Source organism: Citrus sinensis, chromosome 6, assembly GCF_022201045.2.
Source record: "Citrus sinensis cultivar Valencia sweet orange chromosome 6, DVS_A1.0, whole genome shotgun sequence".
NCBI classification, from domain to species: Eukaryota; Viridiplantae; Streptophyta; class Magnoliopsida; order Sapindales; family Rutaceae; genus Citrus; species Citrus sinensis.
Genome location: NC_068561.1, coordinates 8119587 through 8191675, shown reverse-complemented (window position 1 = coordinate 8191675; position 72089 = coordinate 8119587). Strand labels below are relative to the sequence as shown.

Genomic DNA, 72089 nt, shown 5'->3' with positions numbered 1-72089 from the left:
AAAGATCCCGTGAAACGGGTGACAAACTCTTTGAGAACTGATTCTATGATTACACCTGATCTTATCATCTAGAGATCTACCCAGGCTGACATTTCAGACAACTTCTCTTTCTATTTGACTGTGGGAATGTCATCAAATGTAAACCATGGATCGTTTGATAGTTTATGGGTATTTTGAGCTTGAGGCTGAGATGGTTGATGAATGGAGGATTCAGCTGGCTCATCAATGTCTGAGGGTATTTCAAAGTACGATTTTGGTTGGAATGGTTGTGTTGGGTCTGTTTCTTCAGGTTGTGCCATCAAAAGTTTAGTAATATCTGCATAAGCACCGTCCGAATCAGTGGTTGAAAGTGAAGATTTTGTATCAGATTCTGTCACAGAAGTATCAGTTTCTATGGAATCAGTGGAAACTTCAATGTGATGGGAAGCATATTGATGCATGGGTTCTTTATCCTTTGATTGAGATGGTTGTGGGGTAAAAACAGGAGTATGTTCTGGAGAATCTTGTTGTTGTGTGGTAGTGGAGGTTGGTTGATGAATTTTGATAGGTCTTGATTGGGGCTTAGGTTTTGGTTTTGGCTGAGGTGGTTGTGGCATATTTTTTAGAAGAGTGTGTGTCATTCCAAATAGTTTGGAAGGATCATACGATTTCATTGGTGCAAGCATGGGACTGAAGGGATGGTAAGTTGGACTGACTGTAGGTATGGGAGGTGATTTTGTGAAGAGTGTAGGCATGTGTTTTTCGGATTCAATATGATCAAGCTCTGCCTTTAGCTGTCTGATTTCTCTCTCCTTTTGGTCAAACTTTGGGCCATAGCCATAGTATCTTTGACTCTTAAGTCTGCATCCAATTGGGAGATTCTGGATTGTAAATCTTGATAGATCTGCTACATTTGCAAGGTTATTGAGTCAACCTTGGTTTCGATCTGGTTAGTTCGTAAACTGATTTTGTCAACCCTTTTGTGGATGTCTACCAATGTATCATTTTGTGCTCTAGCATTTTGTGTTTGCCAGTTGAGGACTGATTCAAATGGTTTAGGTTCTTCTAGGTGACCAGCAAAGGTTATGGCTGAAGGAATGGAAGGCTTTGTCACGACCTTTTTTTGTGAATCAGATTGGGCTTAGGTTTAGGTTCTTCTAGGTGACCTACTAAGGTTACTGATCCTTAGAAGCTCAATCTTATTCACACAAAAAGGTCGTGACAAAGCCTTTCATTCCTTCAGCCATAACCTTTGTTGGTCACTTAGAAGAACCTAAACCATTTGAATAAGTCCTCAACTGGCAAACACAAAATGCCAGAGCACAAAATGATACTTTGGTAGACATCCACAAAAGGGTTGACAAAATCAGTTTACGAACTGACCAGATCAAAGCCAAGGTTGACTCAATAACCTTGCAAATGCAGCAGATCTATCAAGATTTACAATCCAGAATCTCCCAACTAGATGCAGACTTAAGAGTCATGCTTAGTCAAAGATACTATGGCCCAGAGTTTGACCAAAAGGAGAGAGAAATCAGATGGCTAAAGGCAGAGCTTGATAAGATTGAATTCGAAAAACACAAGCCTACACTCTTCACAAAATCACCTCCCATACCTACAATCAGTCCAACGTAACATCCCTTCAGTCCCATGCTTGCACCAATGAAACCGTATGATCCTTCCAAACTATTTGGAATGACACACACTCTTTTCAAAAATATGCCACAACCACCTCAGCCAAAACCAAAACCTAAGCCCCAACCAAGACCTATCAAAATTCATCAACCAACCTCCACTACCACACAACAACAAGATTCTCCAGAACATACTCATGTTTTTACCCCACAACCATCTCAATCCAAGGATAAAAAACCCATGCATCAATATGCTTCCCATCACATTGAAGTTTCCACTAATTCCACAGAAACTGATACTTTTGTGACAGAATTTGATATAAAATCTTCACTTTCAACCACTGATTCGGAAGGTGCTTATGCAGATATTACTAAACTTTTGATGGCACAACCTGAAGAAACAGACCCAACACAACCAAACCAAAATTGTACTTTGAAATACCCTCAGACATTGACGAGCCAGCTGAATCCTCCACTCATCAACCACCTCAGCCTCAAGCTCAAAATACCCATAAACCATCAAACGATCCATGGTTTACGTTTGATGACATTCCCACAGTCAAATAGAGAGAGAAGTTGTTTGAAATGTCAGCCTGGGTAGATCTCCAGATGATAAGAGCAGGTGCAATCATAGAATCAGTTCTCAAAGAGTTTGTCACCAGTTTCACGGGATCTCTAAGAGACTGGTTTGACAGTCTTGGCCCCTACAGACAATTACAGTTTGTGCAATTGCCAAACGTCTCTAGTGCTCTTGGTATTCTGCATGAACAATTTATTGGAGAGCCATCTGCAGTTTTTGATGCAGCAAGATGAGACTATCTCAACATGAAGTGTTGCTCTTTGAATACTAAAGATCTTGATTTCCATTACAAAAGAATGTCAATCCTATTATACAAGCTTAATGGATTCAACGATCACACCTTAAAGCATGTGTTTCTGGTTTCCTTACCTATGACAAATCCAACGACAACTTACAGTGCACAACCATAACCTTGACAACATCTCCTTGGGAAAAATCTTTCAGATAGCTAAGGGATGTTTGGAAAAACTTTGTGAGCAAAAACAGTTCTTCAAAGAACTGGTAAAAGACAAAGAGCCTTTCAGAAGCACCTGTAAAAAACCATACTTGCAGATCAAATGCAAAGATAAAAAAGATTGTAATTGAAGCCATCCACGGAAAAGGCATTTCAAGAAGATCAGACATCCAACTTCCTTTTCTAAACCAAAGTCTAGGAATGAAAGAAACCATACAAATTCTTCAGAAAAAGATCTTTCTCTTCCAAAGAACAAGGCAGGAAAAAATCTAGCAGATGCTTTATTTGCGGGAAAAAAGGCCACTATGCAAAGGATTGTCCAAATAAGAATGAAAAAGCAATCATATTGGTAAAGCATTTACAAGTTGTTACTGAGTATTCTGTTGAAAAGGAAGAAGTAGAATCTTACTTCTCAGAACAAGAAGACCCTACTGATGAAACAGTGTTCGTACTGGAAAACTTATCTGATGATTCAGAAAACGATGAGTTTCAATCCATTTTTCATCAACAATCGTTGTCCCTAAACACTACCATTCCAATTCCCTCCATCAAACTCCAAATCCTACCTTCAAAGTTTCAACGACCCATACCAGTAATAGGATTTCTAGATACTGGTGCCCAAAAAAGCATGATGAATTCATACATTCTTCCAGCTCAAAACTGGAAACCTCATACAGAACATTTCAGAGCAGCAGATGGAAAAATGTTCACCACAGAATTGATTACCAAAAATCCCATTGGTATTCAAATCTTCCCAAATTGTGTCATCTGGACAAAAATCATTGGTTCAAAATTCCCTAATAAGGATATCTTATTAGGATTTGACATCATCCACCAGATAAAACATCTTCAAATTCTTTCCAATGGAATCAGGGTCAGATCCATGTTCAAATCTTTCACAAAGATCCTTAAACTCTACAGTCTGTCAGAATCTCCACCATCTTACCAAGATATCTCAACCAAGCTCCTAAAATACTGTCCAGAATTCCATTCTGACTTCATCCACCCAAATCCTTTGTGGAAAAACAAGTCTTTCTTTATTCAGTTACCTTTCAAACTGAATGAAGACATCAATCCTACTAAGGCTACTCATCTAGGAATGAGCCCATCTAACTTAGCCTTAGCCCAAAAGGAATATTCACAACTCTTGGCTCAAGGACTTATCGAACCAACAAATTCTCAATGGGCTTGTCAAGCGTTTTATGTCGAAAAACGTTCGGAACTTGTTAGGGGAAAAAAGCGATTAGTCATTGACTATCAACCCTTAAACATGTTCTTACAAGATGACAAGTTTCCTTTACCAAAGAGACAAAGCATCTTCACTTATCTAAAAAATGCACAGATTTTTTCAAAATTTGACCTCAAGTTAGGTTTTTGGTAAATTGGCATTGAACCCTCAGAAAGATACAAAACCACTTTTTGCATCCCTAATGCTCATTATCAATGGATAGTTTTACCCTTCGGCTTAAAAATTGCCCCCTCCATTTTTCAAAAAGTCATGGTCAAAATCTTCCAACCCATCCTGCATCATGCATTAATTTATATTTTTATTGTTTTCAGGCAAACATGAAGAACATCGCCAATTATTAAATTAATTTTTTGATATCATCCAGACTTACAGAATATTGAATTCCTTGGAATGATTATCAAAGACAGACACTACCAACCAGGAAAACGCATTGCCCAAGAATTGCTCCACTTTTCAGATCAACAACTCACCAGGAAACAGATACAACAATTCCTTGGCATCATCAATTACATCAGAGACTTTATTCCTCATGTCGATCACCATACCAATCAGCTTTCGGCTTTATTAAAGAAAAAGCCACCAGAATGGAATGATAACCACACACTTGTTGTCACCACTTTAAAAACGATTGCTCAAAATCCACCACCATTAAAGCTCATCACAGATGGCAAACGGATACTCCAGACAGATGCAAGTTACGAATCATGGGGTGCTATTCTTCTCGAAGAAATAAATGGCAAAGAAAGCTTTATTGCTTATGCCAGCGGACATTTCTCTGACACACAACAGCACTACCACAATGTGTACAAAGAAATCTTAGCTGTAAAGAATGGTATCAAGAAATTTGAATACCATCTTCTCGGCTATCATTTTCTTATCCAAATGGACAGTTCAGCATTTCCCAACATCATGAACTTCAAAGGGAAAATAGTTCCAGAAAAGATGTTGCTCAGACTCAAAGACTGGTTCTCAAAATATGACTTCTCTGTGAAACATATAAAAGGAACCCAGAACCTCATTCCAGACCTACTCTCAAGACTTGCAAAACCAATATCACCCTTGCATTACATATCCACAGGATATCACTTTCCCATCATTTTCATGGCCACCTTTCTACCAAACCAAGCCTTAACCCACAAGACTTTCCCTCTCAGAAAAACCTTTTCCACAGTTTTTGACATCCAAGAATTTTACAAAAAGATATGTTTATAGGTTTTTCATGAAAGCCTACATGTTAGCAGATTCATTTCCTTTCTCAACTTTCCACCCTGAAAACTTGTTTGTCACAGGTCTAAACATTGACCCTTCCAGAGATGTGACTGAAGATGAGTTATGGTATATCTGGTGCCTAACTATTTTTTAAGCTATAAAGTTAATTTTCCCTGTAAGACCTACCCTGAATCATCTCATGAATCCTGACAAATCAACCTCATTGACATGGACCCTTCTTGAGTGGTTCTCTCCACTTCCCTGGTGGAGAAGAAAGTTACGGCAACTATCCACGGTCTACAACCTTAATCCAATGCCTGAAGCAGAAGCAAATATGTTCACTTCAGTGTTCATTATCCACAGGCCATATTTCCAGCATCCAAACACCAACTCTTTTTGGACTCAAGACCAAGTGTTCGAATGGATCACAACGCCACATCCAGCAATCCTGGAACCACATAAAGACATATTCCATACATCTTTAGGTTCACAACATGACATCATTATGATTCCAACTCCTTTGTCCATTTTAAAACCAAAACCCACAGGTATCATCATCAAAGAAGAAAAATTGGATTTCACAGATTTCTTATTCCAAGATGCTCAAGACCCTTGGACTGACTTTCTACCCTTAAGCCAGCATCTCCAGCAGCTCCAAGATCCATCGCTACTGGAAGAACCTTCATTATCTAGAGCTAGTACTAGCACTTGTCCACCTAAAGTTCAACCACCCAATCAAATGGTGACATTCCCCTCACATTGTCCAAAAGCACAACATTGCCCATGGCCACCATGCAGTCCCGCCTGCAAGCATCCAAAGAAAAAGTTAGCAAAAGACGACACAAATAGCTCCTCTGACGAAGATTACATGAATCTTTCGTCCCTATAGCTATAAGTTTGTCGTGTGTAATTATTAAAGTTTGCTTTTATTACTTTTAGAAAAAGTAAAGCTTGTCGTGTGTAATCATTAAAGTATGCTGAGTCATGCTTTAATTATTAAAGTTTGCTTTTATTTTTTTTTTTAAGTAAAGCATCTTGATAAGGGTCCTGTCTTATCAAGCTTGTCTCCTCTTCATCCTATATATATAGGATGATTTCTTCTTTTGTGTTCCTATATAAAAGCGTGTGTTCCTTAAATATGAAGTTCTAAACTTTCTTTCTTCTTTTTGTTAATGAAGTTCTAACATTCTAAGAGAAAACGGGAAGATTTAAATCTGTTCATTTTGAAAATAAGGAAGTATGCTCTGCACTTGCCTTTCTTAAGGATCTTGTGCATCAAAAAACTTTTAATGATTTTTATCTGGTTTGGTACCCTATTTTAAGACAAAGGAGTCTGTTTTGGGTTTAATAAACTAACATAAAAATGTTTTAAGTTTTCTGTTTTTCATCTGAGTATATTGGCTGGAAACCCAAGCATGCAGACTACTGGTCCAAAGGACGATCTTTTCGTCATTGCTTTGGTCTAACAACGCCACGTACTTCCTCGCCTACTATGGTATCAGAGCCTGAAACTTACCAAAGTGGTATGATAAGGGTCTTCCTTATTTCTTTGAAAAATAGTTAGGCTTCAAAAACAGAGAGAAATTTTCACTCATGGCATCTACTTCATCTAATGGCGTTTTTACTTCTACGATCACTCCAATCTCCCTATCTTCTACTCTGTCCTTACCCAAATCTTGCACCAAACAAACTGCCAATAAAATAGAAAACCTTGTTGAATACTCATATATCCCTAAGTCAGCCCAAATCAATGAATCTTCATTCCCTCTTCTTAGTCCTTATCAGCTCTCTATAAGAGAGGAAACTCTTTTACTAGAAGTATAAGAACCCTTATCTCTACTAAAAGACCTCATCCAAAAGAATACATCCAGTCCTCTAGACTAGACCAGTACACTCTTCAAGCTACCACAGCTGAGCAATATGCTACTTTGGAAATACCTCAGAATTGATTTCCAACTGGAAAAGGGAGGGTTATACTCATCTCCATCTTAGGGGAGTAAGATTAATCCTTACCTTACATGGAAGAAAATGATTACCTATTACAGCCAGAATTGCTATGCTCGATACCAGATTCAAACAGTATCAGGATGCAGTAGTTGGTACTGTCCTGACCACTTTACATGCAGGAAGTGTTCTTTTCACTTTCTACCCCAATTTCAATCTATCTCTCCAAGATACCAACTTGTCAACTGCCTTGAAAGTTCAAGTTCAAATTCAAGGAGCAGAATAAATCTCCTTAGCAAAAATGGCTACCTTGCACCATCAGTTGGTTTATAGGCTTCAAAATCATGCCTTAGATCTTCCCACACCTGACAACCACTTTGATGCTCTTATGGTGTTAGCAGAATCAGACCAAATTCCAACCATCATCCAAATCCCCAGACAGATCCCTCACCATGAACTCATAAAACTGATGCCGCTGGAATGGATTTTAAATTATGAGAAATTCCATAACAATTCAGCCCTCATCCAGACATTAGAAAGTATGTTTGAAATAAGGCCAGATGGTATTGTCAGAATGACTTTTCGACCTCCACTGAGTACCTCTCAGTCGTTACCTAGTGCTCCTCAAGAGCCTCCAAGGTTATCATTCACTTATTCTTCAACGATCACGATTGTTCAAACAACCCAAGAAAATCTGCCAATCACAGGATTTAACTCATAAGAGTACCCAGTATACCTTGCAAAGTTAAACATACATTTTTTATGGGATGCTCCAGGATCTGGAATGTGCAACCTAAATTGTCCCTATTGGGATGATTGGGAAGAGGATGATCAAGATTCCAAAAGGAAAAGAAAACCAAAAAAGAAAATTCATTCTCCTTGTAACCACACAGAAGCAAAACCGCCATATGATCCTCCACCTCCACCAACTCCGTTACCCATATACAAAAAAGAACTCAAATGGATTGCAAAACATTGCAAACCTAAAACTTTTTCACCAAATCTAAGCTAGACTTCTACTTCTCAACCCGTTGCCTGTATGATGTTTTCTTCATTTCAATTTCCCATCCTTAGAAGCCCAATCTGATTCACAAAAAAAGTTCGTGATTGAATCCGAAAAACACAGGCCTACACTCTTCACAAAATCACCTCCCATACCTATAATCAGTCCAACTTACCATCCCTTCAGTCCCATGCTTGCACCAATGAAACTGTATGATCCTTCCAAACTATTTGGAATGACACACACTCTTTTCAAAAATATGCCACAACCACCTCAGCCAAAACCAAAACCTAAGCCCCAACCAAGACCTATCAAAATTCATTAACCAACCTCCACTACCACACAACAACAAGATTCTCTAGAACATACTCCTGTTTTTACCCCACAACCATCTCAATCCAAGGATAAAGAACCCATGCATCAATATGCTTCCCATCACATTGAAGTTTCCACTAATTCCATAGAAACTGATACTTCTGTGACAGAATCTGATACAGAATCTTCACTTTCAACCACTGATTCGGAAGGTGCTTATGACTTGTTATCCGACAGTGCAGACCAGACTAGTGCCTATTCAGGATCACCTCTGGAATTTACGTCGTCGGTTTCCCGTCCATATACTCAAATGGGGAATCAAAACTTTTGTTAAAACACCTTCTTTCTTGGGTTATTTAACCCAAAACAGACTTTCCTTTAGTCTAAAACAGGGTACCAAACCAGATAAGAATTTGTTCCAAAAGTTTTCTGATGCATAGGATCCTTACTGGAAGGCAAGTGCAGAGCATACTTCCTTAGGTTTCAAAATGAACAAATTTAATTCTTTATTCTTTTTCTTTCTTTAGAGAGCTTCATTTGCAGAGAGAGGAGAGAGGTTTAGAGATTCATAGTGATAAAAACACACGAGAGTTTATTGCTTCAAACTTCTATATTCTATATCTTACAAGCAAGGGGAGAATTCTCAGAGAAGATAGGACAGGACCCCTATCTTTTTTCAAAAGCAAAAGATAAAGATACAACAACATAGATCATGACTTTTCAAGTGATCATGACCTATAGCGCACCTTTTTAGAAAGCCAAGCCCCCCGATCAAGACTTGGACAAATGGACAAAAGATAAAGCATGCTTACTAAGACTTTTACAACTGGCAAAAGCCAAAGCGTAAGGTAAGCCAAGACAAAACCATAAAGTAAAACATAATTATTACAACAAGACAAACAACTTTATGGAGTGCGGAGATTCATGTAATCGTCTTCGGATGAGCTTTCAGTTTCATCAAGGTCAGTGTCACGGTTGGATTTTGGGAAAAAGGTTTTGGAGAGCTTTGGATGCTTACAGTAGGGACCACGACAAGGGGGATAAGGACAATCTCGTCGGTATCCTGGCCTAGGTGATGTTTGAGTGGCTTTGTCAACTTTGGAGGGTTTAGTGGCCGTGTCAGCTTTGGGAGGTTGGGATGAGGATCCTGGTTCGTTCATGGATGGTTGTGGAAACTGTTGGAGATGTTGGCTGAGGGGAAGGAAATCTTCCCATGGGTCTTGGGAGTCTTGGAAAAGGAAGTCAGTGTAGTCTGGCTTTTCTTCTTTGATAATGATTCCCGTGGATTTCGGTTTGGATATGGCGGATGGAGTGGGGATCATGAGGAGGTCATATTGTGGGCCTAAGGAGGTGTGGAAGATGTCTTTAAGTGGCGGAGGTTGGTGGTTTAATTGGCAAAGGTAGTTGTGAAGGATATCTTGGATTTCATTTTCAATGACAGCTAGATGTGGGGCAGTGAACCATTCATATGCTTGGTCTTGAATCCAAAAGAGTTTTGTATCGGGATGTTGGAAGTATGGCCTGTGGATAATAAATACTGAGGTGAACAGTTGTGCTTCAGGGGCAGGCATACGTTCAAGATTGTAGATCTCTGACAGTTGTTGCAGCTTTTTTCTCCACCATGGTATTGGGGAGAACCATTCAAGTAATGTCCAGGTAAGAGAGGTGGCTTTGTCTAGGTCAAGGAGATGTTCCAAAGTGGGAGTAATTGGTAGGACTAACTTAGTGGCATAAAGGACTGTTAGGCACCAGATGTACCATAACACATCTTCAGTGGTTTCTCTAGATGGATCAAGGGTTAAACCTGTAAGGAACAAATTTTTGGGGTGGAAGGAGGAAAAAGGAAAAGGTTCTGTGACAAGGTAGGCTTTCATGAAGAAGCGAAAGAGAGCTTTCTTTGCAAATTCTTGGATGGCAAAGACAGAAGAGAAGTTTTTGTTAAAGGGAAAAGTTGTCTTAGTGAGAGCTTCTGGGGGTAGTGATGTAGCCATGGAGATGATCGGAAAGTGGTATGTAGTGGAAAACAAGGTAAGAGGTTTTTCTGGTTTTGAGAGTCAAGTTAGCATATCAGGGATGAGGTTTTGGGATCCCTTTATATGCTTGACCGAAAAGTCATATTTGGAAAACCAATCTTTTAATCTGAGTAACATTTTTTCGGGAATAGTTTTACCTTTGAAATTGAGAATATTGGGGAAGGCTGAACTATCCATACGGATGAGAAAATGGTGTCCAATCAGATGGTACTCAAACTTTTTGATGCCATTCTTTACCGCTAAGATTTCTTTGAACACGCTATGGTAATGCTTCTGTGTATCAGAAAATTGTCCACTAGCGTAAGCGATAAAGTGTTCTTTTCCATTGATTTCTTCAAGGAGGATGGCACCCCATGAGTCATCACTTGCGTCTGTTTGTAATATGCGCTTTCCATCAGTAATTAACTTTAAAGGAGGCAAATTTTGCGCAATCTGCTTGAGAGTAGTGACAGCATTTGTGTGGTCAGCATTCTATTTTGGGGGCTTCTTTTTCAATAAAGCTGAGAGGTGGCGAGTGTAGTGATCCACATGTGGGATGAAGTCTCTGATGTAATTAATGATGCCGAGAAACTGTTGAACTTGCCTTTTGGAAAGTTGCTGATCTGGAAAATGAAGCAATTCTTAGGCAATATGCTTTCCTGGCTGATAATGGCCATCTTTTATGATCATACCAAGGAATTCAATATTGTCGGTAGTAATGGTGCTTTTCTTGGCCGATAACATAATTCCATGACTTTGGACAATATCATAGAATTGAGTTAATAGCTGACGATATTCATCATGTGATCCTGAAAAATGTAAAATATCATCAATGTAAATTAATGCATGATGCAGAAGAGGCTGAAAGATGTTGACCATGGATTTTTGGAAAATGGATGGGGCAGTTTTGAGGCCGAAAGGAATGACTGTCCATTGGAAATAGGCATTTGGGATACAGAAAGCAGTTTTGTAACGTTCAGAGGGTTCAATACCTAATTGCTAGAAACCTGATTTTAAATCGAATTTTGAAAAGATCTGGGCATTTTTTAGAAAAGTAAACATGCTTTGTCGACGGGGCAAGGGAAACTTGTGATCTTGTAAAAACATGTTTAATGGCTGGTAGTCAATAACTAGGCGTTTCATGCCTCTGACAATTTCAGAATGCTTTTCAATATAAAAGGCTTGGCAAGCCCATTAAGAATTTGTGGGCTCAATAAGACCTTGGGCTAACAGTTGGGAACATTCCTGTTGGGCTAGGAGTAAATCAGAAGGACTCATTCCTGGGTGAGTAGCTTTGGTTGGGTTAATGTCTTCATTGAGTTTGAAAGGTAACTTAATGAAGAAAGACTTATTTTTCCACAATGGGTTTGGATGGGTGAACTCAGAATGGGACTCTGGACAGAAACTCAAAAGCTTGTTTGAAATATCCTGGTAAGGTTGAGGGGTTTCAGACAAATTGTAGAGTTTTAGAATGTCTATGAAAGGTTTGAACATGAACTTGACTCGAATTCCATTGGGAAGGATTTGGAGGTGTTTGATCTGGTGAAGGATGTCGAAACCTAACAAGAGATCCTTATTAGGAAGGGTTGAACCAATGACCTTGGTCCAAATGACACAATTGGGGAAAATTTTAATACCAATGGGTTTTTCGGTAATCAGAGAAGTGGTGAATAATTTGCCATTGACAGCTTTGAAATGTTCTTCATATTCTGTCCAGTATTCTGGTGGAAGAATATGTGGGTTTAACATGCTGCATTGGGCACCAGTGTCGATGAGACCAATTGCTGGAATGGGTCTTTGGAACTTTAAGGGCAAGATTTGAAGTTTGATGGATGGTATAGGAATAGTAGTGTCAAGGGACAGTAACTGTTGCTGAAAAATGACTTGGGACTGATCACTGTCTGAATCATCGAGGAGTTCTGCAGTGCGAACACTGTTTCATCATTGGGTTCATCTTGTTCAGAGAAATAGAATTCCAGTTCATCCTTTTCTGGAGAGTAATTTGTAGTGGCTTGGAGATGCTCAACTAACCGAATAGATTTTTCTCGCTTGTTGGGACAGTCTTTGGCATAATGGCCTTTCTTCTTGCAGATGAAACATCTGCTTGATTTTCTCTGTTTAAAATCTCTAGAAGAAGATGACTTCTTTCGAAAGAATCTGTAAGGCTTTCTGGATCGGCGAGGTTTGGATGAAAATTCTGGATTTCTGAATTTCTTAAAATGCCTTTTCTTTTTAGGACTGCAATCACAATCCTTCTTCTTTTTGCATTTGATCTGCAAGTAAGGCTTTTTGTAGGCACTCCGGAATGGTTCTTTGTCTTTCAACAGTTCTTTGAAAAACTGCTTCTGTTCGCAAAGTTTATCGAGACAAGTTTTGGCAAGCTGGAAGATTTTGCCAAGGGAGATGTTGTCAAGGGAAAGATTGGATGCTGTGAGTTGTCACTGGATGTCGGGTTGGAGTTCATCTGGAAGAGAGGCTAGAAAGACATGCTTTAATGTCGGTTCATTGAATCCATTAAGCTTATAAAATAGCAAAGACATCCGCTTGTAATGGAAGTCAAGATCCTTAGCATTAAGGGAACAACATTTCATGTTGAGATAGTCTCGTCGTGCAGCTTCAAAGACTGCAGAAGGCTCTCCAAGGAATTGGTCATGGAGAACAGCAAGAGCACTTGAGAGTTTTGGTAGATCAACAAACTGTAATTGGCGGTAGCAACCTAAGGAATCAAACCAATCTCTTAGAGCACCTGTAAAACGAGTAGCAAACTCTCTAAGGACTGATTGAGTTGTGGCTCCTGGACGTAGCATTTGAAGGTCAATCCAGGCAGACATTTCATTAAGGCGATCACGCCATTTATGAGATGGAAGATCATCAAATGTGAACCATGGGCCATTTGAAGATTTTTGACTAGGTGAACTGGTATAGGCTTGAGCTGGAGGGGGTTGGTTTGTGGCAGAGGATTCAGGCATTTCTTCTTCAACTTCTGAGGGAATATCAACATATGGTTCTGTATAGGAAGTTTGGCCTTAAGGGGGTTGATCAGGTTGGGCCATCAAGATTCTGGTGATATTAGCATAGGACTTTTCAGAATCACTAGTGGATACTGAAGATTCTATGTCAGTCTCAGTATGGCTATCAGAAACAGCTAGATTTGAATCAGAAGTTTGGTCATCTGTAGTAGAAGAGTGGTCGACTGTATGGGCACTGAACTGGTGCATTGGTTGTTTATCTTTGGATTGAGAAGGTGGTTGGGATTCAGTTGGTGGAGGAGGTACTGGTGGCGATGCCGGAGTATGACCAGGAGAGTGTTGGCCAGGGATGGTAATGGATGATGGATGAAATGTGATGAGTCGCGGTTGAGGTTTAGGCTTTGGTTTAGGTTTAAGTGGTTGTGGTAAGGGATTGTCTCTGAAAAGAGTATGGGTCATGCAAAATAACTTGGAAGGATCATACTGTCGGATGGGGGAAAGCATAGAGGCAAAGGGATGATAAGTTGGACCTATGGAAGGGATAGGAGGTGATGTGGTAAAAAGGGTAGGTCTTTGTTTTTCAGATTCAATCTGAGCAAGTTCAGCTTTTAAGCGTTTGATTTCCCTTTCCTTTTGGTCAAATTCTGGGCCATAATAGCGCTGGGCAAGCATAGCTCGTAGCTCAGAATCGAGTTGAGTAATTCTGGACTAGAGATTTTGGTGGATCTGCTGCATCTGTGCAGAGATGGAGTCAACTTTTGTCTCAAGTTGTTCAGTTCGTAAACTGATGGTCTCAACTTTGGAGTTGATATTCAACAAAGTATCATTCTATGCTCTGGCATTTTGGGTTTGCCGATTGAGGACTGATTCAAAAGGTTTGGGAGGTTCTAGGTGGCCAGATGAGGTAATTGGTGAAGGGACAAAGGGTTTGGACATGACATTTCGGTGGGAATCTGTGTGAGTGTCTAAAGGAGGAAAAGAGGAAGAATAGTCTGAAGAAGTGGATGAAAACATCATACAAGTGAGTAGTGGTGTTGGAAGTGGGATTGGTGATGGAGTCTCAGATTTGCAATGCTTTGCAATCCATTTGAGTTCTTTTTGGTAAAAGGGTAATGGAGCTGGTAGAGTTAGAGGATCTTGTGGCGGTTTAGGATCATAGTGGTGGCAGGAAACTGGAGGTTTTTTCTTTTTGGGTTTCTTTTTCCTTGTGGTGGCATAATCATCGTCTTCGTCCCAATCATCCCAGTAGGGGCAATTTGGGTCACACATGCCTGAGCCAGGGGCATCCCATAGGAAATGGCCATTTTGCTTGGCTGGATAAACTGGGTAACCTGCAGAATTGAACCCTGTAATGGGTAGATCTTCATGGGCTGTCTGGACAGCTGTAATCATTGAATAATAGGTAAAGGAGAGCCGAGGAGGCTCTTGTGGAGCACTTGAAGGTGGTTTAAAAGATATTCGGACTGTTCCATCTTGGCGTCTTTCAAACATACTTTCAAATGCCTGAATTGGAGCTGTATTGTGATGGAATTGTTCATAGTTGGAGATCCATTCAAGAGGCATAAGCTTGATGAGCTCATGACGGAGAATTTGTCTTGGGATTTGGATTATGGTTGGAATCTGGTCAGATTCGGCTAATGCCATGAGGGTATCAGAATGGTGTTCTAGAGTGGGGAGATCTAAGGCATGATTTTGAAGCCTATAGACCAGTTGGTGGTGTAAGGTGGCAATTTTGGCAGAAGAAATTTGTTCAACACCTTGAATTTGGACTTGAACCTTCAAGGTTGTGGACAAGTTGGGGTCTTGAAGAGAAAGGTTAAAGTTTGGATAGAAGGTGAGTAAAACACTGCCTGCATGGAGGGTGGTGAGAACAGTGCCAATAACATGATCTTGGTACTGTTTAAACCGGGTATCAAGCATAGCAAGGCGAGCTGTAACCGGTAATCCTTTTCTTCCATGGAGAGTAAGGATTAATCTGATGCCTCCAAGATGAAGATGAGTATAACCTTCTCGTTTCCAGTTGGAGAGCAACTCGGAGGGAATCTCCAGAGTGACATATTGCTCAGCAGAAGTGGTTTGAAGAGCACACTGATCCAGGCGGGAAGACTGGATATATTCTTTAGGGTGAGAGCGTCTGGTAGAGATGAGGGTGCGGATACTGCGGGTAAAGGAGCTAGGTCATTTGTACAACTGATAAGGGCTAATAAGAGGGTAGGAGGACTCACTGATTTGGGCTGATTCAGGGATATAGGAATATTCTACAAGGTTTTCAATCTTATTGGTGGTATGAGAAGTGCAAGATCTGGGCAAAGAAAGGGTAGAAGAAAGAGTAACAGGAGGGGAAGATGAAGTGGAAGCCATGAAGGAGAAGTTCTCTCTGCGCCTGAAGTTCTAGAGAGCAAAATAGAAAAAGCCTTAAATTATACCATTTTGGTCAAGAAAACGGTGATTTAGAAAACATGAAAGTTTCAAGGATGGGTACGGCTCTGATACAGAAACTTTTGATGGCACAACCTGAAGAAACAAACCCAGCACAACCATCCCAGCCAGAATCGTACTTTGAAATACCCTCAGACATTGATGAGCTAGCTGAATCCTCCACTCATTAACCACCTCAGCCTCAAGCTCAAAATACCCATAAACCATCAAACGGTCCATGGTTTACGTTTGATGACATTCCGACAGTCAAATGGAGAGAGAAGTTGTCTGAAATGTCAGCCTGGGTAGATCTCCAGATGATAAGATCAGGTGCAACCATAGAATCAATTGTCAAAGAGTTTGTCACCCGTTTCACGGGATCTCTAAGAGACTGGTTTGACAGTCTTGACCCCTACAGACAATTACAGTTTGTGCAATTGCCAAACGTCTCTAGTGCTCTTGTTATTCTGCATGACCAATTTATTAGAGAGCCATCTATAGTTTTTGAAGCAGCAAGACGAGACTATCTCAATATGAAGTGTTGCTCTTTGAACACTAAAGATCTTGATTTCCATTACAAAAGACTCAATTTTTGTGGTTGTAGATAGATTTTCAAAGATGGCACATTTTATTCCATGTCACGAAATGGATGATACTTCTAATGTTGCTGACCTATTCTTTAGTGAGATTGTGAGGTTGCATGGTATGCCCAGGACAATTGTTTCTGATAGGGATGCTAAGTTTTTAAATTACTTTTGGAAAACCTTATGGGCTAAGTTAGGAACTAAGTTGTTGTTTTCAACTACTTGTCACCCTTAAACTGATGGTTAAATAGAAGTTGTGAATAGAATTTTATCTACTCTGTTGCGAGCTATCATTAAAAAGAACATCAAAACTTGGGAAGATTGTTTACCATTTGTTGAGTTTGTTTATAATCGTTCTGTTCATTCTACTACTAAGTATTCCCCATTTGAAATTGTTTATGGTTTTAATCCTTTAACCCCATTGGATTTAACTCCATTACCTGTTTCTGAGCGTGTTAACTTAGATGGCAAGAAAAAGACTGAAATTTTTAAACAGATACATGAGAGGGCGAACTGAGCAATATGCTAAACAAGCCAACAAAGGGTGACATAAGCTAGTCTTTGAACTTGGTGATTGGTGTGGTTACACATGCACAAGGAATGATTTCCGGAACGAAGGAAATCTAAGTTATTACCTCGAGGGGATGGCCCATTCCAAGTTTTGGAACGAATCAATGACAATGCATACAAACTGGATTTGCCTGGTGAGTACAATGTAAGTGCTACTTTTAATGTTTCTGATTTGAGTCCTTTTGATGTAAGTGTTGATTTGAGGACAAATCCTCTTCAAGAGGAGGGGAATGATGAGATTAAGGATAAAACTATCACAAGCACATGAGATAAGGCATATTCAGATCCTATTCAAGTTCCCGTCAGACCCGTTACAAGAGCTTGAGCAAAGAAATTCAAAGAAGTTTTTTTATGCAATTGGTGAGAGAGTTAATTCTCTTTGGTTCTTTACGAACTCTTTGAACTTATTGGATTTTCGTGGCGTTCAACTCTTGACTTGCTATGGATTGTGGCGTCTTCACATACCAAGGTTCGAGCTTTCAATAAGCATTGGGTCGAGGTTCCATTCAATTCCTGGTTTAGATTCGATCTTAGGAACTAAATTGATTAGGGTCGCACCAGTTCTTGACGGGGTTCGTATCACCGATAGTCAATGCACATTCTCATTGATCCATCCTTTTTTTTTTATGAACAGCACTGGTGCTCCCCATGGTGAATGGCTTAAGTGTCTGTGACCTTTGACTAGTAACTCTTTCAATTGACTCTTTGGCTCCTTTAATTCTGATGGGGCCATCCTATAAGGTGCCTTTGAAATTGGGACGATTCCTAGTAACAAATCAATTGTGAACTCAATTTGTCAATATGGTAGAAATCCTAGGAGTTCTTCTGGGAAGACCTCAGGAAATTCATTCAGAATTGGAATATCTTCCAACTTTGGCATTTGCTCTTCAGTTTTGATGACAACGCTTGCCAAGTATCCATCGCATTGCCCTTTTAGTAGTCTAGCTGCTTTTAAGGCAGAGATGACATGCATTCTTTTCTTTTTGCATCCTCTTTTAAAGGTAAATGATTCCTTTTATGGTGGTAAAAAAGTTACTTCATTTTTCTTGCAATTTATTTTGGCATAGTGCTTTGATAACCAAACCATGCTAAAAATTATGTCATAATCATGCATCTCGAGTATTATTAGGTCAACACATAGTTTATGAACACTAATGCTGACCTCGGGTGCCTTAACTAATTGTTCTGAATTCAATACTTCACCAAATGGTACCATGACACTAAAAGGACAATTTATTATATCAGGGACTTTTTTTATTTTTCTAATGAATACTTGTGAGGCAAATGAATGCGCAGCTCCTGAATCTATTAGCACATATGTAAGCATTTTAGAGATAGATAGTTCACATGATATTATTGAGGGGTTTCCTTCCGCATCCGCTTTGGTGAGTGTGAATACTCGGGCATTAACATTTTCTTGTTGCATACCATTCTCTAAACAATCTTTGATGAAGTGTCATTCTCTTCTATTTTTGAAATATGTTTTAGTATTAGCTCGACATTCCTCAGGGTGAGTTCTGGATTGCACTTTGGCTTTTATAAAGATTCATTCCAATGATTTTTAATATAAATACGGATTCTACACAGCAAGCAAAAACTTTGTTACAAAATATAGGAGACATGTAGGGATTCCTTAGTATATATTTCAAAAGCTTTGTTATCATATAAACAAACTTAAGATATTTAATCTTGATCGAAACATAACAAAGCCCATCATAAAACCCAAGATTTGATATGCCCATATGGACTTCGTATTGGTGGGGACTTGGCGCCAGCTTGCCATACTTCTTATTCCTAATGTGAGGATTTCTCTACTCTTTAATGTTTTTAATGAGAATAAAAGAGGGTATAATTTCTAAGGTGCTATGGAAAAGGAAAGGGTTAGAGGTATTTATAGGATTTCCTAAAGCTAATGGATGGCTAGAATTTTACCACCATAACTCATTGATTAATGGTTGAGATTTGTCCTTCCATAAATATATTGGTGAATTCTAGAATTTCAAAATATTTAAACATCTTTTATTGCATCATTGCTTATGTCATCGCTTATATCATCATTGATCTAGAATTAACTATTTTATATTATTATTATTTTAGTAGTTAAATGGATTTGTTAGCTTAAAATAATTCTACTATATTCAACTGAGAATGTTGTATGTCATATGCACCAAGTCCAAACGGCAATTCAATTTCAATTAATGGCGAGCCGATAACTTCTAGAAAGTCAATAACGGCTAGTTTTCTTGTTCAAACTATAAAAACCCATTTCAGATAGAGTTCTTTAATCTTTATCAAGCTTAAACTTGTTCATACAAATCATCTTGAGCTTTCATTTGCTTATTGATGTACATTGATTCATTATTGAGCTATCATTTGTAAACATACACTTGTGAGAGTGCAATCTTTGTAATCTTTATTTCAATATCAAAAATTGAGTGATTGTAAGTGTGAAACACTTGAGAAAAGAGATGCGGGATCATCTTGAATTGTAAAGGTTTATTGACACCTTGGAAGTCAATTGTAAACATCTTGAAGCCTTGGGTGAAATCCTTAAGCTTGGTTTGCTTGGAGGAGTAGACGTAGGCAAGCTGCTGAACCACATAAAAGTATCGTGTTCGTTTTCTCTAACCTTAACTCTTTAAATTTACTTGTTGTTGAATTTATTATTATTATTGGTTGTGGTAGTTGTTGGTATTGAATTATGGTATTGTTTTTGAAGAATTTTTTTAAAACCCACTTCACCCCCTTTTTGGGTTGCTTACCTAGAATTTCACCGATTCTCTCTTGTAATGTGAGGTACAATTTTCTAACTTAAATATAATAGAATTTACTTTAAGCTAATAAGCTCCCTTAAGTATTAAAATAATAATGATAATAATATAGAATATTTAATTCTAAGTAATGATGACATAAGCAATAACATAAATGATGATGTAAGAGAAGTTTATAGAATTTAGTAAGGTATTTATGAAGGACAATCTCAACCATTGATCAAGAGTTATGGTGGTAAAATCCTAGCCATCCATTAGCCTTAAGAAATCCTATAAAACCCCCTACCCCCTTTCATTTTCATTCCAACCTAGAAATTTCACCCTCTTCTATTCTAAGTCATAACATTAAGAGTAGAGAAATCCTCAATTTAGAAAGGTCTAGAAAAGTCAACATCAAGAGGTAAGTAATACTTCAACTGCTATGTAGGGACAAAAATTCTTTTCATACTTAACTTTAATTTTAACAATTCCTTTATCTTGTGATGACTACTAAGATGTGAACCTTTATATGGTCAGTTATGCCACCTAATATGTGATAATATTACTCAATTATGCTATGGTCGGCTCTGCCACCTATATTAGTTCCATTTTGTTTAATCTCTATATGGACGGCACTGACGCCTATATTAAAGATTGTTGTCCTGTGATTCTGTTGTGCATCTAAGAACATCAAATGTTATGACATAAGCTGCATTGGACGCATGCATTTCATGGTTTCTTTATGAAGAAGACATTTCAGAAAATGAATTTATGAAAAATGGGTGGTTGTACTACCAGGTGGCAAAGTTTTCAAGGAGGGCAAGCCCTCCAAGCTAAGTAAAAAAAAAAATCTTTTGGGACGGTGATACGTAATGCCCAAAAGATCAACTAATCAGGCCCAAGGGCATATTGTTTAAAGAGTAAAAGTGTCAACTTTGTAGTGCAACATACCTAGGGCCCTAATAAAGTTGTTTTAAGTTTCTTTTAAAAACTTAATATGATCATCTTACTAGGCATTATCTCATAAAGTCCTTACATTGCAGGTAACGATGAATAGAGCAAGCTGGCGCCAAGTCCTAACCAAGGCAAAGTGCATATGGGCATATCAAACCTTTGGTTTTATGATGGGCTCAGTTTTGTTTCAATAAATAAAAAAAAAAAGTATCTCAACTTTATGTAATAATAAAAGTTTTGAAATATGCTAAGGAACCTCTGTATGACTCCTACTTTTTGTAAGAAAGTTTTGGTTGTTGTGTATAACTACTTTTAGAATTCGTATTCATATTAAAAGTACAGTGTTTTTTAAACTTGTTTTTTAAATAAATATTTTAGTGGAGTGTTACATGTAAATTAGATGATTTATCATTATCTCAGGCCGCCTTTCATTATGTCCACCTTCGATTGAGAGTATGCATTAAATTATCAACATTGAATCTGTCTTTAAATCTTGTTTGAGAAGAGGTTGAGTTAACCACATCACTATCAAAGTCTTTATAATAGGGCTGTTCATTATTTCAAGCTCGGAGTTGATTGAACATTTTTTAAAGTTTGTTGTCAATCGCTCTACTTGCCTTTGACATCAAAGCTAAATATTAGATCTAGTTGGAGGTGAGGTACATGAAATTAGTGGTTTAAAATCTTATTGGAGGTTAGAGGGACGCATTGGGACTATAGATTCATCATATAGCTCTATAAAACATCCTTGTCTTGAAAGTGTATCCGTGCATCTCTTGAACTTTCTGGTCAACCCCAATCTGAATGTGGTTATAATTGTCATCCATGTTTAAGCTAAAGCATGTTGGCTTTTGTTCGTTCTAGTAGATGACGCCAACTATTGATGCAAATTTGAATTTAGCATATAGAAACTAATTTTTTTTAATCCAAACATTCTTTCATATCAACTTCATGTTCCCTTCCTTTTTGAAGGGTAGGTTTCAGACCATGTGCATTTGTGTGGTCAAAGGTTTTACAAAAAAAAAAAAATTGTCAAAGAGTATCGGGATTGTCAGTGATAAACTTTGACCAGTGGATGGGATGGCCATGAGTAATTTGGTAATATCAGCAAATTCAGCTTAAAGAGAGAAAGAGTCTAGAGGGAGAGTTGCAGTATTTTTGCATTAATTTTATGTCCTACCCTCAAATGTGGAAGGCTTGGCCTTTATATAGACAACTTCAAGTAATAACATTATGACAAGTGTCCACAAACATAATACATAATTTTGGTCATTGTCATAATTTTTGGGCTTTTGATATTTAATAGGCTTCAGCTTGATAGCTCTTATCTTGGTTCCTTATAGAGAGGATTGGTTTTGGGCACTTTACGCATAAGGATTTTCACAGAATCTTACTGATAAGAAATTAGAATTTTTCTCTAGTCACTTGCTCATTTTAGATGTTTGGCACTTTGTCGAAGATATACCTTTTAGATGTTTTGTATAGAAACTGATCTAATCTTTCTTTGTAGAGAACGGACCTAGGTCATCCTTTGTAGAGAATGATCCTACGTCATTCTATTATAAAGAATGGACCCAGGTTAATCTTTAGAGAAGCATGATTTTCAAGCTTTGTTAGAAATTCACCCTTTCCGCATTTTATTAAGAAATATTAGAGAATAGACTTAAGTCATTAAGTCATTTTTTTGTGAAGAACATACCCAGACCATTCTTTATGAGATCATGTCCTTGGCATTTTTTTGAAAACTCGCCCTTTAAGCCTTCCTTTTAGAAATATTAGAGAATGGACATAAGTCTTTCTTTACAGAGAATAGACCTGAGTCACTCTTTATAAGATTATGTATTTGTTGTTTTGTTGAAAACTCACCCTTCAGGCATTTCACTTAGAAATATTAGAGAATGAACCTAGCTCATTCTTTTAGGATCATAGTTTTGGTGTTTTGTCTCGACCATTAGGCATTTCATTTAAAAATATTAGAAAATGGACCTAGGTATTTCTTCAAAGAAGTCATTATTTCTAGGATTATCACTTTAGAATTTTGTCAAAAACTTGGCCTTTTGGGTGTTTCACATTGGAATATTAGAGAATAGAGCTAAGTCATTCTTTGTGAGATTATATTTTTGGAGTTTTGCCAAAAACTCGCTCTTTGAGCATTTCATTTAGAAATATTAGGAAGCGGACCTAGTTATTCTTTGTAGGATCATGCATTTGGAGTTTTGTTGAAAACTCACTTTTTGGACATTTCATTTAGATTAATTAGAGAATGGACTTAAGTATTTCCTTGAGAAAATGAACCTAGGTTATTCTTTGCAGGATTATGCTTTTAGCATTTTGTCAAAAACTCATCTTGGGCATTTCACATTGATATATTAAAGAATGGAGCAAGGTCTTTCTTTATAGAAAATAGGCCTATGTCATCCTTTGTAGGATCAGGGCTTTGGTATTTTGTCAAAAGCTCACCCTTTGAGTGTTTCATTTAGAAATACTAGAAACTAGAACTAGGTCTTTCTTTGTAGAAAGTGGATTTGGGTCATTTCTTGTACGATCGTACCTTTGTCATTGTGTTGAAAACTCTTTCTTTGAGCATTTTGCTTAGAAATATTAGAAAATGAATCTAGGTCTTCTTTTTTTTTTTAAAGAATATACCTAAATTATTTTTTATAAGATCACACATTTAGCATTTTGTCAAGAATTTGGCCCTTGAGAATTCTATTTATAAATGCTACCTAGATCATTCTTTATTGGGTCTATTTTTATGTGGGCTTCTTGGGCTTATCCAAATTTCATTATAGCGACACTACTCAATTCAATAATCCTAATATAAACCCTATAACTTTCTTCAACGTCAAATTTTGTTCATCATTGTAAAATTTAAAGGTTTAATAAATACTGAACAAGTTGCCAATTAAAGAAATTGTAAAAACAATTTTCGTTTATGCGTGTTTAAATGAAAAAAACCATCAAGTCCAAAAGTGAAAAAGAAAAGGAAATAAATTAGCTGTATATTACTGTTGCTTTAATATTATCAATTAGAAATATAAATTAGACTCTAATTTGTAACATTTTAGTAAAGACAAGAAAAGATTTTCTTTAAAAGAAAATCTATTTCATTTGGAGAGAGCAAGAGTAATCTTTTGTTAAAGAGAGATTCGATATCTTTTAAACAATAATAGAGTTATATAGAATGGAGTTCTTTTCTCTTCATAAATAATTAAATTGGGTGAGATAATGGTAAAATATAAAGAGAGGATTGTTGTCATATTGAAAATAGTGTTCAAAGTAAAGAAAACAATTTTAAAATTCATTGAATAAGTGTATGAAATAAAATGGTGTTTTTAAAGTAAAACTTGCGCAAATAGCCCAACCTTTCTTTATTTAGCTTGTATTTCTCTCAGGGATATTTTCAAATAGCCACTTGATTTATTCTAACCACCAAGTTCTAAATTTTATTATCTTACCAACAAGTATTGACACTATTAAAAACTACTTAAGTTACAAGGGTTGAGGGATTTCAAAGTATAAAACTAAATTGACACCGTTTTATAGAATGTATAATAAACAAAAAAGAGAAAAGATTGGTCTTGACACTGTTAAACAATTATAGCTATCTAACTATTGTAGTAAAAATAAATAAATAAAATAAAAAACCCAGCTAACAACTCGTTAGAGCTTTATTTCTTCTTTTTTTTTTAATAAAACCCATCATTTTCAATAACAAAATCAACAATTTCACCAAACCTTTTGCTAAAGTCAAAACATGAAATGACATCTTTGCATCACACGGTTGATAATCGTATATTTTCTCTATATTTTACTATTAATTTCTCCATCTTTTTCGTGTTTTGGTCTTAAATATTTTAATTATTTTAGTTAATTTTTTAATTTAGTTATTTCAAGTATATTTTGGGATTAAAGAGGGATTAAATTGAAATATTAAAAAAAAATCTACTTGAAGTAATTAAGATGGAAAGAGTTGAACTTACTGGATTTATGCTTGATGGGTCGATTACAGAAGCTAATTAATTTCCTTCCAACTAAGCCATCACATGAAAGCAAATTAGAAAAGGAATTGCCATATTTAATTGAGCATGCACGTGAATCTTGCCTAAGGTAAAGTCATTGGGTGCATGGCTATTGTGGAATCATTTGCTTTAAATTGGAATTAGAATACAAATTGGATTTGGCCAAGCATTATAAAAAACCAACCTTTGCCTTTTGAATGGAAGCACCTGTAAGAAGAGAGGAAAAAAAAATGAGGAAGCTACACAAACCTAAAAGTAGAGTAAGCCTTTTGGATTAATCTCCATTACTAGTTTTATCAACTTTTTTATTCTCAATTCTATTATGTTAGGCTGAATTTTCCATTTGGTTAAGGGTGAATTCAAAACCCTAAACATGTCATATCATTAATATTCAATTTCTACCATTCAATTTATAATTAAAATTGTTTATGTTCTTCTATAATTAATGATTAAGATTTTATTCTTATCTCATTTGAGTGGGCATTAGATAGAATTTGAATAAATTCTATTGCTAGATTAAAATTCTTGATCAGTTTCCTTTGCCATTCATAGATCAAATGTTTAAAAGGTTAAATGGTCACTCTCATTATTATTTTTTTAATGGTTACTCAGATTTTAATAAGATCATTATTGCTTTGGAAGGCCAAGAGAAAATGACCTTTACTGGCCCCTCTGGAACATTTGCTTATCGGCGCATGCCATTTGGCCTTTGTAATACTCCTGCCACATTCCAAAGGTGTATGATAAGTATATTTTATGACTACGTAGAGAAAATCATTGAAGTATTTATGGATGATTTTATGGTTTATGGTGATTCTTTCAATAGATATCTAGATATCCTTACATTTGTGCTTAAATGATGCATTGACATTAGGCTTACATAATTTGGAAAAATGTCATTTTATGGTTAATCTAGGTATTTTGTTAAGACATATTCTTTCTGAAAGGGGGATTGAAGTTGATAAATCTAAAATAGATCTTATTTGCTCCTTAACACCTCCTACTAGTATAAGGGAGGTTCGTTCATCTCTTGCAGGTTCCTATCGCAGGTTTATCAAGAACTCCTCCAAGATAGAATTACTCACTTTTGCTTTAATGAAAAGCGCCAGATAACCTTTGAGAAGTTAAAAGAGATTTTGACATCGGCTCCGGTAATTCAAGCACCAAATTGGGATCTACTATTTGAGATCATGTGGGATGCCAGTGACTTTGTCGTTGAAGCCATGTTATGCCCACGTGTGAGCAAAGCTTCCTCACGTTATCTACTATGCTTCCTGCATATTAAATGATGCACAATTTAACCACTTCACAACTGAGAAAAAACTTTTAGCGGTTATCTTTGCCTTAAAGAAATTTGGTTCTTATTTGATATTAGGTACTTGCTCATCAAAAAGGATGCTAAACCACGCCTTATTCGATGGATACATCTATTGCAAGAATTTGACTTTGAGATTCTGGATAAGAGAGGCCTTGAGAATTTGGTGGCAGATCATTTGAGTTGTCTTACTTACAGCGAATATGCACTTCCAATGCACGAGAACTTTCTAGATAAGCAATGCTGCAAATAAGTATAGTTACTATTTGGTATGCAGATATAGTAAATTACTTAATAACTAGAACAGTACCTGAGAAGTTGGCCCTTGCACGAAAGGCCAAGATAAAAAGTGATGCAAAGTATTACATGTGGGATGAGCCATACCTGTGGAAGCATTCCTCTGATCATGTGATTGAAATGTGCTTATCTCAAGCTGAATTTGCTTTTTCATTCTTACTTTTTTCATACTTTAGCTTGTAGAGGACATTTTGGACAAAAAAGAATAGTATTTAAGGTATTGGTAAGCAGTTTCTATTGGTTGTCATTATTTAAGGATGCATATCTTTTTTGTAAATCTTGTGATCGTTGTCAAAGAACAAGTAATTTGGGACCTGGAAATCAAATGACATAGTCTCCCATTCTTGAAGTTGAGATTTTTGATGTTTAGGGCATCGATTTCATGGAACCATTTCGTTCATCTTTTGTAATCTGTATATTGTTCTTACTTATGCTTCGAAATGGGTGGAAACAAAAGCTACCTGAACTGACGATTCTAAGGTTGTGATAGATTTTATAAAGTGTAATATCTTTACGAGGTTTGGAACGTCGAAGGCCATTATTAGGGATAGAGGTACTCACTTTTATAATAGGTCAGTAAAAACCCTCTTTTGGAAATAGAACATCACTCATAAGATCTCTACATCTTACCATCCATAAACCAGTGGGCAAGCTAAGGTGTCTAATAGGGAAGTGAAATTAATCCTTAAAAAGATAATTAATCCAAATAGAAAGGACTAGAGCCTACGACTTAATGATGTACTTTGGGCATACAAAGCCACATACAATACATCCGCTAGAATGTCACCTTACAGGTTAGTATATGGTAAGCCTTGTCATCTTCCGGTGGAACTTAAACATAAAGCATGGTGGGTTATGAAACAATGTAACATGGAGTTAGACATCGCCAGCCAATACAAGAAGCTCCAATTGCAAGAATTAGAGAAAATTTAAAACGATACCTATGAGAATTTACGAATCTACAAGGAAAAGATGAAGGCTTTTCATGATAAGCAGACTTTAAAGAAGAACTTGAAGTTGGACAGAAAACTTTTTATTTCATTCTCATCTTAAGTTGTTTCTGTGTAAGTTATGTTCTTGATGGGTTGGGCCTTTTATTGTTACTAATGTTTTTTGTCATGGTGCAATTGAGATTAGAAGCTTAAAAATAGATAAAGAGTTCAAACTGAATGGTCATAGGTTGAATCCTTACTATGAAAACTTTCTGACACTTAATGTAGAGGAGGTTCCACTCTACGAACCTACGTACGTTGATAAGTGAAACATGAGAACCATGTCAGGTTGAGGACAATAAACCAAGTGCTTATTAGGAGGTAACCGAATGGCTAGAGAATAGATTTTGAGAGAACGCCATACCAGATTTGATCATTCTCCCTCTCATTCTCATTTACTTTAGCCACTCTTTGTTTAATTTAGTTTGTTTTTGTTTATGTGTCTCTTTTTATTTCCCCATGCTTAATTCTTTCTTTTGTTAGCTTAGGCTTACATTGAGGACAATGTTAGAGTTAAGTGTCGGGTGGAGGATTTTGAACTTAGCTTTTCTTTAAACCAAAAAAAAAAAAAAAACATTGTTTGTCTTGAATATATCAATGATAAGAATTTGATTGACAATGAATATGGTTCCTAGAAATGATTGAATATTTCCTCTCGATTGAGATTCTTTAAACTATGAGCACTAATATCAATTCTTTCATAATTTTCACTTAAAATTTGATATTAATATAGCTTAAGTTGAGAATTTTAGATTAAGTAAATGACCATATGTCTCAATTCTTATCTCCATAATATAATGTAGCATACCCAGGCATTATAGTCAGAAATGGCTACCTATAACCCTAAGAGTGAAGTCATCTTTAAGTAATTTGGGCCTATGTACTACTAGTATGTAGAGGATAATCTGCCATAAGAAGAAGACTATCTTAAAGGGTAGAATGAAAGCTCATGACTATGGATATTTATAATAAATAAATAAATAAATCAAGTGCATATCGTAAAAAGAAAAATCAAAAGAATATGCAGGTAAATGTTTGTGAGAAAAAAAATTAGAGATCAAGATGATAAAATTAGTTTGACCTACTATTTTCTTTGCTCAAGGCAAAGGCTGATGATATTGGAGATTTTGGGAATAGATTTTGATTGAATTGATTCACACATACACTACAAGAATCAAAAGAGAGATAGAATTGACTATTAAATTAAAGTTAGAACTTCGACAATATTTGAAATTTTCTTTGAGCTATATAACTTATGCAATCTTTGAGTCTAGTTTTATATTTTATTTAAAGCCTTTTATTCCTTTTATGCTATTTAAATAAAAAAAATATTTGAAGGTATCATCGATGAAGCCCTCCTGTAGAGTCATTTAGTGATTTAAAGACTTGTTGCATATACTAAATGCAATCGTGATTTCCTACAAAAATTGATTACTTTAAGTTTTCCTTTGGTTTTGTTTTGTTTTTTTTCATTTTAGGTTTGCTTGGGGATGAGTGAAGGTTGAGTGTAGGGGAATTTGATAAGTGCAAATTTTCATTATATTTTACTATTGATTTCTCATCTTTTTCTTGTTTTGGTCATAAACATTCTAATTATTTTAGTTAATTTTTTTAATTTAGTTATTTTGTTAAATTATATTTTATTATGTTGATTTTTATCTTATTTTTTATATTTTTTATTTTAGGTATATTCTGGCATTAAAGAGTGATTAAATTAGAACATTAATAAAGAAATCTAATTCAAGTAATCAAGATGGGAAAGAATTGAAGTTACTGGATTTATGCTTGGCGGGCTGACTATAGAAGCTAATTAAATTGGCCATTATTGATTTCTTTCCAATTAAGCCATCCCGTGAAAGCAAATTAGAAAAGGAATTGCCATATTTAATTGAGCATGCACGTAAAACTTGCCTAAGCTAAAGTCGGTGGGTGCATGGCTATTTATGGAATTAATTGCTTTAAATTGGAATTAAAATCCAAATTGGATTCGGCCGAGCATTATAAATGTCCAACCTTTGGCTTTTGAATGGAAGCACCTGCAAGAAGAGAAGAAAGTAAAAAAAAAAAAAAAAAACAAAAAGAGGAGGAAGCCGCACAAAGTCACAAACCCAAAAGCAGAGTCAGCCTTTTGGATTAATCTCCACGATTAATTTTATGAACTCTTTTATTGTCAATTCTATTATGTAATGCTAGATATTCCATTTAGTTGAGGGTGAATTCAAAATTCTAAACATGTCGTATGATTAATACTTAATTTCGATCATTCAACTTATTTAATTGAAATTGTTTATACTCTTCTATGATTAATATCTATGATTTTATTCTTATTTTATTTGAGTGGCCATTAGATAGGATTTCTTGATCCGTAATTGTTTTGATATTTTAATCATTAGTAACAAATTGAAATCAATGATTTCAACTAGAGAACATAACCTAGGTTAAATAATTCAAATTTATGTGTTTATTACTTAGATCAACCTAATGTCTTTCTCTACTTAATGCTCTCATTATCTTAAATTTAAAGAGCTTGTTTTAAATTATTTAATGGTTAGAGATTAGGTGAAGAACTTATTTTTCCTAATAGAACTTATTGTTGTCTACGATTGATAATTTCAATGGAAACTGATAATATAATTTATATATTTATTATGTGCATGCTTAGTGGTAGCGAATGATCATTTAACTAAAGTTTTCATCATTATTATTTCTTTCTTCTTTAACTAGGGTTTTTATTAAATTATTATTTTCATAGTTTTAATTTTTTTATTTCTTATTATTTAGTTAAAAATTTATAAAACCTTCCTTTATTTATAGCTGGCATTTTCTTTAGTTAGATTAATTTATATTTTTAATTATTATTATTATTTTTATTGTTGTTGTTATTATTATTATTATTTTATTTTAGTTAAGTCTTTTTTTATAGTTGATAATAAATATGATTAGCGTAGTTTCAATGGGATCGATTCTTACTCGCTTTGTACTAATTATTTATATCATTAGTAAGGTTTTAAATTCAGTGTACCCTAACGACACTACCAACAATGAAAACTTGAAGTGAATAAATTGAGGTTAGTATAGGTTAATAAAGGAAGAAGGGTTACTATTTATTCTCCATCTATTAAAAGGAAGAAGAGTTATTGTCCTTATTTTGATGTTTAATGTTGGAAGTAGCTAATATTTATCTTAGAATGGTTACTATTGCTTTTTCATCTATTAGAGGAAGAAGAGGTATTGTTCTAATTTTGATGTTTGATGCTTGGAAATAGCTTAGTTTCGTGCAGGGCGATATCAAGCTAATAATCTTTTTTCAAATCCAATTCAAGGATCTCAAGATCCATAGATCGCCTTTCAAGGATAAAATAGACTTTTGACACATGTTATTAACTATTTTGTTAATTTTAATGTTTTAGTGGTAAAATGATAATACTTAAAAATTTAGGTGGAAAATTACAGTTGTAAGAAAACTTTGGTGGTAGAGTAATGTATCAAAATAAATCAAGTGGATATTTGATAATATCCCTTTCTTTCAATATTATTTTTCTCATTTTTATATAGAATAATTTAATATTATTTTCCTCATTTTTATACAGAACCTTAATTATATTAAAGGTAGGGATAAGTTAAAAGATTAAAAAATACGGACTCCAATATAATATATTTTGTTTTGTAGTGTCTGAAATCTATGTTTTTTTTTACCTTATATCTAATTTTAATATTGTCAAAGATTTGTAATTGGAATATATAAATGTATATATAGATAAATATATATGTATATAATTCTTCTCCAATGAAAACATTCTCACTTGAAAATATCAATAAAATACAAAAATACAAATTTCAGTACGTCTGATAATAGTATACTCACTAACTTCATTAAAATAAGGATGTTGTCATTAGAGAGTTACTCTCTCTCTCTCTCCCACCCCCCCTCTCTCGCTCACTATATATATATATATATATATATATATATATACACGCACATATATATATAAAATACTCTAATTTAGGATCTTAAATTTGTATAATTCTATTATTCTATTACACGATGCAAATTACAATTTTTTCGAAGTTTCAATAAAATCTAAAATCCTAGACCAATATATATACATATTTATTAAATGAGAGCATTTTCATTTAATTAAAGTTGATATGCAACTAAAATATAAAAAATTTAAATTTTGATATGTTAAAAATTGTATTTTTTATTTGTTGATAATCTAATATCATTATTTTATTAGAATAAGGATATCTTTAAAAAAAAGTTAAAGAGAAGTTTTATGTATATAAATATAAATTAAAAAATAAAGAATCCTGTGTACTTACTAGGAATGGCAATTTGTTGAGATGGGCTTGGGCGACCTAATAACACAAATAAAGAGTTCGAACTCGATAAAAGGTCTATTTTTTTGCCAAATCTGACCTTAATTGGTCAGGCCCGAGCCCAGCCAAATATTTTTTTTTAATTTTTTTAATATTTAAATAATTTAAATTTACCTTCCCTAATATATTAAAATTAAACATAGAACTTACTGTAATGCATAAGTAAATATAAACGAAAATTATGTCTAATTTAAATAAAAACACAAAGTTTGAATAAAAATATATAGTTTTTAATTATTAAGTGGTCGGATTGGGTCGATTAAGGTCTGGATCAAAGCTCAAAATTTTGGAGACAAATCAATCCGGACTTGATCAAGTTTGATTTTTAAGGTTGATCCCAAATTTTGACCGTTAAGATTGGATTAAAGCTCACAAATTTGGAGACAGATCAATCCGACCAAAATTCAAGTCGGATTTTTTTTCGACCCTAACTTATAGACCCCACGAGCGAATATGGTGTGTTTGGAATTGAGTTGCTTTAATTTTTAAGTTACAACTGTTATAAAAAAAACTATAATTATTAAATAAAAGTTAATAATATATAATAATATAAATTTTAAATAATAATTTTGATAAAATTATTAAAGATATAATTTATTCTTCAACATATAAATAAAAAATTATATTAATATAACTTCTAAACTACAATAATTAATATTTACAAAATACTTTAATACTGAAATTTTTAAATTAGGCTGGCCAACATCAATACCAAAACCACCAAACGCAACCCAAGTATCCAATACGATTGGAACTCCCGTTATCCCTCAAGAAGTCATCTCTGAGACTCTGAAGTTCTGGTCCGTCCTATTGTCCGATCATCGAAGCCCTTCAGAACCTCTCTCTTACAAGAATCTTCATTACTTTTGCTTTACTACCAATCCAATTTCTCGAATCTTCAAACACCATATCCTTAAAGCTTGAATCCCTCATACGTATTCACTAAACAATTTTTTTTCCCGTCTTCTTATTCCTTTTTCTTTCATATATATATATATTGTTTAGTCCAACGCAATACATTTTTCCTCATTTAGCCACAAGGTTCAGAGGAAGCAAAGGGTATGTTAATGTTCTCATGCTCTTCTGGTTCATTTTATGCCGAATGATTTGATTTTTTGATATGGCTTCTTTTTCTTGAATAAGATTTGGTCATTTTGTTCTTCATATTTGTTTCTAGCCATCTGAAGTATGATCGGTTGCTTTAGTAGGTCTTAACTCCATGTAATTAGCTGGGTGGTTGTTGAAAATTCAACCCAAAAGCTTATGCTAACATGTGGGATGTAACTGTAATACCTGAAATGAAGTTCTTTGAGTAGAATCTGGAACAGGCACTGAGGCACACATGGTAGTAGATTTTTTATACAGAAGTTAAAAAACAGGTGATTTTTGTTTCAGGCCATCGTCTGAGTGCAGAATAAATAGTGAAATATTTGATGGTCTCCCTCTATACATTTTTTACCGTGCCTTCATCTAGAAGGTAAATGTTGCTCAATTTGAAGACAATGGAAACCAATGGTAGTAATTCTAATTCTCACGAAAATCAGCATCCAGAGATTTCCAATGATGCTTGCAAAGACAGTTCAACCGAGAAACTGAATTTTATCAACCATGGTGGGTTGCTTTCCTTAAAAATTACAGATTACCCCTAGAAAACTTGTCTTTACTTTGAATGAACATCTGCATTTCCTGTCATGAGCATTAATCTTTGTAGTTTCTAATTGGTAGCAGTCATATAGGCATGTCAGAAGTTGGTATGCTCAGAGTAGTCTTAGACTTGCTAGAAGTATTTATATTAGTATCCTAATTCAATATTTGTACCATGGCCAATTTCGGCTCTTGAAATGAAAATAAAAAATTCATCTTCTAAGATCTATTTATCTTATTGCTTCTGTTGACATCAGTGCTTTGATTGTAATCTTCTATGGAAATAATGTAGGGGATTTTTTTATATGCAGCTGAGATAGCTTGGCATGAGAGGAGAAGACAGTGGATCAGTGATCAGTTTCAAAAGTGAAAGAGAATGCCTAGAGAACCAATTATGGGGTGCAGGATTTGATGGCTTATATACTGATCTTGTGAATTTGTTTGTAGCCATTATTTTACTTCCTTTTCCTTGGTTTGAATTGTTGAAGATATTATTGTTTGAGCCCTCACCTATTAGTTAAAACTTTTGATTAGATTACTTAACATGGCAACAAAGCCAATTTTGACCAAAAGTTTTTGTGTTTGATCCCCTCACATGATTTCATTTGTATTTGTAGTTGCTTAGTTGTCTTTGATACTATTATAACTCTATTTGTTTTCTATCCACACTATTTGGCTTTCCTGCATTAAGCTTTTTGGAAAGTACTCATTTAATAGGAATCTGTCTTTCAAAGATTTTTTTTGGCTTAACTGCATTAAGCTTTTGGGAAAGTACTTACTTAATATGAATCTGTCATTCAAAGATTCTTTTCTTCTTTTTTTTTTGTGGGGGGGGGGGGGGGGTGTTCTCTAATTTATATTAACATATAAAGTCTCCTTCTGAATCTTAATTAGAGCCAGAGGTAAAGAATTGTCTTCAGATCTAATTGGTAAGATGATATCCATTTTGGAATTTTCAAGGAGGACAAGTTTTCATTATAATTGTCATCCAAAATTGACCTTTATGATGGTTAATTCTCTGAAGTTCTAAAATGACACCCACCCACAAACTCACCCAGACCATCTTTTTTTGTTTATTTCAAAAAAAAGAAAAAACAGTTTGTGGTTGACTTGAGATGTGCAACTCCAGCAACTGATAGCTGACATTCAAGACATGAGATCTCTGTTTGTTTGTAATATTATTTTGTTGTTGTATTATTCTGAAACAGTGATAACTCTGTCTATATGAGAGCAGTTGTAGCTGTGAAGATATTGGGTTTTCTTTGAAATTTTTTTTATGTTGAGTGGTACTTGGTTTGCTTTGTCCTCTTGTACGAAATTTGTGTCTAAGTTTCTTTTGTTTACAGCAGAACTTTATAAGTGTGCTTTAGGCTCTAGGGTGTTTGTCTTGTTCGCTTGGATGAATAGAGATGCAGCTTTATTACACAAATATGCATCCTTAAAATTCTGTACCGCCTGATTGGATGAGACAAAGAATAAGTATTAATATTATTAACAAGAGTATCGAAAAAATTTTGTAAGTATTAATAATATTAGTATTAATAATATTAATATTAATACTAATTAGTATTATTAATAAGGATTATCTAAGTATTAATATTATTAACAAGGGTATCAAAAATTTTGTAGAACAAACCAAAAACTCTAGGGCTAGATGAAAGAGTAAAGAGTTTGATATTAACATATAAAGAACATGACCGTACCCATAATAATTTTGGGGATGTACCTGTAATTGTAGCTTCCTTGGTAATTAGCTGATTATACAAGTGCATCTTAGACAAACCTTTAGTACAATTCTTTGATCTTTGTCCACAGATTCAATGCTTTATAGCTGTTCTCTGTGTATCTTTCTTTGGCACCATGTCCTTTCCGTTTGAGAGCTTGTTTTCTATCATGAATCATGATGATGTCTAAGAATATTACACCTTCCCGCATGCCTAGCTTTCGAAACTATAGAGTGTTACACTCATTGAGAGAGTGAACCAAAGTAATCAGTATTGTAATCAGGGACTGAGGTCTTTGTCCCACAACTCATTTTTTCCAATGGAGAGTATTTGCTAGCATTATAATTTCTAGTAGGGTGACGCAGCCGACTGTTTAGTGGCAGCTATACAAGTAATAGGTGCGCACCTTCTTGCTTCCAAAGGAAAATAACCATGGAATCTTCTTTTGCAGCTGGACCACTACTTACGAGGACCTACTTTGTTCAACTGATCCTTTTCACCAGCCAATCCCATTAGCTGTAAGTCTTTATTAGGAAGCACCTTCTTTATTCTTACGTTTGGGTGAACATTGATGTGTACATTCCTTATTTACCATTTGGTGGATTTGCAGGAGATGGTGGATCTTTTAGTTGACAGCTGGCATGAAGATGGCCTCTATGACTAGATGAACTTTCTTGCAAGACTTGCACTGTTTTGATTGGGCAGATTGATGAAGCAAACTTCTAGGTTATGCAAACTTTTACCCCTGAAATTGTGAAATGGTAGTATGGTTGTTATCTTGCTCTTGATTTGATAACAAGAGTCATTTAAGAAAATATTGATGTTGAGTATAATAACATCTAGAGAACCATTGAATTTTGGTGATTCTTGTATATGACTAAGCAAAACGTGTAGAAAAGTATTTATCTGAAGGAAGATTTATTTATTTATTTATTTTCCTGGATAGTCTATCTTATTCCATTTTTGTGATGATCTTCTAAATCTAAATTTGTAATCACCTTAAAAATGAACTGGCAACCCAACTTAGAGGAGAAGAAAAACTAAACTACTTGATGCTGCATGCTGTATTATATTATAGTGAATTCTGGATCATATTTACCGTATTCTCTTTAGTATCACTGATGATGCTGGAACTGTAATTTCACATGAAGTTGAATGAATCCATGAAGTGCTGAATTTTCATTGATAGGACTGCGGTTTCTTGTGTTGGGTGCAGTTAATTGCTGAACTTATTGAGTGAGATGAGACCTTGGAATTCTTGATTGTATTGCTAATGGAAAAGGTTTCCAGTGACAGAAACCACTAGCAGGTACTTGTATTATGGGTTACCCTAACTCAATTGTTTTGCAATTTCCAAGGCATCTTTGCAGAATAAGCTCTGAAAAGGAACTAACATCAGCTACTGGTATATAAAGAACTAGTTACTACTAACATCAGCTACTGGTATATAAAGAACTAGTTACTTATTTGGAAGTGGATATTTCGGAGCTGACTGACTCCATTACCTCATTTAGCAATACTTGTCATTTCAATGAAAAGACTTGTTTTAGAACACTCGTCGCTATTAGCTCTATTAGAATCATGCAAATCCCTCAAACAAGCTCTCCAAATTCATGGCCAAATTGTTCATAGTGGGCTTAACCACCACATCTCCAGCAGCCAGCTCATCTCCTTCTTTGCCTTGTCTGGTTGTAAAAATGGTCTCTTTCGTTCTCGAATTCTTTTCTCGCAAATTGATAATCCGAATATATTTATCTGGAACACACTTATGAGAGGCTACTCTCGTAGTGATTCCCCTCAGGAAGCCCTTGTCCTCTATACGTCCATGCTTTCCAAGGGGATCGTATCACCAAATAACTTTACCTTTCCATTTGTTCTTAATTCCTGTGCAAGGCTGTCAAGCTTCAAATCGGGTTGTCAAATTCATTGTCATATAATAAAGTTTGGGCTTGAGTTTGATCTCTTTATAAGGAATGCTTTAATCCATTTTTATTCAATTTTTGGATATATAAACAATGCCCACAAAGTTTTTGAGGGAAGTCTTGCTAGAGATCTTGTATCATATAATACCCTGATAAATGGATATGCTCAAGTTAAGGAACCTTGTCCTGCTCTCTGGCTCTTTAGAAAGATGCAGGATTCCTGCATCCAGCCTGATGCATTTACCTTTGTAGCAATGTTCTCTGCTTGTACAGAATTAAATGATCCTAGGATTGGAAAGCAGTTTCATGCTGTGGTTTATAAAAACTTGGGTTGCGTTGGTTCTAATATGTTGCTCAAGACTGCTGTTATTAATATGTATGCAAAATGTGGGTTGATGAATATGGCTGAGCGGGTATTTAGTACAATGGGAATGAGTAAGAGTACAGCAGCTTGGAGTTCTATGATATCAGGATATTCTCGAGAGGGTAAAATTGAGAGAGCCAGACAACTCTTTGATCAGATGGATCAGAGGGATCTAGTTTCTTGGACAGCCATGATCAGTGGTTACTCTCAGGTAGGGGGCTTTAGTCTAGCACTTGAACTTTTTGGAAAGATGGAATCACTGGGTATACATCCAGATGAAGTTACAATGGTTGCCGTACTTAGAGCCTGTGTTGGTCTTGGTGCTTTGGATTTTGGCAAAAGGCTTCATCAACAATACATAGAAAATGTTGTGTTTGGTAGGAATATTTTTCTAACTACAGCTGTTATAGATATGTATGCAAAATGTGGTAGCATAGATACTGCTCTATCTGTTTTTTACAAAATACCAAAGAATTTGAAGACAGTTTCTCTATTCAACTCCATTATTTCTGGTCTTGCTCAACACGGTCTGGGTGAGACGTCTATAGCTGTTTTTAGAGAAATGGAGCTGATGGGATTAAAACCAGATGGAGTCACATTTGTGACAGTTTTGTGTGCTTGTAGTCATGGTGGTCTAGTTGAAGAGGGTAAGCAGTTCTTTGAATCCATGTTAAATTATGGTATCAAACCACAAATGGAACATTATGGCTGCATGGTTGATCTTCTTGCGAGAGATGGTCGCTTGGATGAAGCCTATGGTTTAATTCAGAGTATGCCTTACGATGCCAACTCTGTAATATGGCGAGCTCTACTGGCTGCTTGCAGGCTGCACAGAAATGCAAAAATAGGTGAGATTGCGGGGCAGAAACTCCTTGATCTAGAGCCTGATCACGGAGCACACTATGTTTTGTTGTCTAATATGCTAGCTGAAACCTATCGTTGGGAAGAAGCCAGACAAGTGAGGAAACTGATGGATGACTCCGGCATCCAAAAGCCACCTGGGTGGAGCTATATTGAGCATAATGGAACTCTTCATCGGTTTCTAGCAAGCAAAAAATCACACCCTCAAACCAAAGAGATTGAGCTGATGCTCAAAGACATGACCATGAAGCTGAAATCTGCAGGTTATGTTCCCAACACAGTGCAAGTAGTATTTGATGTAGACGAAGAGGAGAAAGAAACGGTTGTGTCTTATCACAGTGAGAAATTAGCATTGGCATTCGGTTTGATCAATTCCAGAAGCAAGGAAACCATAAGGATCACGAAGAACCTTCGCATTTGTGGAGACTGTCATTTGGCCTTCAAGCTTCTGTCAGAGATTTACAGAAGGGAAATCATGGTAAGAGATGCAATCAGGTTCCATCTTTTCAAGAAGGGAAACTGCTCTTGCATGGATTTTTGGTAATGTTCAAGGCAATCTTGCTTGTACAGCTAAAATTGTACACAATGACGGCCTTCACGTGAACAATGTTGTGTTTTGCCAAACTTTTCTTATTGCTGATCAAGATGGCCATAGAACTTTAATTTATTAACCTTTGGGAAATCTATGAAAGTTGTGTTAAAAGCTTTTTCTATTTTTATTTTTTTGATTTTTTTTTTACTCCCCCGTAAAAGCATACGTTTGTTATTTGTCTACTCGGCTGCTAATCTATTTATTATTCAACGTCAGTGTTAAAAGGTTGGCATTACTTGGATCTATTTTGGTTTCTTTTTCTTGTTCTCTTCTTCTAGCATATGTTTGTTAATAATTTCTTAATAAGCTTCCACGTTTTTTCTTTTTTAATTAACCATCCACGTTGAAAAACAAAAGAATAAATTTCAATTGTGAAACAACATTAAACATTTTTTCTTAAAAACAGAGTAATAATACTTACAATACTTGCGAGAATTGTAAGTATTATTATTTCTTTTTTTTTAATTTGTAAGAATAATATAACAAATTTTTTTTAAACAAAATTGTCTTATAGAAAAAATTAATGTAAATTTACGAAATTTACTTATTTTTATTTTATTGTAAAAGACTACTAAAAATAATAATACAATTTGTATTCCTATTTATTCGATGAAAAAAATAAAAATAAAACAGCGTATTTTATTTTTATTGATTTCTTTAGAGGGTTTGGCTACAATGCCAGTGTCAAGCCGGGCTCTCAGCCTTTGGCTGCCATTGGCAATCAAAGACTTGGTGTGATCGGTTAAGAAATTGGTTTCTATACTTTTTTAAATCTTAAATATTAAATTAAAAAATGAAAAAAATAATATTAGTAGTAACAAAAAAAAAAAAGATAAATAAATACAAAAAGAGAAAAATATCATCTTATCAAAATGAAGAGAAAAAAAAAAGTTTATATAATAAAAGACAGAAATTTGTTTCTTATTTTTTGTGTGATGTCTCATATTTAATATCAAAATTTTCATGTATATTGTTACATGTCTCAGCTTCATTGTTCCAAATACTCCCAAAAATTTCTTTTCTCACCCATTTCATGTTTGATGTTCATGTTGTATGTTTAACATCGTCTATCACATGTACTCCGTTGCGTGTTTACGTTGTACTCATGTTTAATGTCTACCATTGCATGTTTAACTTCAATTGTTGCATGTTTCATGCAATTTTTTTATATGTAAATTTCATGTTTCATGTCTACATCACATGTTGCATGTTTGACTTTAATTTTTGCATGTCTTAAATAGAGCCAAAAAATGAGTATTTTCGCGCCAGTTTCATATTTGATGTTCGTGTTGTATGTTTAGCATCGTTTGTTACATGTATCACGTGTTCTGTTACATGTTTACGTCATACTCATGTTTCACATCAACTATTGCATGTTTAACTTCAATTGTTGCATGTTTCATGTTATGTTACATTTTGATCTCATTGTTGCATGTCTTACATAGAGCCAAAAAATGAGGATTCTCTTTATTGTTTCATGTTTGATGTTCATGTTACATGTTTAACATTGTATGTTGTTGTGCAAATTTTATTGTACTCATAAGCGCATGAATCTATTATAGTATAGATTAATGGTGACGAGTGTCGATCTCACGATGAGGCAGATTTAATTATGTGTAAGGTTAATTTTCCAACTTTATATGTAAATTGGTTAGATATGATTTTTGAGCAGTACTGAGATTCAAATTAAGAAGATGGTAGTAATAAATTAAAGATGAAACAAATTGAATAAAATGCTTGAGTCTCTATAGTTACACTCAATATATCACCATCGGCTTAATATTCCTTTTTAGTTCCAATTAATTTATGAGAGGTATTTCCACTTCTCATAATCCTCATTATGATAAATATGATATAAGACACTCATTGTGCCAGGGAAAATAATCATTTACTAAATGTGGTGCTAAGTACACATTTTGCCAGGTGATAATAATCCTACTATCAATAATGTGGTAAGATTGTCCACTAAATAACTTATATGCATTTTCTGTCAACACTGAGTCAAAATGAACCATTAATAATAGAGGAGAGTTTATCCTTAATAAATATAGTGTAAAGTGCTTATCATGCAACTGTGATGATCTTACACTAAGGAGCTAGTATACTTTGCAAAATCTAAACAAGATTATTACTGTCTGTCAGCAATGAGTCAAAACAATCCACATAAATCAAAGAGAGCTTTAGAAAACTTGCCAAATTAATCTCATGGATCATGTTGAGAATTCACCTTCAACTTAAGCTTAAAACTAAATTAGCCACTCATATTAAACCAGGGGAAAAATAGTAATTTTATATTAAAATACATAGAAAATACAATATGGAGAGAGAATTACAAAAAATAAAAACTCAATTTTAGATGCAAAGCTGTTGAATTGAGCAGGAGGAGTCATATATTTATTGATCTAATGGGTAAATCATGATCATCAGATGAAAACAACTCGGATGCTCAGGATTGCACCACATGGCAAGGTTTGATTGGATGAAATACATCCGCAAGGTTGTGATTTCGTGAATTGTATGTAACGTAAATGCAGTTTCGGTCCAAAATATGCTACCACATCATCGGTCAATGCAAAAGTCAACTAGCATTGATTTATTGTATTGCATGTATCGTAAGCTCATTTTCGGTCCAATAGGATGTTGCCACATCATCAGTTGACGCAATTGAATGCGACATCATCGCTCAATGCCATGTCAGCTAAGCCCCCCCAAAATCTTAAAATTATGATTTTACTGTTTATACATTTCCTAAGGTTTTGAGTTATTCTAAACTTAAAAAAAGCTATATGTTCTGCTATCTGATTTTTGGCTAATTGTGAAATGACCAAAGCACCTCTGAACCACATAAAATACTCAAATTATAATAAAACACACACAATAAAAGTTTAAAAGTTTAAAGAACTTAAATACATAAAATTAGAGTGTAAAATGATGATTTTGCCCTTTATAAGTGTACGTTCCAACCAACTTATTGCTAGTCCCTAAACCCAAATTGAAATTTTTTTTTTTTTTGCTATTGTGTTTACTTCTTCAATTATATTAATGATAACAATTAAATAAAAGTATATGCATTATTTCCAGCCTCGAAAATATCACTCACACATGAACCGTTTACACAAATTAGTTAAATAAACTAATGCAAAATGATAATTTATTAGAGCTATATTAATCAAGCCACTTTCAAGAATAACATGTCAAATCCCAAAATCTCTAGGATAAGAATGACACTCTCAAAAGAAAATAAATATGATAAAAACAATCACTTTTAAGGAAGGTAGATTGAGAGAAAATAATAGAAAAACGATATTACACACTCTCACCAAAATGAAGGAATAATGTCCATAGCTTAAAAAAAAAAATTGGTCTCAAGTTAAACAAATTACTAGTCAAACCAATAATATTAGTTGTATGTATTTGTATGCATCACCACATCTTTCAATATGAATTTACCAACTTATATTTTAGACTATAGTTCCTTAAAATCAAGAAGGAGTTTTACTAGGATGTAACGTAAGACAGGAAAATAGCTAACAAAGGAGGGATAATTGGAAAAACAAAATATACGTTCAAGAAAAAAATGGAGATCTTTTGGAAATTGAAAGGTGCTTTTATTTTTTTCCTCTTTTTTTATTATCATACTATATATATATAGAAAATATTTACAAAATGGAAGATTAAATCTAATTTGCGCTTCTTACTACTGCTACCATCATTAGTTGACCAATTTGATGCAAAGGTCCTGGGATCTGGCTCTGGTCTGTAAGCTTGTAAAAGATCAAGTAACTTATTAGCAGTAGGAGCACAAATAAAAAGTTTTTTTGCTGTGAATGGAATGAAATGATTCTTAATTGTATAGTCATAAAAATTATTAACAATGAACAAGCCGATGAGTTTTTGATGAATGTTCAAATGGGCCCATGATGTGACTGCAATCAGTGCCTTTAGAGTTGTAATATCTCATGGTAAGAAAATAAAAGCATCCGCATAGTTTAACATCTCAAATATTCTTTCATTGCATACTTGAGATGACTAACTCTTCTTTAATTGGTGAGCTGGGTAGACATCTCAGAGGTTTTAGGGCTTTTAGGAAGATACTGAACACTTGGCTTCTTTTAGTGTAAGCAGCTTCTAAGACAAGTCTTGAGAACCCTTAGTCATCTCCTCTATTTACTATGCATATTTTCTCTCTGCTAGTACTCGACCAAGATCTATAGCTGTTTGAATAAACTCTTTGTATTTTCAATAAAGAAAGCCAAGAAACACACAAACATTCTTGAATTATCTATTCAAAGTTGCTACCATTAGAAAATTCTCAAAAACTAATTGTGAGTTGTTTGAAAAAGAAGTTCATATTTGGAGATCTTAGTGACAAACACAATGATGCGTAGTTGTAAAGAGGATGATGTGTTTGTTAAATGACATGCGAAGTTTGTAGTTCAACAGTCAAAAGTAAACAATAAAGAAGACTAACGATAAGTAGATTATAAATCACATCATTAGAAGCAATAAATACAAATGTAAAAGGATAGTAAAATAAAAGGATATGTATTGGTAGCTGGAACTGTGACTCACATTTTCCTCTGGCTTTATGTCCACAAACGGCTTGAACGCCCTCTCTAGGTTGAAGATAGATGCGAGGTACAACTTTCTCACTTGAATGTAATATAATTAATTTTTAGGCTAACAAATCCCCTAAAGTATTAAAATAATGATAATAATAATAATATAAAATATTTATGATAATAATAATATAAAATATCCCTTTCATTTTCCATATCACGTTAGAAATTCGATCCTCTTCTATTCTAAGTTATAACATCCAATAGTAAAAAAATCCTCAAGTTAGTAGAAAAATTGAGGATTTGTTGAAGTCATATTTAAGAGGCAAGAACACTTCAACTGCAACGCAAGGGCAGTTTTTTTATATAGACTTAAATCCATCATTAATTATTTCTTCATCTTATGATTATTACTATGATGTGATTGTTTATTATTTAATCTTGATATGGTTCGCTCTGCTGCCTAAATTCAAATTTAATTCTTTTTTATCTATCTTATATGCCTATACTACAATAATTTATTATTTAATCTTTATATGGTCGGCACTACCACCTATATTATAGAGTGTTGTTCTTAAAAGTTTTGTATGGTTAGCTTTGTTGTATATCTAGGAACTTACACGTTGTGACATAGGTTGCACTGAACACATGCATCTAATGTTAGCATGTTAAGATTACTTTACGAATAAAGAAGACATTTTTTAAAAAATGGGTTGTTGTACTGCCAAGGTGATGAAGTTTCCGAAGAGGGCAAGCCCTTAAGGCTATGTAAAGAATAATGTTTTAGAGATGGCGATACGTAACACCTAAAAGATCAACTATTAATTTAGGCCCAAGGGCTTGTTGTTTTAAAGAATAAAAAGTGCCAACCTTATAATGCAACATACCTAGGCCCTAATAAATTTGTTCTATATTTCTTAGTTTTCCTTTTTTTTTTTTAAGGATTTGATGTTCATAAGGTCATCTTTGTGTATAATAATTAATATTTGCATCACAGTGTTATCTTACGAGGCATTAGTTCATGTAGTATTTACATTGCAAGTCAAGCTGGCGCCAAGTCCCAATTGAGATGAAGTGCATATAGGCATATCAAACCATAGGATCATGATGGGTTTACCTGTATTTCTATAAAGAATAAATATCTTAGGTTCATTTACATAATAGCAAAGTTTTTGAAACATATACTAAAGAGTCCTTGTGTCTCTTACATTTTGTAACGAAGTTTGTGCATGTTAGTTAAAACTTTTTAAGAATTCGTATTTATAATAAAAAGTAATGAGATTTTAAATATTTTGAAATAAATCACCTAATTTTAGTTATAGAAGTAAGTGTTACAAATTTGGTTTCAAAACTTAAGGTCTAAAGCGATTCTTTAGCCCGTCTATATACACAAGTTGAGGGAAGGACAACGACTCGACTTTCTAGTAAGAATTTGGAATTAGATTAATTGTAAATCTTATATTTGATTTGTATGACACGTCATATTTAGATAAAAACTTGTTGGGATGTCGAATGCTAAGTTAATAGAAGCAGAAGAGTGAGACAAACTTCAAGAGAACAATCTACAATTGATCGACATACAGACATTGTGGCATGACTTTTAGAAAGGGAAGTTAGAAGAGATGAACATGCTCAGGCAATACAAAGTGCAGAGAACAAATTTAGAAACCCTATTACAGTAGACCAATGGTTGTGAACCATGGAAGGAATGATAAAAGTAGCCAAAGTACCGAAGGAAGAAAAAGTCACTCTTGTCTATTTTATGCTGCGAGGAGCTGCAGAATATTGGTGGGACTCTATCAAACAATTCTATAATGAAGCAACGATGCAATGGAGGGAATTTAAAAAACACTTCTATAACGAATACTTTTTAGAGATTGTTCGCTCAGCCAAAATAAGAGAATTTACTTATTTATAGCAAGAAAGGATGCTTGTGTTAGAATACACTAAAAAATTTGATGAGCTCTCCAGTTACGCCACACATATGGTTACAACAAAATACTTAAAAAAAAAGACCAGTTTATGCAAGGATTGTGCAAAGTCCTCACAGAAGACTTAAAGTTGGCTAAGGTTCATGATGCTTCCTTTAATGAATTCATTGATTGTGCCTTGTTAATCGAACAAGCAGATGAAGAGGAAAAGGAAGAAAAATGAAGGAATAGAAGAACTGTGGACCAGGAGAATTTTCTAGCTAATCATGGAAAACAACGTTCAAATAACAAGAAGAGAAAGTAAAAACCAACTGCCCAAATCAAAATTAAAACAAGCGCCAAAAGAATCATTAGAAAGAATTCCTACAAAAGCCAAAGTGAAGTTAGTGTGGAAGAACTCATCCTGTGAAATGTCGAGCCAATACAAGAACATGTTTCAAACGTGGAAAAGACGGACACTTCATCAAGGAATGTTCAAAGAATAGTGTAAAATAAGAAAAGGCTAATGCTTAAGTATTCACACATACCAAAGCGGATGCGGAAGGAAACCCCTCAGTAATATCAAGTGACTTATCTATTTCTAATAGACTTAGGAGCTACGCATTCATTTGCTTCATAAGCATTTATTAGGAAAACAGAAAAAATGTCACTAATATAATAAACATGCATTTTAGTGTGATGGTACTATTTAATGATGTATTGGTTAAGGCATACGAGGTCAGCATTAGTGGTCATAAATTATGTGTTGACCTAATAATGCTCAAACTGCAGGACTATGACATAATTCTTGGTATGGATTGGTTATCAAAGCATCATGCCAAGATAGATTGCAAGAAAAAGAATTCAAAATTGATTTGTTACCAAGAATCGCTCCTATTTTAAAGGCGCCTTGTAGGACGGCCCTATCAAAATCGAAGGAGTTAAAGAGACAATTGCAAGAGTTACTAGAGAAAGGCTACATACGTCCAAGCCATTCACCATTGGGAGTACTAGTACTATTAATAAAAAAAAAGGATGGATAAATGCGAATGTGCATTTACTATCGAGAGCTAAATAAGGTAAACATTAAGAACAATTACCCACTTTTGCATGTTGATGACCTATTCAACCAGCTGCCGAGAGCATTAGGATTTTGAAAGATTTGTTCTACAATTAGGATGTCACCAGCTATGAATCAAAGGAGTAGATATTCTAAAAGTATTATTTAGAATATGTTACAGACACTACGAATTTGTTGTCATGCTATTAGGTCTAATAAATTCCCCAGTATCGTTCATTGATCTTATGAACAGGGTATTTAAAGGCTGCCAAACAAATTCACAGTAGTGTTCTGACGACATCTTTATTTATTCATCGACAAAGGAAGAGCATATTGAGCATCTAATGCGAACCCCACAATGAAACTTTAAAACTCACACTTAATTTGAAGTTTCAACTTCCCAAGAAAGTGCTAAATAGATTTAAGACAAACAAAACCTTGACCCAATGCTTAAGAAAACAGAGCCAGAGGTATAGAGAATGATATTGACACCACACTCAAGATGTAGATGAGAAGGTGAGTGATAAGTCTAGATTTGGAACGCCACAAGAATATAAATTCTTGATAAGTTCACTAGTTCTCAAAAGAATCAAAGAAATAATAATTCTTTCAAATACATAGCAAAATTGCTGAGTTTAAATAGGTTAAAAGAAACCCAAGACCCTAAAAATACAAATGGAAACATTGGAACAACATGCATGGGTACTACATCCCATAGAACTTCATCCTTGTATCTCCCAATAGAGAATGAAACCTGCATTTGTTTATTTACTTTAACTTCCCCACAATCATTCAGCCATTGTAGCTTATATGGCCTAGGATGTTTCAAGATTTTCAAATTCAATGTTTCAACTAAACTAGTGCTAGCTACATTAGTACAACTTCCACCATCAATTATCATACTACATACCTTATCTTTGATGTGGCATCTAGTATGAAAGATGTTATCACGTTGTACCTCTGCATCTTCTTTTACTTGCACGTTGAGAGCATGCCTAGCAACCATCAATTTACCATCAACTAGATACTCAATACCGTCATTAGCATCCTCCAAAGGTGGTATAGGATTATCATCTGATCAACTCTCGGTTTCAATATCACCATCATCCCTCAAGATCATTGCTCACTTATTTGGGCATTGAGATGCAATATGACCTGTCCCCAAACATTTAAAACACTTAATATCTCTATTTCTAGAGTGTTGGGAATCAGATTTACCTTTGCTTTGGTTGCCTCCCTCTTTATGATCCTTGAATGGTTCAATCTTAGGCTTTGAAATAGTATTTTCATCTTTGCTCCATTTTGACTTCCATGAGGAAGATGAACCCAAATTGGTTCTAGTGGAACCTTTCTTTTTTAGTTGTCGTTCCACTTTCATGGCCATGTGAACCATGTCTTCCAACTCAACATAGTGCCGCAAGTCAACCACATTAGCAATATCTTGATTTAAACCATGTAAAAATCTGGCTAACTAGCCTCTCGTTCTTCTTCAATGTTGGCTCGAATCATGATTATTTTCATCTCCTTGTGGTAATCTTCCATACTTCTGGAACCTTGTGTAAGACTTTGAAGCCTTTGGTGCAACTCCCTATAATAATGACAAGGAACAAATCTCCTCCTCATGATGGCCTTCATGTCCTCCCAAGTGTTTATTGGTCTTTCACAATTTCGTCTCCTACTCAAAACAAGTTGCTCCCACAAAATTATAGCATAATCAGTAAATTTAATAGCAGATAGTTTTACCTTTTTCTCCTCAGAGTAGTTGTGGCCATCAAATATGAGCTCCACCTTTTTTTCCCAAATCACAATCTATACGTCTTGCCCTTCTATCATTTCTTTCACGCATGTCAACAGTGGCCTGGTCATCACAATTATCTAGGTCATCACCATCGTCTTCTCCCATGGTAGCACACCCTTGATTACCTCTTACATTAGGAGCTATTTGTTGTTGCCCCCTTTGTAGATTGGCTATGGCAGTGTCTTGCCTCTCCAATTTGTCACGAATCTCTCCAAACATCATATTCATGTGCTCAAATTGTTGTTGCATGGCTTTAAGCATGATTGATTGGTCTATAGCTTCTTTATCTTTTGACATATTTGTGATCTGAAAATAATGTTAGCAAAAAGACCTCAGAACACTCTCTCACGTGTTTCACTCAATTTGATGTCACTTAATGTTGTGCAAATTTTATTGTACTCGCAAGCGCACGAATCTATTGTAGTATAGACTAATGGAGACGAGTGTCGATCCCACGAGGAGGTGGATTTTAATTATATGTAGAATTAATTTTGTAAATGGGTGGTTAGAATTGTGGTGGAAGTGATTTAAATTATCCTAAAATTGGAATTGAAATGGTGATAATAAATTCTAAAATTAGAATTGCAATGGCGAGAATAAATTGAAACGAAATCTATTGAAATGACGTACTTGGGTATCTAGATCCGTATCAACATGCATCATGGGCTAAATAATTTGTATTAATGCCAATTAAATCATGAGGGGGGAATCCACACCTCATGAACCATGCTCTAATCAATATGGTGCTAAGGGCTTATCGTGCCAAATAATAATAACCTTGTACTAGAGGGCCGGTGAAACCAAGGCGGTACTAGACAAGATTAGTATTATTTGTCGACGAGAAGTCAAAACATCCACAAAAACTAGAGGGGAAGAGAAAATAAATTTACCAAATAAAGTCCATGACACATGTTGAGACTTCACCTTCAACCCAAGCTTGAAAGAAAATTAGGCACTCATAATTGAAGTAGGGGCAAAATGGGAATTTATTAAAATACGAAGAAAATACAAGATGGAGAGGGAATTACAGAAAATGGAGTCCAAAAATGGATTCAGAGATATCAAATTAGGGGGGGAGGCCCCCTTTTTATAGATACATGGAGTAAATCATGGCCATCGGATTAAAAACAGTTTGGACGCTCAGGATTGCGGCACGTCATCAGTCAACAGTACGCGGTTTGACCACGTGGATGAACAGTAACACGATTTGACCCGGGTGAACAGTGACGCGGTTTGGTTGAAAATAATCCTGTGTGATGCATGTACCGTACGCGAGATTTTTGGTCCACTGATATGCTGCCACGTCACCATCAACAGTACATAAGAATTTTAGTCCAACAGGATCGTGACACCTCATCATTCAATGCCACATCATCGGTCAATGCCACGTCATCATCCGTCTATGTGAACAGTGCCATGAACAGTAACGTATACAGTACCGTACACGTGAATAGTACCGTACATGTGAACAGTGTCATTTTTCCTTTTATGCTCCTCCTAAGGTTTTCGACTGTCCTGAATTCAAAAGTGATGTCTGTTTTGCCATCTGATCTCTCGTTTATTGTGAAATGACTACGATGCCCCTAAAATACATAAAATGCTTAATTAAAATAAAACACACGGAATTAAATCAAAAGAAGGTTAAATTCATAAAAGTAAAGGTGTTAGTTAAAACTTGTAGTGTAAAATGACGATTTTCTCCTTTATAAATATACATTTTCTAACACTCAACACTTAACTCTCGTGTTTAACACACAAATTGGCTTTTACCCTCTCTTTCAGTTCTTTATTGAACTAAATAAACAAAATCAAGAAAAACCTAGGTGGCCAACATCATGAATTTCAAAGGGAAAAATGTTCCAGAAAAGATGTTGCTCAGACTAAAAGACTGGTTTTCAAAATATGATTTAGAAAAGGAATTAAGAGAACACAAAGAACGACAAAGGAAATTGATGAAAAAAAAGCAAGAAAGCAAAGGAACACAATTGATATTGTAAACAATGTCAAGGAAAATGAATAACTAAAATTCAATTGATTTGATTCCTTTTACAATCTACTTTTTTGTACTTTTTTTCTTTTTTTCTTTTTTTAATCAAAATAAATAAGACATTCAAACCTGATTAGAAACTAGCTCTGATACCAAATTATGTGAATCCCACAATGAAATGTTGAAACCCACACTTAATTTGTAGTTTCAACTTCCCAAGAAAGTTCTAAATAGATTTAAGTGAAACAAAAACCTTGACCCAATGTTTAAGAAAACATGAACCAGAGGTGTAGAGAATGATATAGACACCACACTCAAGATTTAGATGAGAAGATCAGTGATAAATCTATTTTGGAATAAGAATAAGTTTACTAGTTCTCAAAAGAACCAAAGAAAGAATGATCTTTCAAATTCAAAATAACATTCATTTCTAATTATCTTACATAGCAAGGTTGCTGAGTTTAAATAGGCTAAAAGAAACCTAAGACCCTAAAAATACAAATGGAAACATTGGAACAAACCTCCAAGCATAGGTTTGTCAAAGGGTGCTTCAAAAGTCTTCACCAACCCACCATTATTAATGCTAGTCATTGACAAACTTAATGCTAGCCCACCATAATTAATGTTATCATTGACAAACTTAATGCTAACCCACAATCATTGATGGTAGACTTACCTAACACATTGACAAACTTGAAACAAAACAAATAAATGAAGTTGAATAAACAAAGGAGTCATTGGAATTCCAAAGCATGAACAAGCTGTAATAAATTGGTCATAACTCCTTCTAGAGAATTATGAATCTAGCTCAGTTTTATTCCAAATTTGCCCTTTCTGCTTTGGATCCAAATTGTGCATTTGGCTATCGAATAGCTTGAATAATGAAAAAAATGCCTTGTCTTCTCTCCAAGCCCAATTCATGATGTCTTGCATCTTGAATTGCATTTTTGTTCCATATTTTCTCAATTAATCCATTTAAAGCAGCTTGCATCTTTTTTGGCTTTAACTCTTGTAATTGGGCCTCCATGAATGTACAAAGGATCACTTGAAGCTTTAATGGTATTCCCTTGATGGTTTTCATCATTTGGCTCGTGAAAGTTACATTTTTGGGCCACATTGTATCTAAGGATAGAATTTCAATAGACTTAAAGGTGAAAGTTGCAAGCCAATGGTCTAGACCGACTAATAAAATAGAAGTTAGAAGCTTCTTGAGTTTAGCTGGATATTATCATAGATTTGTGAAAGGTTTCTCTAAAATCACAATGCCATTAACTTAATTAAAATTTATGTAGACACTAGAACGTGAGAAAAGGTTTGAGGAACTAAAATGGTGACTGATCACGCCTTAATCCTAACCATTCCTAGCAATTATGAGCAATTCGTTATCTATAGTAGTGTCCTTACGCAAAATGGAATAGTCATTGCTTGTGCTTCTAGACAATTGAAGAAATACAAGAAAAACTATCCAAAACACGATTTGGAGTTAGTAGTGGTGGTAGAAAACAGAAAAGTTTCAAGGACAAGTATGGCTCTAATACTATTTTGAACACCATTTTGAACAAAAATGTACGTGGCGTTGTTCTACCCGATCTACGACAGCACAAGTCTGTCCTTAGGACCAGTAGCCTGCAAGTTCTGGTTTCCAGCCGATATACATATAGGCATAGTAAAACTTAAAACGATTCTTTGGAGGTTATATAACCCAAAACAGACTTTCCTTAGTCTTAAAACAGGGTACCAAACCGTTTAAGAAATCATCATAAGTTTTCTGATGCACAGGATCCTTACTGGAAGGCAAGTGCAGAGCATACTTCCTTAAGTTTTCAAAATGAACAAGTTCAATTCTTTGTTCTTTTCTTTCTTTCTTTAGATCTTCATTTGCAGAGAGAGAGAGAAGAGAGTTTTAGAAATTCATGGGTTTTTGAAAACACACGAGAGTTTATTTCTTGGAAAACTTCTATATCTTACAAGCGAGGGGAGAATCCTTTATATAGGAGAATTCTCGGGGAGATAGGACAGGACCCCTATCTTTTACAAAAGCAAAAGTAAAAGATACATCATGACACAACTTTAATTATTACAAAGTGACAAAATGTGCTTTAATAATTAAAGCATGACTTTGACAAAAGCAAAAGCTTAAAGTAGAAGCAAACTTTAATAATTATACAAGACAAAAGCATAACATAATTATTACAACAAGACAAATTACTTTATGGAGAGCGGAGGTTCATGTAGTCGTCTTCAGATGAGCTGTCTGTTTCATCTGGATCAGTATCACGAGAGGTTGGTGGGAAAAAGGTTTTGGAGAGTTTTGGATACTTACAGTGGGGACTACGGCAAGGTGGATAAGGGCAATCTTTTCGGCATCCCGCTTTGGAAGTTGGTGACTGGGACTTGGGACTTGGCATTTGAGTGGCCTTGTCAACTTTGGAGGGTTGAGATGATGATCCTGGTTCATACATGGTTGGTTGTGAAAACTGTTGGAGATGTTGGCTGAGGGGAAGGAATTCTTCCCATGGGTTTTGGGAGTCTTGGTAAAGGAAGTCAGTGTAATCTGGTTTTTCTTCTTTGATGATGATGCCTGTGGACTTTGGTTTAGATATGGCGGATGGAGTGGGGATCATGATGAGATCATGTTGTGGATCTAAGGAGGTGTGGAAAATGTCTTTGTGTGGTGGAGTTTGGTGGTTTAATTGACAAAGGTAGTTGTGCAAGTTGGATTGAATTTCATTGTCAATGACAGCTGGGTGCGGGGCGGTAAACCATTCATATACCTGGTCTTGAGTCCAAAAGAGATTTGTGTCTGGATGTTGGAAGTATGGCCTGTGAATGATAAATACTGATGTGAATAGTTGGGCTTCTGAGGTAGGCATACGTTCAAGATTGTAAATTTCTGACAGTTGTTGTAGCTTCTTTCTCCACCATGGGATGGGGGAAAACCATTCAAGTAAGGTCCAGGTAAGAGAGTTGGCTTTGTCTGGATTAAGGAGATGTTCCAAAGTGGGAGTAATTGGTAGGACTAACTTGGTTGCATAAAGGACAGTTAGGCACCAGATGTACCATAACACATCTTCAGTGGTTTCTCTGGATGGATCAAGAGTTAAACCTGTAAGGAACAGATTTTCTGGGTGGAAGGTGGAAAAGGGAAAGGAGTCTGTTACAAGGTAGGCTTTTATGAAGAAGCAGAAGAGAGCGTTCCTTGCAAACTCTTGGATGGCAAAGACAGAAGAGAAGTGTGTGTCAAAGGGAAAAGTTTTCTTGGTGAGAGCTTTTGGGGGGTAGTGATGTAGCCATGGAGATGATCGGAAAGTGGTATGTAGTGAAAAATAGAGTGAGAGGTTTTTTCGGTTTTGAGAGTCTGGAGAGCATATCAGGGATGAGGTTCTGGGATCCCTTTATATGATTGACCAAAAAATCATATTTGGAAAACCAATCTTTTAATCTGAGTAACATCTTTTCGGGAACAATTTTACCTTTGAAATTGAGAATATTGGGGAAGGCTGAACTGTCCATTCGGATGAGAAAATGGTGTCCAATCAGATGATACTCAAACTTTTTGATGCCATTCTTTACCGCTAAGATTTCTTTGAACACACTATGGTAATGCATCTGTGTGTCAGAAAATTGTCCACTAGCGTAAGCGATAAAGTGTTCTTTTCCATTGATTTCTTCAAGGAGGATGGCACCCCATGATTCATCACTTGCGTCTGTCTGTAAGATGCACTTTCCATCAGTAATCAACTTTAAAGGAGGTGGATTTTGCGCAATTTGCTTGAGGGTAGTGACAGCATTTGTGTGGTCAGTATTCCATTATGGGGGCTTCTTTTTCAATAAAGCCGAGAGGTGGCGAGTGTAGTGGTCCACATGTGGGATGAAGTCTCTGATGTAATTGATGATGCCGAGAAACTATTGAACTTGCTTTTTGGAGAGTTGCTGATCTGGAAAGTGAAGCAATTCTTGGGCAATGTGTGTGCCTGGCTGATAATGGCCATCTTTTATGATCATGCAAAGGAATTCAATGTTCTCCGTGGCAATGGTGCTTTTCTTGACAGACAGCATAATTCCATGACTTTGGACAATATCATAGAATTGAGTTAACAGCTGGCGATGTTCATCATGTGATCCTGAAAAAAGCAAGATATCGTCAATGTAAATCAATGCATGATGCAGGATTGGCTGAAAAATTTTGACCATGGATTTTTGAAAAATGGATAGGGCAGTTTTGAGGCCGAAGGGAAGGACTGTCCATTGGAAATGAGCATTTGGGATACAGAAAGCAGTTTTGTATCGTTCAGAGGGTTCAATGCCTAATTGCCAGAAACCGAATTTTAAATCAAATTTGGAAAAGATTTGGGCATTTTTGAGAAAAGTAAATATGCTTTGTCGTCGGGGCAAAGGAAACTTGTCATCTTGTAAAAACATGTTTAATGGCTGATAGTCAATGACTAGGCGTTTCTTTCCTCGAACAATTTCAGAATGCTTTTCAACATAAAAGGCTTGGCAAGCCCATTGAGAATGCATGGGCTCAATTAGACCTTGGGCTAACAATTGGGAACATTCCTGTTGGGCTAGGAGTAAGTCAGAAGGACTCATTCCTGGGTGAGTAGCTTTGGTTGGGTTAATGTCTTCATTAAGTTTGAAAGGTAACTTAATGAAGAAAGACTTATTTTTCCACAATGGGTTTGGATGGGTGAACTCAGAATAGGACTCTGGACAGAAACTCAAAAGTTTGATTGAAATATCCTGGTAGGACTGGGGAGTTTCAGACAGATTGTAGAGTTTCAGAATGTCTGTGAATGGTTTGAACATAGACTTGACTCGAATTCATTAGGAATGATTTGGAGGTGTTGGAATGATTTGGAGGTGTTTGATCTGGTGAAGGATGTCAAAACCTAACAAGATATCCTTATTAGGAAGGGTTGAACCGATAATTTTGGTCCAAATGACATAGTTGGGGAAGATTTGAATACCAATGGGTTTTTTGGTAATCAGAGAAGTGGTGAATAGTTTGCCATTGACAACTTTGAAATGTTCTTCATACTCTATCCAGTATTCTGGTGGAAGAATATGGGGGTTTAACATGCTGCGTTGGGCACCAGTGTTTATGAGACCAATTGCTGGAATGGGCCTTTGGAATTTTGAGGGCAAGATCTGGAGTTTGATGGACGAGATGGGAACAGTAGTGTCAAGGGACAGTAAGTGTTGGTAGAAAATTATTTGGGATTGATCACTATCTGAGTCATCAGAAGAATTCTGTAGTGCGAACACAGTTTCATCATTGGGTTCATCTTGTTCAGAGAAATAGAATTCTAGTTCATCCTTCTCGGGAGAGTAGTCTGTAGTGGCTTGAAGATGCTCAACTAGCCGAATAGATTTTTCCCTTTTGTTGGGACAATCTTTGGCAAAATGACATTTTTTCTTGCAGATGAAACATCTGCTTGATTTTCTCCGTTTAAAGTCTCTAGAAGAAGAGAACTTTTTCTGGAAGAATCGGTAAGGCTTTTTGGATCTGCGAGGTCTAGATGAAAATTTTGGAGTTTTGAATTTTCGAAAATGCCTTTTCTTTCTAGAACTGCAATCACAATCCTTCTTCTGCTTGCATTTGATCTGCAAATAAGGCTTTTTGCAAGCACTCCAGAATGGTTCTTTATCTTTCAACAGTTCTTTAAAAAACTGTTTCTGCTCACAAAGTTTGTTAAGACAGGTTTTGGCAAGCTGGAAGATTTTGCCGAGAGAGATGTTATCAAGAACCAGATTGGATGCGGTGAAGTGTCTCTGTATGTCTGGTTGGAGTTCATCTGGGAGGGAAGCTAGAAAGACATGCTTTAATGTCGGCTCATTGAATCCATTAAGCTTATAGAACAGCAAAGACATTCGCTTGTAATGGAAGTCAAGATCCTTAGCATTGAGTGAACAACATTTCATGTTAAGATAGTCTCGGCGTGCAGCTTCAAAAATTGCAGAGGGGTCGCCAAGAAATTGATCATGGAGAACCGCAAGAGCACTTGAGACTTCTGGTAGATCAACAAACTGAAATGCCTGAATCTTCTGCCACAAACCAACCCCCTCCAGCTCAAGCCCAGACCGGTTCTACAAGCCAAAAATCATCGAATGGTCCATGGTTCACATTTGATGATCTTCCATCTCATAAATGGCGTGACCGACTTAATGAAATGTCCGCCTGGATTGACCTCCAAATGCTACGGCCATGAGCCACAACTCAATCAGTCCTTAGAGAATTTGCTACTCGTTTTACGGGAGCTCTAAGAGATTGGTTTGATTCTTTAGGCTGCTACCGCCAATTACAGTTTGTTGATCTACCAGAAGTCTCAAGTGCTAGAAAGACATGCTTTAATGTCGACTCAATCATACTGGTGTCTGCACCAGTGTCAATAAACCCGATGACAGGAACAGGTTTATGAAATTTAGAATGAAGGATTGACATTTTTAGAGAAGGTCGAGGAATGACTGAAACATGGTTGACAGTGTGAACTGTAGAAATGACTGAAATATCCTCAGAATCAGAAGATTATGCAATAATGAAGGCAGTCTGATCATCTTGTTCTGACTGTTCTGAAAAATTTGATTCGACATCTTCATTCTCAGATGCCTGAAAAACAGGGTCTGGATTTTTGGAAGGGAAAACTTATCATCTTTAATAAAAGTATTAAGCGGCTGGTAATCAATGACTAACCTCTTTTTTACCACGAACTAACTCAGATCGTTTTTCAACATAGAAGGCTTGACAAGCCTAATCTGAATCAGTAGGTTTAATAAGACCTTGTTGGAGCAACTGAGAACATTCTTGCTTAGCAAGTAGGAGGTCAGAAGGAGACATACCCGGGTGTGATGCTTTTGTGGGATTTATGTCTTCGTTGAGTTTAAAAGGAAGGTGAATGAAGAATTGTTAATTTTTCCAAAGAGGTGAAGGATGGTGGAACTGTGAATGGTTTTCTGGACAAAACTCTAGGAACTTTTGTGAAATATGACTGTTGAGTGTTAGAAAATGCATATTTATAAAGGAGAAAACCGTCATTTTACATTTCAAGTCTTACTAACAACCTTTACTTTTATGTATTTAACCTTCTTGTGATTTAATTACAAGTGTTTTATTTTAATTAAGTATTTTATGTATTTTAGGGGCATTATAGTCATTTCACAATAAAGGAGAGATCAGACGGCAAAACGGACATCACTTTTGAACTCAGGACGGTCGAAAACCTTAGGAGGAGCATAAAAGGAAAAATGACACTGTTCACATGTACGGTACTATTCACATGTACGGTACTGTATACGTTACTGTTCACGGCACTGTTCACATAGACGGATCGATGACGTGGCATTGACCGATGATGTGGCATTGACTGATGAGGTGTCACGATCCTGTTGGACTAAAATTCTTATGTACTGTTGATGGCGACGTGGCCGCATATCAGTGGACGAAAAATCTCGCGTACGGTACATGCATCACACAGGATTATTTTCAACCAAACCGCGTTACTGTTCAACCTGGGTCAAACTGTGTTACTGTTCATCCGCATGGTCAAACCGCGTACTGTTGACTGATGACGTGGCGCAATTCTAAGCGTCCAAACTGTTTTTAATTCGATGGCCATGATTTACTCCATGTATCTATAAAAAGAGGGCCTCCCCCCCTAATTTGATATCTCTAAATCAATTTTTGGGATCCATTTTCTGTAATTCCCTCTCCATCTTGTATTTTCTTCGTATTTTAATAAATTCCCATTTTACCCCTAGTTCAATTATGAGTGGCTAATTTTCTTTCAAGCTTGGGTTGAAGGTGAAGTCTCAACATGTGTCATGGGCTTAATTTGGTAAATTTATTTTCTCTTCCCCTCTAGTTTTTGTGGATGTTTTGACTTCTCGTCGGCAAATAATAATAATCTTGTCTAGATACCGCCTTGGTTACACCGGCTCTCTAGTATAAGGTTATTATTATTTGGCACGATAAGCCCTTAGCACTATTTTGATTAGAGTGTGGTTCATGAGGTGTGGATTCCCCCCTCATGATTTAATTGGTATTAATAAGGAATATTTAGCCCATGATGCATGTTGATACGGATCTGATACCCAAGTGCTTCATTTCAATAGAATTCTCTTTAATTTATTCTCGCCATTTCAATTCCAATTTTAGAATTTATTCTTGCCATTTTAATTTAAGTTTTAGCATATTCCAAATTATTTCTACCACAAATCCAATCACCCATTTACAAAATTAATTCTACACACAATTAAAATCTACCTCCTCGTGGGATCAACACTCGTCTCCATTAATCTATTCTACAATAGATTCGTGCGCTTGCGAGTACATTAAAATTTGCACAACAATGACTGTATTGAGATGGTGTTTCGGAAAGTGCATACAGACGTAATGTATCTGTATAAGGCAAGAACATCTGCTTATGGCGAAGTCCAGAACAGGTGAGGAACAAGTTTTTAACCAAATGAAGAATGTCAAAACATATGAGTAGATCTTTATCTGGGAGTTTCACTATTGACTGCTCTGAAAAGTTTGGAGTGATTTTCCCAACAATTTGGGGGAAGAACAGAAGGATCAATCATACTGGTATCTGCACCAGTGTCAATGAACCCGATGACAAGAACAAGTTTATGGAATTTGGATGGAAGGACTGACATTTTTAGAGAAGGTCGAGGAATGGCTGAGACATGATCGACAGTGTGAACTGTAGAAATGACTGAAATATCCTCAGAATCAGAAGATTATGCAATAATGAAGGCAGTCTGAACATCTTGTTCTGACTGTTTTGAAAAATTTTATTCGACATCTTCATTCTCATATAACAGAGAAGAATGTTGGAGATGTTGTATGAGACGAACAACTTGAAATATAAGTGTGCAACCCAAGAGGGGGGTGAATTGGTATTTTAAAAATTATCCTAGCAAATCCACACAACAAACAATCTAACGTCTTAATAAAATTGAAAGCAATAAGTTTAATAAAAGCACAATAACAAATGAGTAAGGGAGAAGAGAAACAAGCACACAAATTTTTACGTGGTTCGGCAATCCCCACCTACGTCCACGCCTCCAAGCGATCCAACCTTGAGGATTTCACTATCCAAACCTTTCCAAGGCTTCAACCATTTACAATTGACTTCAAGGTGTGAATGAACCTTTACAACAAAGAGATTATCTCCCAATCTCTTCACTCAAAGAGTAGATATTCAAAAATGAAGAACAAGAGTTGATTCAATGTTTTTGTGATTTGCGAATTGAGAGCTCAAGATATCTAGTGTGTTTTTTGTTTATGCTTGCTAGAGAGCTTGAAAATGAATTGGATTTGAGTTTATATAGTTTGAGCTCAAAAACTAGCCGTTATGCACATTTTGGTCATAACCGGCTTACCATTTATGGAATCCGGTTAGCCGCTTTTATGTTACCGTTAAGGCAAAAATTTGAATTTCAGAATATCTGGTATGCCGCTTTTCATATCCGGTTAGCCGCTTTTGAAATCCGGATTGCCGCTTGCGAAATCCGGATAGCCGTTTATGCTCCAGAAGCTTACTGCCTAGAATCTAAATTGCCGTTTACCATATCCGGTTAGCCGCTTGCTACAGTAACTGCTACAGTGAAATATTTTCTAAATTTATAGTTTGACCCCATAACTTTATAAAATTATATTATGGCCCAAAACGTTATGAAAGATTTCAAATAGGTCCAATTTTAGAATTTTTAAATAATACTTTGTTAATCCCAAAACTTTCTAAAATTATGATTTCACCTAAACTATGTGAAATTATAGAATGACCCAAAATATTTAAATAGTTTCAAATAGGTCCAAATCCGAAATTTTAAAACAGTATCAAAGGTTTTAAATCTTTGTTTAATCAACACATGTGGTTTGTTATCATCAAAATCAATATCTATAGCCATATAGGCTAACACAACTTTGGCAGACTTGTTTAATCAACACATGTGAACAATTCTTCTTTCATCTTCCTTTTAAACTTAATGAAGACATAAACCCTACCAAAGCATCACACCCGGGTATGTCTCCTTCCGACCTCTTGCTTGCTAAGCAAGAATGTTCTCAGTTGCTTCAGCAAGGTCTTATTGAACCCACTGATTCAGATTGGGCTTGTCAAGCCTTTTATGTCGAAAAACAATATGAGTTAGTTCGTGGTAAAAAGAGGTTAGTCATTGATTACTAGACGCTTAATACTTTTCTTAATGATGATAAGTTTCCCCTTCCAAAAATCCAAACCCTGTTTGTCCATCTTCAAGGGGCTCGTATCTTCTCTAAGTTTGATTTAAAAGATGGTTTTTGGCAACTTGGTATCTTACGAGTTGACCGTCCTAAAACTGCTTTCTGCATCCCTGATGCCCATTACCAATGGACTGTTATGCCTTTTGGTCTTAAGGTTGCTCTTTCATTATTTCAAAGGCCATGACAAAAATCCTCAGTCTTATCCTCCATCATGCCTTGGTCTACATTGATGATATCTTATTATTTTCTTCTGACCATGAGAGCCACCAAAAGCTCCTTTTGGATTTCTTTCATATTGTGCAGGAACACGGAATCATGCTATGTCTCGAGATTACTTATCATCTTTAAGGAAGGAATTAAGCGACTGGTATCAGAGCCATTTTCCATACAGAGGTGGTATTATTATAAATCTCAAATAATCTTATTTGAACTCCTAGACGAAGATTCAACAACTATGGAAACATTTTCAACTCCTTCCTCATCCTCCTCTCATATTTCCCTTTCCTCTACTCTATCTCTTCCAAAATCATGTTCCGAACATCTGACCTCCACAATTGAAAACCTTGTTGAATATTCCTATATTCCCGAGTCAGCCAAAATCAATGAATCTCAGTTTCCCATCATGAGTCCTTACAATCTCTATAGACAAAAAACTTCTCTTACCAGAAGTATCCGAACTCTGATCTCCACCAAAAGACCTTTACCAAAAGAATATATTCAGTCTTCTAGACTGGATCAGTGTTCTTTACAACCCTCTCAGAGTGAACAGTATGTCACTTTGGAAATACCCTCGGATCTCGTCGCAAATTGGAAGTGGGAAGGGTATGCACACCTCCATCTTGGTGGTGTAAGATTGATTCTCACTCTCCATGGCAGAAAAGGTTTACCTGTTACAGCCAGAATAGCTCTCTTAGATACCAGATTCAAACAATACCAACATGTTGTTGTAGGAACCGTCCTGACCACACTCCATGCTGGCAGTGTCTTATTAACCTTTTACCCAAATTTCAACCTCTCTCTTGAGGATCCCAATCTTCCAACGACCCTTAAAGTCCAGATCCAGCTCCAAGGAGCAGAACAAACACCCACATCAAAGATTGCAACCCTCCATCACCAAATAGTGTATCGATTACAAAATCATGCATTAGACCTTCCAACACCACACACTACCTCCGATGCCTTGATGATCCTTGCAAACACAGACACAGACACAATTCCGACCATCATCCAAATTCAGAAACAATATTTGCTCAAACTCATGCCTCTTGAATGGTTAACCAATTATGAGCATTTCCACCAAAATTCTGAACCAGTTCAGACAACAGAAGCTACGTTTGAAAGACGACAAAATGGTCAAGTCAAACTATCCTTTCAAACACCTGAAACCAAGCCTGTTTCAGATACTCCTCAGCTTTCTTAGACTGCTATGATTACAGCAGCTCAAACTGGCTAAGAAAAGAAACTTCTCATTCATGGTTTCTCATCAGAAGGGTATCCGGTATATCCAGATAAAATCAATGGTCACTTTTTATGGGATGTTCCTGAAGCCCATATGTGCAATCCCGATTGTCCTTGCTTGGATGATATGGATGTTGATAAAGAATTGGAAGTTATGCGAAGAAAGAAAAAAAAGAAGAAAAAGTCTTCTTATCCAAAACCACCTTGCAAATCCTTCCCTCCACAACCTCCACCAGATCCCAAACCTCCTGTCCATCCAATCAGATCATGCCTTATGTTTTCAAGTCAATCCTATGAGGAAACATTTCCTCCACTTGAAAAACAGACAGACACAAAAACCTGAGTAATCTCAAAACCTTTTGTTCAATCCCCAGTTACTACCTCTGGGCAACCTGAAGAGCCAAAACAATATGAAGTTGTTTTAAACTGGCAAACAAAAAATGCTAGTGCTGAGAATCAAACTCTTCAACAGCTCAGTAAAAAAATTGATCGTGTTGCTAGTCAAGTCTCTCAGACTGAAACTCAAGTTGATTCAATCAGCAATCGTCTTGATCAGATGTATATACATCTACAAGATCGGATCTCTGAACTAGACGCCGATCTCAGACGAATGATCAACAACCATATTTGGGGTCCAGAGTTTAACAAAAAAGAAGCCGAGATCAGAAAGCTCAAAACTGAATTAACAAGAATTGATGCTGAAAAGACTCGACCTTCCCTTTTTACTCAAACACAAACCCCAACAATACCTCTTCCAATCTTCGAGACTTATGTACCTTTCTACACACCATCCAGGCCTCAACAACCTGTTTACAATAAGTTCTTTGGATTCTCACACCTTCAACCAACTCCTCCACCCAAACCATCTTCACCTAGAAAAGCAAAATCTAAAGTCAAGATTTCAGAACCAAAGCCAAAGGCCACTTCATCCTCAACTCCCTCTCCAGTCCCACCAGAAGATTCACCAAAAGCCACTCCACAGCCTCCCAAAAAAGACAAAGGCCCAATAGATCAATATCATTATCATACTGTCCAAAAAACATCTTCTGACTCCTCTGAGCCAGAAACAGACTATGAGTCCAACCCATCAAAGCCCAACCCGTCTTCCTCTTCCTATTCCACCAACTCAGTAGGAACTTCAACTGACTCTGAATCTGAATATACTGACATTACAAGCATATTAATGTCCACCAAAACTGAAGATCCAAGTACTTTAACTGCCACACCTATTGTTGAAGACAACTCTTCTGATGCTGAAAATCAAGCAGCTCCAACAGAACCAGAGCCATCAATGCCTCCACCAGTCCCTGATCACTCAACAAAACCATCTTCAGCATCTTGGTTCACATTAGATGACATTCCCCGTCATAAATACCCTGCTCGACTTCAAGAATTTGTTGCATGGATTGACCTCCAAGGAACCAAACCTAATGCTCAACCTCAAGCTGTTCTCCGTGAATTCATGGCCTGATCAACAGGTTCTTTACGTGATTGGTTAGAAAGCTTGGGAGAATACCGCCAGCTTCAATTCATGCAATCTCCAATTGGCACAACACTCAACATCATTCATGAACAATTCATCGGTGAAAAAACTACTTCCACTGATGCAGATAGAAAAGAGTATCATCAGATGAAGTGCTGCTCGCTTAAAAGACATCTTTTGGAAACCCATTACAAAAGAATGAGTATTTTTTTTTATAAACTAAATGGGTTCAACGAGCCATCTCTCAAACATGTCTTAATAGCCTTACTGCCTTCTGAGTTACAACCTGATCTTCAAAGAAAACTCACAGCCACTAATCTCAACATAGTTGATATCTCTCTGGGAAAGATTTTCCAAATGGCCATGCTATGTCTCGACAAGATCTGTGATAAAAAAGAATTCTTCAAAGATCTCATGGAAGACAAAAAATCCTTTTCTGAAGCTTGCAAAAAACCCTACCTTAGAATAGAGTGCAAAGATGACAAGAAGTGCCTCTGTCCAACTGAGAAAAAAAGACATTTCCAGAAACACTTCCATAAAAAATCATCCTCCAAAAAGCCTCTTCGATATTTAAGAAAAAAGGATGCTTCCCAGTACAGAAAGAGAAAGCACGACCGTTGTTTCATCTGCAAGAAACGCGGTCACTTTGCTTGAAACTGTCCTCACAAGTCTGCCAAAGCTATTCGTCTCATACAACATCTCCAACATTCTTCTCTGTTATCTGAGAATAAAGATGTCGAATCAAATTTTTCAGAACAGTCAGAACAAGATGATCGGACTGCCTTCATTATTTCAGAATCTTCTGATTCTAAGGATATTTCACTAATTTCTACAGTTCACACTGTCGATCATGTCTCAGCCATTCCTCGACCTTCTCTAAAAATGTCAGTCCTTCCATCCAAATTCCATAAACTTGTTCCTGTCATCAGGTTCATTGACACTGGTGCAGATACCAGTATGATTGATCCTTCTGTTCTTCCCTCAGATTGTTGGGAAAATCACTCCAAACTTTTCAGAGCAGTCAATGGTGAAACTTTTGAAACCACTTTGATTACCAAAAAACCCATTGGCATTCAATTCTTTCCGAATTGCATAATTTGGAAAAAGATTGTAGCATCCAAACTCCCAGATAAAGATCTACTTATAGGTTTTGACATTCTTCATTTGGTTAAAAACATGTTCCTCACCAGTTCTGGAGTTCGCTACAAGCAGATGTTCTTGCCTTATACAAATACATTACGTCTGTATGCACTTTCCGAAACACCATCTCCATACAGTCATATTTCACAAAAGTTCATAGAGTTTTGTCCAGAGAACCATTCACAGTTCCACCATCCTTCACTTCTTTGGAAAAATGAACAATTCTTCATTCACCTTCCTTTCAAACTCAACGAAGACATAAATCCTGCAAAAGCATCACACCCGGGTATGTCTCCTTCTGACCTCCTACTTGCTAAGCAAGAATGTTCTCAGTTGCTCCAGTAAGGTCTTATTGAACCTACTGATTCAGATTGGGCTTGTCAAGCCTTCTATATTGAAAAACGATCTGAGTTAGTTCGTGGTAAAAAGAGGTTAGTCATTGATTACCAGCCGCTTAATACTTTTCTTAAAGATGATAAGTTTACCCTTCCAAAAATCCAGACCCTGTTTGTCCATCTTCAAGGGGCTCGTATCTTCTCTAAGTTTGATTTAAAAGCTGGTTTTTGGCAACTTAGTATCTTACCAGTTGATCGTCCTAAAACTGCATTCTGCATCCCTGATGCCCATTACCAATGGACTGTTATGCCTTTTGGTCTTAAGGTTGCTCCTTCATTATTTCAAAAGGCCATGACAAAAATCTTCAGTCCTATCCTCCATCATGCCTCGGTCTACATTGATGATATCTTGTTATTTTCTTCTGACCATGAGAGCCACCAAAAGCTCCTTTTGGATTTCTTTGATTTTGTGAATGAACACGGAATCATGCTTTCTAAAAAGAAAAGCAGCATAGCAAAGGAATGAATTGACTTTCTTGGCATGGTGTTTAAAGATGGTCATTATCAACCTGGCCCGCATATTGCAACTGAATTATTAAAGTTTCCGGACACATATCTCAACAAAAAGCAGATCCAACAATTCCTTGGGATTATTAATTATGTCCGTGATTTCATCCCTAAAGTTGCAATCCACACAAGCCAGTTATCCCGCATGCTTAGAAAACAGTGCCCTCTATGGGGACCAGTATAGACAGCAGTTGTCCAACAACTAAAGATGATATCCCAGTCACCTCTATTCTCAAGTCATATCTAATGGAACTCAACAATGTTCAGCCATGCACCACAAACATTTACCACACCTTTGTTGGTCCATCTCACACCTTGGAAATAATCCCAAAAGTACAAACCTGTACTCCTGGTTCCAGTTCAAGTCCTCGAGGAATCTTTGTCATGGAACAACGCCCTGATTACATTAACGTCTTATTTCAAGACGCTTAGGACCCATGGGAAGATTTTCAGTCTCTTTTCCATGCTGAAAATTCCCACTACACTGTCACAGAACCAGACCCCCCAACTCCATTAGCCCTAAAAGAAATGACTACCGCTGATGAAGAAGCCTATTTGCAAGCTGAAGCTTATTTTGATCAAAGACAGATCAGGCGTGCCAAACGCCAATATGAGAATGCAACTGGTGATGTGTCTCCATCACACTACCCATCCACTCCTTGATTACAGCCGCGCATGGGAATCTTTTGCTTTTGCTTTTCTAAAGTTTGCTTTAATAATTAGACAAGAGTCCTGTCTTGTCTAAAGCTTGTCTTTTACTTTTTATGCTTTTCCTTTTTGGTATTGGCGTGGTGTGCTTTAATCATTTTGCTTTTGTAAAAGATAAGGGCCCCACCTTATCTCTCCTTCCTCAAGATCTCTATAAAAGGATCTCTCTATCCTTTTGTAAAGACAAGAGTTAATCAGAAATAAAAATTAAGTTTTCTTCACATCATGTTTCCCTAAACCCTTTTCTCTCTCTTCTAGGAATCAAAGAAATTATTTGGGTTAATAATGATACGCTCACCTCTAATTTTCTAAACTGAGTATGCTCTGCACTTGCCTTAAGCCTAAGGATCCTGTGTATCATAAAGGTCTTGTTTTATCCTCTAAAATCAATTTTGTAAAATGAAATTATTTTCTCACAATGTTCACCCTCTTTGAAGGCCAAGAGTGCCGTGTTTTCGGGTGGTATCGTGAAAAACTGTTTTCAACTATGATTTTTGAATTTTGGTATTTTGACGGATAAATGTATATCGGTTGGAAACCAGAACTTGCGGGCTATTGGCCCTAAAAACAGACTTTGTTCTGTTATAGATCTGGTGTAACAATGCCACGTACAACTACCGACTATTCTAGTTTCCAGCCGATATACACTTATCCGTCAAAATACTAAAATTAGAAAATCATAGTTGAAAACAGTTTTTCATGATACCACCCGAAAACACGGCACTCTTGGCCTTCAAAGAGGGTGAACGTTGTGAGAAAATAATTTCAGTTTACAAAATCGATTTTGGAGGATAAAACAGGACCTTTCTGATGCACAGGATCCTTAGGCTTAAGGCAAGTGCAGAGCATACTCAGTTTAGAAAATTAGAGGTGAGCGTATCATTATTAACCCAAATAATTTCTTTGATTCCTAGAAGAGAGAGAAAAGGGTTTAGGGAAACATGATGTGAAGAAAACTTAATTTTAATTTATGATTAACTCTTGCCATACAACAAGATATAGAGATCCTTTTACAGAGATCTTGAGGACGGAGAGATAAGGTGGGGCCCTTATCTTTTACAAAAGCAAAAAGATTAAAGCACACCACGCCAAAACCAAAAAGGAAAAGCATGAAAAGTAAAAGACAAGCTTTAGACAAGACAGGACCCTTGTCTAATTATTAAAGCAAACTTTAGAAAAAGCAAAAGCGAAAGATTCCCATGCATGCCTTGTAATCAAGGAGTGGATGGGTAGTGTGATAGAGACACATCACCAGTTGCTTTCTCATATTGGCGTTTGGCACGCCTGATCTGTCTTTGATCAAGATAAGCTTCAACTTGTAAATAGGGTTCTTCATCAGCGGCAGTCATTTCTTTTGGGGCTGGGGCTGATGGAGCAGGAGGGTCTGAATCGGTGACAGTGTAGTGGGAGTTTTCAGTATGGAAAAGAGACTGAAAATCTTCCCATGGGTCTTGAGCATCTTGGAATAAGACGTTAGTGTAATCAGGATGTTTTTCCATGACAAGGATTCCTCGAGGACTTGAACTGGAACCTGGAGTACAAGTTTGTTCTTTTGGGATTATTTCCAAGGTGTGAGATGGTCCAATAGAGGTGTGGTGAATGTTTGTGGCTGAGGGCGGAACATTGTTAAGCTTCAGTAGGTATGACTTGAGAATAGAGGTGCCAGATGGATTATGAACGAGGGTGTAAGGATGAGGATAAGTTCTCCATTCATAAGCTATAACTTGTGTCCAGAAGTCTCTTGTTTCTGGGTGCTGGAAGTAAGGTCTATGAATGATGAAGACGGCAGTGAACATGTCTGCTTCCTGTTCTGGCATTTTGTCTAATCCATGAAAAGTACATAGATTTTTCAGTTGCTTACGCCACCACGTGAGTGGGGAATACCATTCAAGAAGAGTCCACAGAAGGTCTGGAGAGAACTCAGGAGTGGTGAGATGGCGGAGGACTGGTTGGACAGGAAAGACCAATTTTGTGGCATACAGGGTAGTGAGACACCACATGTACCATAACTCATCTTCGCAGATGGTTAAGGAAGAGAGAGTAAGACTTATGAGAAATAAATTTTCCATACAGAGAGAAGGAAAACGATCAGGTGTTTTGGTTTGGACATTAAAGACATATCGGTAAAGGAATTTCTTTGCAAAGTCTTGGAGTTGGTAGGCTGAATGAAAAGTAAAGTTCATGGGGAAGGTTCTCTGGTTAAGAGCTTTGAAAGGAAGTTGACGGTTCATGGCTATAACTGGGATGACGTGAATGGAAGAAATAAGCGAGGGTTTATTTATAGTTGGCCCTTTTACAATTGAGACCAAAGGTGCCTTATATAGACGATCATTGAGAACAGGACCTCTCGAATGATCATATCACATAGCACCCCTTTTTTGACAGCAAAACATGCCGATAAGGACTTTGACAAAAGGGAAAGCATACTTACAAGGACTTTAACAAAAGTAAAGCACACCGACAAGGATTTTAACAAAAGTAAAGCATACCGACAAGGACTTTAGCAAAAGTAAAGCATGCCAACAAGGACTTTAACAAAAGTAAAGCAAAAGACAAACGAGAGTCACATGGGTTGTGCTATCAAAACTCGTGCGACAAAGATAAGGCGTTGTCATGGAGTGGAGGGATAACGAGATGGTGACACATCGCCTATGTCTTTTTCATATTGGCGCTTGTGCCGACGCCTCTGTCTCTGGTCGAGATACGCCTCAGCTTGCTGATACTTTTCTTCATCAACTTCAGACATGTGCTGTGAGGTAGATGGAGCAGGAGAGTCTGGGTTTGTGACAGTATAACGGGGAGTGTCAGTATGGAGAAGGGACTGAAAGTCTTCCCATGGGTCCTGAGCATCTTGGAATAAGACATTAGTATAGTCAGGACGTTGTTCCATGACAAGGATTCCGTGAGGACTTGAACTTGAACCTGGAGTACAGCCTTGTGTTTTTGGAATTATTTCAAGGGTGTGTGATGGTCCAATGGAGGTGTGGTGAATATCTGTGGCAGGTGGAGGAACATTGTTAAGTTCCATGAGATAGGCTTTGAGAACGGAGGTGACCGATGTATCATGGATGAAGGTATAAGGATGAGGGTAAGTTCTCCATTCATGTGCCATGTCCTGTGTCCAGTAGTCCCGTGTTTCTGGATGCTGAAAATAAGGCCTGTGGACAATGAAGGCTGTAGTCCACATGTTAGCTTCTTGTGCTGACATTTTGTCTAATCCATGAAAGGTAGACAAATGTTGGAGTTGCTGGCGCCACCAAGTGAGGGGGGAATACCATTCAAAGAGAGTCCAGAGAAGGTCTGGTGAGAACTCTGGAGTGGTAAGGTGAGTCAGGACTGGTTTGATGGGAAAAACTAGCTTTGTAGAATACAAGGTGGTGAGACACCACATATACCAAAGCTCATCTTCAGAGATGGACAGAGAGGACAGAATGAGGCCTGTGAGAAACAGGTGCTCCATGCAAAGATTAGGAAAGCGGTCAGGTTTTTTGGTTTGAACATTAAAGAAAAACCTGTAAAGGAATTTCTTTGCAAAATCTTGAAGCTGGTAAGCCGATTGGAAAGAGATGTTCATGGGGAAATTTCTTTGGTTGAGAGCTTTGGAAGGAAGTTGGCGATTCATGGCTATAACTGGAATGGTTTGAATTGAGGAAATGAGTGCGGGCTTATTTATAGCTGGACGGGTGAGGAAGTCTGGAATGAGGTTTTGGTTGCCTTTTATGTATTGAACAGTGAAATCATACTTAGCAAACCAGGTTTTGAGGCTGAGTAATTGCTTGTCAGGTAGCAATTTGTTCTTGAAGTCAAAGATGCGGGGAAAAGAAGAGTTATCCATGTTGATAAGGAATTTGTGGCTGATGAGATGGAATTCAAATTTCTTAATTCCATATTTGACTGCCAAAATCTCTTTGTAGATCACATGGTAGTTCTTTTCAGAGTCTTTGAACTGTCCGCTTGCATGTGCACAGAAATGACGCACGCCATTGATGTCTTCAAGGAGAATGGCACTCCAATAATCATCGCTGGCATCAGTCTGGAGGATGCGTTGTCCACTTGTGGGAATTCGAAGTGGAGGAGGTGCTTGTGCTATCACCTTTAGCTGCTTGACAGCTTCTGTCTGAGCAGGGCCCCATGGAGGGCACTGTTTCTTGAGCATGCGGGACAGCTGGCTGGTGTGGATTGCAACTTTTGGGATAAAATCACGAACATAATTAACAATCCTGAGGAATTATTGCATTTGCTTTCTATTGAGATGTGTGTCTAGAAACTTGAGTAATTCGATTGTAATATTGGGACCAGGCTGATACTGGCCGTCTTTAATCACCATGCCAAGAAAGTCAATTGATTCCTATCCTATGCTACTTTTCTTTTCGGAAAGCATAATGACATGTGCCTGCACAATGTGAAAGAAATCCAAAAGGAGCTTCTGATGGCTCTCATGGTCAGAAGAAAATAACAAGATATCGTCAATGTAGACCAATGCATGATGGAGAATAGGACTAAAGATTTTTGTCATGGCTTTTTGAAATAAGGAGGGAGCGACTTTGAGACCGAAAGGCATAACCGTCCATTGGTAATGGGCATAGGGATACAGAAGGCAGTTTTGTGACGGTCAACTGGTGAAATACCAAGTTGCCAAAAACCAGCTTTTAAATCAAACTTAGAGAAGATACGAGCCCCTTGAAGATGGACAAACAGGGTCTGGATTTTTGGAAGGGGAAATTTATCATCTTTAAGAAAAGAATTGAGTGGCTGGTAATCAATTACTAATCTCTTTTTCCCACGAACTAATTTAGATCTTTTTTTAACATAAAAGGCTTGACAAGCCCAATCTGAATCAGTAGACTCAATAAGACCTTGTTGGAGTAACTGAGAGCATTCTTGCTTGGCAAGTAAGAGGTCTGAAGGAGACATACCCGGGTGTGATGCTTTTGTGGGGTTTATGTCTTCATTGAGTTTGAAGGGAAGCTGAATGAAGAATTGTTCATTTTTCCAAAGAGGTGAAGGATGGTGGAACTGTGAGTGGTTTTCTGGACAGAACTCTAAGAGCTTTTGTGAGATATGACTGTATGGGGATGGTGTCTCTAAAAGGGCATACAGACGGAGAGTGTCTGTATAGGGCAAGAACATTTGTTTGTAGCGAACTCCAGAACTGGTAAGGAAAAGGTTATTAACCAAATGAAGAATGTCAAAACCGATGAGTAAATCTTTATCTGGAAGTTTGGAGGCTACAATCTTTTTCCAAATTATACAATTCGGAAAGAATTGAATACCAATGGGTTTTTTGGTAATCAAAGTTGTTTCAAAGGTCTCACTATTAACTGCTCTGAAAAGTTTAGAATGAGGTTCCTAACTGTCTGATGGAAGAATAGAAGGATCAATCATATTGGTATCCGCACTAGTGTCAATGTACCCAATAACAGGAATAGGTTTATGGAATTTGGAAGGAAGGATGGACATCTTGAGAGAAGGCCTTGGAATAGTGGAAACATGGTTAACAGTTTGAACTGTAGAGATGACAAAAATATCTTCAGAATCTGAAGATTCTGCAATTAGAAAGGCAGTCTGATCATCTTGTGTGGACTGTTCTGAAAAATTTGATTCGACATCGTCATTCTCAGATAGCAAAGAAGAATGTTGAAGATGTTGTATAAGACGAACAGCTTTGGCTGGTTTGTGGGGACAATTGTGGGCAAAGTGACCGCGTTTCTTGCAAATGAAACAACGGTTGGATTTTTTCTTCCGGTACTAAGAGACATCTTTCTTTTTAAAATACCAAAAAGGTTTTTTGGAGGATGACTTTCTGTGGAAGTGTTTCCGGAAATGTCGTTTCTTTGTGGTTGGACAAACACATTTCTTTTCATCCTTACACTCGATTTTGAGATAAGGTTTTTTACAAGCTTCAGAGAAGGGTTTCTTGTCTTCCATGAGATCTTTGAAGAATTCTTTTTGTTCACAGATCTTATCAAGAGATAGCATGGCCATTTGAAAAATCTTTCCCAAAGAGATATCAACTATGCTCAGATTTGTGGCTGTGAGTTTTCTTTGAAGATCGGGTTGTAACTCAGGGGGAAGAGAGGCAATGAAGACATGTTTAA

General features: G+C 36.3%; 2 protein-coding genes across 11 annotated transcripts; both read left to right on the top strand.

The window, feature by feature from the left end:
- The first annotated feature begins 32333 nt into the window (after positions 1–32333).
- LOC102608688 (pentatricopeptide repeat-containing protein At2g29760, chloroplastic-like) lies at positions 32334–38852 on the top strand. 10 transcript variants are annotated; one of them, XM_015534380.3, is made up of 7 exons: positions 32334–32689; positions 33026–33107; positions 33175–33241; positions 33586–33673; positions 35450–35516; positions 35609–35724; positions 36215–38852. In XM_015534380.3, the coding sequence occupies exon 7, from the start codon at positions 36530–36532 to the stop codon at positions 38687–38689; it is 2160 nt and encodes a 719-aa protein (XP_015389866.1). In that variant the 5' UTR covers positions 32334–32689; positions 33026–33107; positions 33175–33241; positions 33586–33673; positions 35450–35516; positions 35609–35724; positions 36215–36529; the 3' UTR covers positions 38690–38852. The 10 variants fall into 10 exon arrangements, with proteins under 10 accessions (XP_015389866.1, XP_052299327.1, XP_006491679.1 ...); XM_052443367.1 differs by having other exon boundaries at positions 33567–33673; XM_006491616.4 differs by lacking the exon at positions 33175–33241.
- Positions 38853–61885: 23033 nt separating this feature from the next.
- Positions 61886–63229, top strand: LOC127903088 (pollen-specific leucine-rich repeat extensin-like protein 1). Its single transcript, XM_052443746.1, has 2 exons — positions 61886–62042; positions 62133–63229. Exons 1-2 carry the CDS (start codon positions 61886–61888, stop codon positions 63227–63229), a joined length of 1254 nt encoding a protein of 417 aa, XP_052299706.1.
- The last annotated feature ends 8860 nt before the right edge of the window (positions 63230–72089 follow it).

Bases quoted from the DNA above. Each gene is read 5' to 3' on its own strand.
- LOC102608688 (XM_015534382.3), top strand. From the start codon at position 36,530: ATGAAAAGACTTGTTTTAGAACACTCGTCGCTATTAGCTCTATTAGAA.
- LOC127903088 (XM_052443746.1), top strand. From the start codon at position 61,886: ATGGATGTTGATAAAGAATTGGAAGTTATGCGAAGAAAGAAAAAAAAG. The intron at 62,043-62,132 runs GTCAATCCTATG...TTCAATCCCCAG, and splicing joins ATCATGCCTTATGTTTTCAA to TTACTACCTCTGGGCAACCT.